Source organism: Vigna unguiculata, chromosome 6 (assembly GCF_037176805.1).
Source record: "Vigna unguiculata cultivar grain cowpea cultivar isolate G323 ecotype 2 chromosome 6, ASM3717680v1, whole genome shotgun sequence".
Classification (NCBI taxonomy): Eukaryota; Viridiplantae; Streptophyta; class Magnoliopsida; order Fabales; family Fabaceae; genus Vigna; species Vigna unguiculata.
The window spans coordinates 36,391,918-36,461,889 of record NC_140797.1 but is presented as its reverse complement, the minus strand read 5'-3'; the positions used below and the strand labels follow the sequence as shown (position 1 = coordinate 36,461,889).

General features: G+C 32.0%; 8 protein-coding genes, 1 long non-coding RNA gene, 1 other non-coding gene and 1 pseudogene across 17 annotated transcripts in view; 6 read left to right on the top strand and 5 right to left on the bottom strand.

The window, feature by feature from the left end:
* Window positions 1-1,306, bottom strand: part of LOC114187555 (transcription initiation factor TFIID subunit 15b) — a 2,976-nt gene extending 1,670 nt beyond the window's left edge. For 2 of the 3 annotated variants that reach the window (XR_014995858.1, XM_028075831.2), the window contains exons 1-3: window positions 823-1,306; window positions 606-735; window positions 1-472 (exon numbers count right to left, since the gene is read on the bottom strand). The exon at window positions 1-472 is cut by the window's left edge and continues 288 nt beyond it. Coding sequence is in view for 2 of the 3 variants with exons in the window: in XM_028075831.2 (XP_027931632.2) it covers window positions 1-472; window positions 606-735; window positions 823-1,291 (1,071 nt within the window). In the remaining variant the exon portion in view is untranslated. The remainder of the gene's footprint in view (window positions 473-605; window positions 736-822) is intronic. The other variant, XM_085674831.1, reaches the window with a different exon arrangement.
* A 1,010-nt stretch (window positions 1,307-2,316) lies between these two features.
* On the bottom strand, window positions 2,317-6,391 carry LOC114186978 (O-Glycosyl hydrolases family 17 protein). 2 transcript variants are annotated; one of them, XM_028075072.2, is made up of 3 exons: window positions 5,841-6,391; window positions 2,525-3,637; window positions 2,317-2,416 (listed from the first exon to the last, which is right to left on the bottom strand). In XM_028075072.2, exons 1-2 carry the CDS (start codon window positions 6,185-6,187, stop codon window positions 2,530-2,532), a joined length of 1,455 nt encoding a protein of 484 aa, XP_027930873.2. In that variant the 5' UTR covers window positions 6,188-6,391; the 3' UTR covers window positions 2,317-2,416; window positions 2,525-2,529. The 2 variants fall into 2 exon arrangements, with proteins under 2 accessions (XP_027930873.2, XP_027930872.2); XM_028075071.2 differs by having other exon boundaries at window positions 2,384-3,637; window positions 5,841-6,390.
* Window positions 6,392-19,264: 12,873 nt separating this feature from the next.
* LOC114188515 (putative lipid phosphate phosphatase 4) lies at window positions 19,265-22,526 on the top strand. The gene is made up of 8 exons (XM_028077088.2): window positions 19,265-19,446; window positions 19,971-20,178; window positions 20,339-20,426; window positions 20,525-20,634; window positions 20,926-21,019; window positions 21,419-21,607; window positions 21,724-21,783; window positions 22,230-22,526. Exons 2-8 carry the CDS (start codon window positions 19,987-19,989, stop codon window positions 22,352-22,354), a joined length of 858 nt encoding a protein of 285 aa, XP_027932889.1. The 5' UTR covers window positions 19,265-19,446; window positions 19,971-19,986; the 3' UTR covers window positions 22,355-22,526.
* A 1,409-nt stretch (window positions 22,527-23,935) lies between these two features.
* On the bottom strand, window positions 23,936-25,739 carry LOC114188514 (cytochrome P450 71D11-like). Its single transcript, XM_028077087.2, has 2 exons — window positions 24,756-25,739; window positions 23,936-24,673 (listed from the first exon to the last, which is right to left on the bottom strand). Exons 1-2 carry the CDS (start codon window positions 25,635-25,637, stop codon window positions 24,050-24,052), a joined length of 1,506 nt encoding a protein of 501 aa, XP_027932888.2. The 5' UTR covers window positions 25,638-25,739; the 3' UTR covers window positions 23,936-24,049.
* A 3,435-nt stretch (window positions 25,740-29,174) lies between these two features.
* Window positions 29,175-31,273, top strand: LOC114186837 (gamma-interferon-responsive lysosomal thiol protein-like). The gene is made up of 5 exons (XM_028074880.2): window positions 29,175-29,490; window positions 29,557-29,622; window positions 29,864-30,004; window positions 30,763-30,855; window positions 30,973-31,273. The coding sequence occupies exons 1-5, from the start codon at window positions 29,227-29,229 to the stop codon at window positions 31,180-31,182; spliced, it is 774 nt and encodes a 257-aa protein (XP_027930681.1). The 5' UTR covers window positions 29,175-29,226; the 3' UTR covers window positions 31,183-31,273.
* Window positions 31,274-33,940: 2,667 nt separating this feature from the next.
* LOC114187183 (gamma-interferon-responsive lysosomal thiol protein-like) lies at window positions 33,941-35,645 on the top strand. Its single transcript, XM_028075347.2, has 5 exons — window positions 33,941-34,314; window positions 34,388-34,453; window positions 34,671-34,811; window positions 35,036-35,128; window positions 35,336-35,645. The coding sequence occupies exons 1-5, from the start codon at window positions 34,054-34,056 to the stop codon at window positions 35,543-35,545; spliced, it is 771 nt and encodes a 256-aa protein (XP_027931148.2). The 5' UTR covers window positions 33,941-34,053; the 3' UTR covers window positions 35,546-35,645.
* Window positions 35,646-39,509: 3,864 nt separating this feature from the next.
* Window positions 39,510-41,723, top strand: LOC114189105 (uncharacterized). The gene is made up of 5 exons (XR_003605559.2): window positions 39,510-40,147; window positions 40,535-40,691; window positions 40,988-41,139; window positions 41,416-41,547; window positions 41,634-41,723. It is a non-coding gene; the product is annotated as an uncharacterized LOC114189105 (long non-coding RNA).
* A 247-nt stretch (window positions 41,724-41,970) lies between these two features.
* On the top strand, window positions 41,971-42,052 carry TRNAS-CGA (transfer RNA serine (anticodon CGA)). The gene has a single exon. It is a non-coding gene; the product is annotated as a tRNA-Ser (tRNA).
* Window positions 42,053-46,224: 4,172 nt separating this feature from the next.
* Window positions 46,225-47,338, bottom strand: LOC114186778 (protein LIGHT-DEPENDENT SHORT HYPOCOTYLS 5 pseudogene; annotated as a pseudogene).
* A 659-nt stretch (window positions 47,339-47,997) lies between these two features.
* Window positions 47,998-60,620, bottom strand: LOC114186777 (Rab3 GTPase-activating protein catalytic protein). 5 transcript variants are annotated; one of them, XM_028074787.2, is made up of 22 exons: window positions 60,306-60,620; window positions 60,151-60,194; window positions 59,966-60,029; window positions 59,586-59,700; window positions 59,413-59,480; window positions 59,226-59,323; window positions 58,760-58,931; window positions 57,803-58,016; window positions 56,294-56,405; window positions 55,257-55,366; window positions 55,037-55,129; window positions 54,053-54,184; window positions 53,783-53,916; window positions 53,043-53,132; window positions 52,856-52,941; window positions 51,701-51,833; window positions 51,529-51,600; window positions 51,161-51,200; window positions 50,374-50,660; window positions 48,985-49,162; window positions 48,708-48,919; window positions 47,998-48,588 (listed from the first exon to the last, which is right to left on the bottom strand). In XM_028074787.2, exons 1-22 carry the CDS (start codon window positions 60,387-60,389, stop codon window positions 48,292-48,294), a joined length of 2,835 nt encoding a protein of 944 aa, XP_027930588.1. In that variant the 5' UTR covers window positions 60,390-60,620; the 3' UTR covers window positions 47,998-48,291. The 5 variants fall into 5 exon arrangements, with proteins under 5 accessions (XP_027930588.1, XP_027930590.1, XP_027930589.1 ...); XM_028074789.2 differs by having other exon boundaries at window positions 52,856-52,929; XM_028074788.2 differs by having other exon boundaries at window positions 51,701-51,830; window positions 60,306-60,619.
* Window positions 60,621-63,471: 2,851 nt separating this feature from the next.
* Window positions 63,472-67,362, top strand: LOC114187589 (uncharacterized). Its single transcript, XM_028075867.2, has 3 exons — window positions 63,472-63,963; window positions 64,780-65,872; window positions 66,896-67,362. Exons 1-3 carry the CDS (start codon window positions 63,620-63,622, stop codon window positions 67,184-67,186), a joined length of 1,728 nt encoding a protein of 575 aa, XP_027931668.2. The 5' UTR covers window positions 63,472-63,619; the 3' UTR covers window positions 67,187-67,362.
* Window positions 67,363-69,972: the final 2,610 nt, after the last annotated feature.

Genomic DNA, 69,972 nt, shown 5'->3' with positions numbered 1-69,972 from the left:
AGGTCCGCCAGTATAACTTGAAGGTGGAGGAACTGCATCAGTTCCATAACTTGCATTCCCACCATAAGAATTGTAAGAGGGTGGGAAGCTTCCACCAGCACCACCATAAGATTGGGCATTAGGAGCGGGAACTTGACCGTAGCTACCATCTTCTCTACCTTGATTACCTCTATATGAACCACCTCTACCGTCATTACTACCACCCCTTCCACTATTGTAGTCATTACCCCTTCCACCATCATAGTTCCCAGATCGACCCCCTCCACTGTTATAGTCATTACCTCTCCCTCCATCATAGTTCCCAGATCTTCCCCCTCGATTGTTACCATAACCCCCACCGCCACCTCCCCCTCGACTAAAACCACCCCCACCGCCACCACTTCCACCACGTTCATTGGAACTATTCGGATTAGGACAAGGAGCACCGCATTTGTTACATTCAACCCTTCTCGCAAAGTTCACATTCCCACAACTACACATAATAGCAATTCCGAATCAAATGAAAAACAAAGGAATCAAAAGCAGTAAATTCTCACAGTTTTATATCTAATTTAAAAAGAAAAACGGTTTCAAGAGCAAAATGTAAACAGTAAGAAACCAAATACCTTTGGTTAGGGCAACGCCAGTCTCCATCTCTGCCGCTGCCGCCACGGCCGCCTCCGCCGCGACCGCCACCTCGACCTCCGCGATCACCACCTTGATATCCGCCACCGCCACCTCCACCGCCACCTCCACCTGCAGAATTTCACATTAAATATGAATACGATAGGGCAAAAACAAATTCATAGTTAGAACGATTGAAAAAAGCAGCAAAAAGTAAACCTCGACCGCCATATCCACCACCGAATCCTCCACCTCCCCGGCCACCTTGACCACCGCCTCTTCCTCCATAGCCTCCGCCATCGTTTCCACCGTAGCCACTCCTTCCTCCATAACCTCCGCCATCGTTACCACCATATCCGCCGCCGTTTCCGCTGTTTTTCGCTCCGTAACCACCACCGCCATCCGTACCACCATATCCTCCACCAGCACCGCCCCCTCCATAGGTTCCGCCTCCATAACTACCACCACCGGAACCGTATCCGCCGCTGGCTCCATATGACGGTGGCGCAGAGCCGCCGCCGTCTTGACCGTATGCTCCAGACATGATCCGATCTAGGGTTCGTTGGGACCGCGAAAGACGAAAAATCAGTGAGATTTTTAGCAACGAGTTTGTGAAGTGATGTAAAGAAAGCACTGTGAAATCAAATGGGCCAAGCACTGAAGGCCTTAAACCTCTTTCACAAGGCATCGGCCCACGCTATCTTTACAATTATTTATAAGGTACTTTAAATTACTTATCTTTTTTTGTAAGAAAATAGTTATTTTTGCAAAACTAATAAACAGTATACATGTTTTTTTTCTTAAATTATCCTTTGTATTTTTAAGATTAAGACAATCGTTAAATAAAGTATGGTATAGTAAAAATAAATGAAGAGCGAATTAGAAAGATAAAGAATACGTTAGGAAATTACATAAGATTTTTTTTTGGAATTTAAAATACTAATTATATTCATTAGTATGAGAACTAAACCTGATTTTTCCGAAAGCCAACGTGTTTGCTTTCATGTTAGATTTTCATAAATCACGTTAAAATATTGTTTAAAGTTATTTAAATAATTTTTCACATAAAAGAATTTATTCTAGATCTATAACGAAGTTTTTTTTTAAATATAAATCTCACACAAAATTACAATATCAGTTGCCTTTAAAATAAAAACCTCCATACACGAATAACATCATTTCAAAGTCAACACTAAGTCATCCCTTCTTATAAGTCAAACTTCTTATTAGTTCTATCTTGTAAAATAAGATCAACGCTATCCCTAGATTGATTCTTTGATTACAATTATTTACAAAAACAAAACACGGAATAAAAATAACATATTTACCATTGTAAATGTAAGAAGACTTTAATTTGAGATTCTATCCATATAAAATCTTTATTTTCCAAACAAATTTAATTATATTAAGTACAACACGCAAAATAATCATTATAAAAGAAATCTACAATTTTCAATTACTTGAGAGTCTCAGATTGAATAATAGTGTATAAGGATTTATAACATCCACGCATTTCATTTAAATTCAAATATAAAAAAGCAAATTAAGAAACTTTCTTAACCTAATACAAGAGAAACTTAAGTATATATCACTAAGAAACTTAAAAAGGAAAATTGCAACCAAGTACTCCTCTAATTGGACTTGTAATGTGTTAGGACATAATTGTATATGCATTGTAAATCATGAAGATTTGTGATAATTCTTTCACTCACGTTCTGGAAATAGTAATCTCATATCAGCTACATGCATTTGATTAATCAGAAGAAATGTATGCAATGAGTAAAAGAGAAAAGTGGCATCCTTCAGATTTGACCTGCATGTGTAAATTAAAGAAAATGTGCTAACCATTTTCGATTCAACAATATACATCTGCAACAAAATTACAGCAGGCAGGGGATGCAAAAATGATCCTCTTCTTTACCTATGTCAAACAGAAAAAGCTGCAGCCAAGAGGGTTGTAACAAGCAAAATCAGCCACTGGAAATTACACAGCCTGTGAAATTCTGCATGAGAGATGCGAATCTCAATAGGAAACCTGCAATGATCCATGGATGGATCAACAGTGGTGATCAAACCTAGACCTGCAAAGTCACAGCTTTCAGCTCTCTGATCATGCTGCTGATAGTAACTATTAAAAGCATATGATATGTTACTAGGCCAACTGATATTGAAGCAAGATCCACCAGGAGATAGTGCAGTGCAATCAGCATTTGCACAAGCCTCTAAAGCACTGGCAGATGCATTTGACAGGTCTTTATTGTTGTTCACAACACACCACTTGGAAGAGAGATACTCAACATTTTGAGCATTCACTAGGCTGCTTGAACCCTGGCCAAGATCCACCCGGTACTTTGCTTGACCGTCGAAAGTGAACAAACCCCAATGCCTTTCAAAGTTTCCAGAAGCAATGCTCCTTTGATCTTCATCAAGAAGGCTCAAAATGTATGTTTCAAGAGGTGGCTTATGTGGCCTGAGTGGGGTGCCCAAGTTACTACGAAGGTGGTTTATGAGGCCTTTGATGAAGGTTTCAGCAAGGTTTGAGCTTGCATTCGCAGCCCCATCGGTTGGCCAACCAATCTTTGCCACAACAATGTCCATATTAGGATATCCTGCTGATGATAATGCAGTAACCACTGTATCATAGCTCAAGTCAAAGCTGTTTTTGTATGTCTTATGGCTAAAACTATGAGGGCGTGCAGTTTCTCTGAAGAGGGAAAAATCCAGCGAAATGTTTTTGTTTTCAAGGTGGGTTATGAACGGAGAAATGGTGACAAAGAATGGTGATCCTAGCTTACCAAGAAACATGAGGAGCTCGGTCATGGTTTTGTTGACATCAGGCCTGAAATGCACTTCTGAGGACGTGTTAAATCCTGTTTCAAAACTGTCAAAGCTGCAGGGAACCACAACTTTCACTTTGCTGTCCAATTTTGCTTTCTTTAGAGCTGCTTGAATGTTCATAGCAGCTCCAATTACGAAGGGATGAAATTGTTCACCGTAGCTTTTATGAAAAGGCTCATCACCAACTGCAACATATCTGCAAAAGTCACATTTAGAGCCATGCCAAGAGGGAACCACATGCATAACATAACTCATTTTATTTATGTCAAGTTTGAGTTGCAATTCCAGAAAATAGATCCAACATTGCAGCTCAGTGGCCCTACCTAGATGAATTTCTTTAGTAGCTAGTTCCAATTTCTGTTAGCTGATTAAATCCTAACCAAGATAACATGAGACAAGATTGTCATTCCATCTTCCCCAAAATTCATAAAATACACTGTTTACTAGAACATGAATGGGGCTTTTTTTAACCACTGCATTGGTTTTGTTATCCAGTGGTGAGCATTCTATTATGTGATTACATTTTACCTTCTAAAGCATTCCACTAATATTATGGTGACCAATGGAAGGGAGAATATGCTTGTTCTACAACTACAGGGTAAGAACCATATATTATAGAATGTGATCTTGAATTACCTTCTCAGAAACAAAGCACATCCCAAAAGCTTGAAGACAATTGGAAATCACAACCATTACAACAAGTTTTTCACAAAACCATGGAAGACTATTGGAGTAAGGTCAACTTCTGGGAAGGAACTTATGACAAAGTTGAGATACATGAGTTAATTTAACTTTAATACAAGAACTTTTTTCATTTTATTTATTCTTGAATAGGTTATTAAGATGTTTATTCAAACTAACGTATTTGTAAATCATTAAGGCATAGAAGGAATTAGATATCTACAGCACCAGCATTCTTATGGCAGCAGCACCATTATATAGGCAAGTTTGTAAACTAGCTTTTCTTCTCCTTGCATGCAATCCTAAGAAAACAGTAATGTTTTCCAAAAAAACAAACCCTTGCACTGTGTTTGTAAAATGAGAAGTGAGGCAAAATGAAGAGAAAGAGCATTGATTGGTAGAAAAGAAATGAAACGAAAAAAAAATGTGGACCCCACACAAAATAAATTCCTCTCTCAAATGCAAGGAAATGAGACAAAATTATGTTTGTGCATTTATTATCCCATCTTACCCTCATATGCTACTTGTGCAACTGGCAAAATGACTACTCCAACATTCAATCCACTGATGTTCTTGCGTGCAAACTGGTTATGTTTATTGGCATAATTGATTAGCATAATCAACTATGCATAATCTGTTGTGTTATCAAACATGACAGATTATGTTTGCAAGCATAATCAACTATGTCCAAGGGTTATGTTAAAAGTTTGATATGCTTTAATTTTTTAGAAAGAAAAAAAAAATATTACTATTGTTTTGAAAACGTAAGCATTGTTGGAAGAGTGACAAGGTACTTTTATTCAAAGTACATTCTCTTCTTTTCTTTTCTCTCAAACCAACAATCATACAATCTTGTTTCCACTTTATCTCTCTTAATTCAAACATACTCCATTTCATACTTATTTCGTTCTTTTTCACCCACCTACTTCCTCTCCCTCTACCAAACAAGGGTTATTGAAAACATCCCACACTCAGGGAGTATCCTCTGAGGTCAAAATAAGATGCAAATTTTGTTTGTGCACAACACTAACTGCTGCACTGTCTTCTGCATACACAAAGCAGTACAACACCTGTTATTATTTGCTTAAATGGTTTACCTACCAAGGCAGCTTTGACAATTTGCTTCTAGGATCCGAGTATTCCTGAAGTGAAGGCCAAATGTATAGTGAACCAAGAAATTGGCATTAACAAAAGCAGTAAATTCAAGAAAATTGGTATTATCCTGATTTCTTCCTGGTATATAGTATCAATGGTCCCTGTACAGATTCTGGCATTCTGCAGTTACTTATTTTCATTTCCTTTCAGCTAGGAACCTATGACGATCTTTGTTAGGATCGAGCGCTAACCATTTGGTCAATATTATTCGGGTTGCAACTCTTTTGATGCCGCATGCGACAGTCCTCGTATGTTTTAAATAAAAACATGCAGCTTGACATCTATGGAATTGTTCTATAATATAAAAACCTATCTTATGCAGACACCGATGCTTGTTTCACTCTTCAGAATGTCTCATCAATGGGCACAATAACAAACACGGAATCGAAACCTCCCCTTTAGAATGGCCACGATCATCAATCAATTAAAAAGTACAGAGCATTGAGAATTAAATAAATTACTTAACAAAATGAAAAATATAAAACAAAAATAAAAAAAATAACACAACAAAACTCCAGTACGAAAAGGGGCAACAAAAAGAACCAAGAAATAATCCGACTCACTCAATTCGAGTTACACTGCCCCCATTAGGTATGTAGCGGGTAACGTTATCATGGACCCAACTATCCGCCGCTTTCTTAGAAGAGTTCAAGCTTCTTAGCATAGCGTTGGGAATGCCGACAGTAACAGCAACGTTGGAACCAGAAAGAGACTGAAGAACATCAGAGTTGGCATCAAAGAGCTTAACTTTATTGATGTTGTTGGACTTCAAGAGCTTCACCACCTTGAGGGGCGGAAGGGGGTGAGAAGCCATGGTGCCCCAGTTCACCCCTACAGCTCCAACGACGACGTCCAAGGTGGAAGTGGTGAAGAGGAAGGTCAGTAGGAGGAAGCAAGAAATGGGAGGCATTTGGGTGGGTCTGAGTTGTGTTGTGATGTTTGAGGAAGCTGAAATAGGAGTAAAAATGCAATCTTGGTCACTGTTAGTGGCAACTTTCTTTGGGGGTTTCAACTTTCAAACTCTTGGTTTGATGTTTAGTTCAATTTTTCTGTTTAGTTTAAAAATTTTGGGAGCTAGTATCTGGGTATGAATCGTGATTGGTGAGAGTAGGTGGAAGGCTGCATTTATTTATTTAAGGACACTATTATTTGATATCCACCAAATTTTTATACATATTTTATATCTATTATTTATTTTTTATAAATATAAATAATTTTTTAAGATTTAAAATATTTTTAAAAGTGAGTTATGACATGTAGGAGAAAAAAACATCTTTTTTTTGTTTAATGTGTGGTGTCAGTGGTGTGGACTAGTATGAGAGGCCCATGGTTATTATGGTTATGAAAGTACAGGACATTTTGGAACAGATATGCTCATGCTTTTGTTGTTGTTTTTCATAGTTTATATTATTACTATGTTGTCTGATCTTGTGTCTGTATTCATCTGTATTGGGGTGTGTAAAAAGAAAGAAAAAAAAAATTTGTGTTGGGACAATAGCTGATGGTGGGCGAGGCTCATTAAGGCTCACTATACATCACTTTAAAAGGTTCAATTAATTTTATAATTTCCATATTTGTGTAATTTTTTTAGTTACTATATTATTTTTTTTATACTTTTAGCCTTTACAAAGTTTCTTTTTTTTATATTTTAATCTTTATATATCTATTTAGTTTCCTTTTAACTCTGTTAAAAAACTGATAACAGTGACTAAAACGTAAAAAAGAGGGAAAACAATTATTTTATGAGAAAAGGTAAAAAAAAAAAATTGAATGATTGAACTTTGATAGTTTTGTCCTTATATTGTCAAAAGAACTTGTGAAGAAATATTCTATTCTAATTGCCGTGTAAAATTCTGTAGTTGTGAACTTGTAATAATTTGATTATATTTGAGAGTTATGGTTAAGATTGACCTATGATAAATCGTGATACAATAATGTTGATTTATTTAGAGTTATGGAATGGCTTATTCAAAAAATTTATATTGGTTAATCCATTTTCTAAAATTCATTTTTGATTTATTTTTTAAAATGTAAAGAAATAAAAGTAAAATAAAAATATTAAATTGAAATTTGAAGTATAAGTATTTTATATACAAATAAATATAGATTATAATATATGTTTTAGGTTGAGTTGAATGAGTCAAGTTGAAAATGACCTAATGTAATTTAGGTTATCATTTTCTTAATAGTTTTAATCCGTTTTGAAACAAATCTTATTTAATAGTTATAATTGTATTTGCTATAAAGTTTCACACACACACATTGAAATTAAACTTTTAAGTTTTGTTTCAATTGTATTGGTTTATGGTTTTGTGTGTTTTACATGTATCCCTTGAATAATTAATAAGCTAATGCTAATTAAGTGCTGACATTTAGTATTATATAAGAGATTTATAAAATGTTCATGAATTGCTCAAGTGACAATGTCTAATGCTCAGGCCTTCATATTAAATTGGAGATAACTTGTATCAAATCTTTTTCCTTTAAGATTATATCACTCAGATAATATTTGTCATTTTTTCTACCGACAAACAAATATGTCAGAAATAAATATTTCAAATTATTGACAAATTTCACCCACTTAATTTATAATAAATTTCTTGTCAGATTTGGATAGAAAATTATTTTTGGAACATTGACATCTAAAGGTTTAAGGTATGTAATTACCAACAGATTAAACTAAAGGAAAAATTTGTTGGTAACAGAAATTTGTATTACTATCAGATTTTACTAACAAAAATAAATTTGGTGGTAAAATTCGTTGATAATTAAAATTTTAAAATTGTTAAATCAACTTTTCAAATACGAGACTGATAATGTTAATTTTTATCATTATCCAAGCTATATTTCATTAGCAAAATCATCTCTTCCAAAGCTTTTAATCTACTTAATCCTCAATTTTACCTTACTTTTGTAAATAAATACATTTTGGGTTACATTTATCTAAATATACCACTAATCCCCATTTTTTTGTGTCCTTTTTGTAGATGGGAAGCTTTGTCCAAAAATCCAGATTAATGAGTGACCCGAAATAGCAAGGAGAAGAAGGAAAATGTCAACAGGAAGCGCCTGGCGACACGAAGCAAGCGCCAGGCGGAACAGACCGCCAGTCAAGCGCCAACCAAGCGCCAGACAGGCGCCTCTGTTACGAACCGCCTGGCGGTAACTGGACACCGCCGGGCGGTATCGGCAAGACTTGCCCCCTGTTTGGTGGCTTGCGCCTGGTGGTGAGACCCTTCCGCCAGGCGCGCTTTTTCGCTGATGTGTCAAGTGACCCCTTTTTCTTCTGTTTTCGCGGAGGGAATCTGATCTTTGGCATTTTGGAGGCACGAAGAACACATTTGGAGAGCTTGGAGGAGTGCTAGGGCTTGTGGGAACAACTCCATCTTCCTCTTTGTATCTCTTTCTCTTCCATCTCTTCCATTTTTAAGCTTGAGCTCTCTATGGCAATGGAGAGCTAAACCCATTTTTGTTGGGGTTAGATGTAGCCACGAAACTCTTGTGTAAATGAAAATGTTTTGATTATATATATGACTCTTTCATTAATTGCTAGTCTTCTTATTTCTTCACTTAAAGCTTGCATTGATTTAGCCATCTCTTGCATGATTTTTGGTTTATGGGGTGTGAAAATATCTTTTGAAACCTAGATTTGGAATAAGAGAACTCAATGGAGCTTGTACTTAGGAATGGGGCTTGACCCATTGGTTGTCTTAAGCCCTTGTGCGTAAAGCAAATTTGCTTATTAAGAGTTCAAGGAATTGACTTTTAATAAGGAAATTTAGGCTCAATCTTTTAAGGAATTAGGGTTTGAGTAATTTTGTGGGTTGGCATTAGCATATTAATGAAGAGGATGTTAAATTGTAGTTGCATGAGAGCATAGTTGGTGAATTCTAACCCCGACAATATCAAGTCATATCATTTCTAATCTTTTCCACTCACTAAGTGCCTTTAATTTTCAAAGTTCAATTTTAATTATTTATGCAAAGTTTAATTTCATACATTAAAACTCAAAATATGGATTTATTCATTAGTTTAAATTAGTCACTAATTACGCAATTAATTAGTATACACGAGTCTCTTGGGAAACGATATCCCGGTCTTACCGGTTACTACTTGCGCGACTTGGTACACTTGCCAAAGTCATAACAGAGACGAACTAATCAAATCACATTCTTAGAGCCAAGTGCAGGGTGGGTCTAATCAAGCCAAGCTCGGTACATTGCCATCCCTATCGTCGAGAACGACTTCTTCTTTCACTCCATTTTGGTTCTTGTTTTAGTGATGACAATGGTGTGTGTGCGTATGAATTTATGAGAAATGGAAGGTGACGCATATTTTTTTCATATTGCTTTCTTTTTCACCCTCCTTTGCACTCATGTGTTTCACCTACCATTCCGGTTTATGTCGTTCCATTACGAAAATGATACTAACATAACAAAAGTGGGTGACACTCCATTTTTAATTCATATGGAATACATTGGCAAAAAGTAATTACATTAAAAAGGAAAACAAAGTTATATATATATATATATATATATATATATATATATATATATATATATATATATATATATATATATATATATATATATATATATATATATATCACCATGATACAAAATGACAAGTTTTATTAACAATTTAGAACATGGAAATCTAAAGCTTTAAGGTATGCAATTACTGACGAATTAAATTAAAGAAAAAATTTGTCAATAATGAAAATTTGTATTACTAACGGAGGATAACAACAAAAATAAATTTGTTGGTGAAATTAGTCGATAATTGAAATTTTAAAATTTGTTAATACAATTCGTCGTTTGAATCAAAATTTTTAAAAGTGGAGCATACCAATCAAACCAAATTTTAGGGTTAAGTGTGGGGCTAGCCTAAATAGGCTGAGTCGACCACATTGTCAACCCCATCAATAGCTACTTCTTCTTCCACTTACTTTGGGTCTTGTTTCAATAGTGATAACAATGATGTATATGCATCACAATTTTTGAGAAATGGAAGTCGATGTATATGTTTTTCATGTTTTTTTTTTCTTTTTAACCCTTCTTCACACTCACATGTCTTACATGCCATTTCAGTTTATGTCGTTCCACTACTTTAGTAGATAATAACACAATAGAAGTGGGTGACAAGCATTTTTTATTCATAAGAAATTCATTGACAAAAAGTAATTACATGAAAAATGCAAATGAAGTTATATATATATATATATATATATATATATATATATATATATATATATAACTAGTATCATGACCCTGATATGGGATTATGGGTTTTATTGATTTTTTGGAACATGATCTTCTAAAGGTTTAAAGTATATAATTACCAATAGATTAAACTAAAGGAAAATTTTTTGGTAACGAAAATTTATTTTATGGACAAATTTTACCAACAAAAATAAATATGGTGATAAAATTCGTCGATAATTGAAATTTTAAAATTTGTCGGTAAAACGTTAAATCAAATTTTTAAAAGCGACACAGACCAATTAGACCATATTTTTAGGATCAAGTGTGGGATGGGCCTAATCAAGCCGAGCCGGTCATATTGTCTTCCTATCAAGAGTTGCTTCTTCTTTCACTCATTTTGGTTATTGTTTCAACTAAGGGTGGACAAAAAATCCAATTTTTATGATCCAATCTATTTTTTCTATGATCCAATCCATTTAATATCTATTCTATTAAAAATTCAATCCATTTGAAATTCATTTTATTGGATTTGGATATCAATCTAATCTACATTTTATATATTTTATGGATTGGATATCCATTCTCGAAATCTAGATTTTTAAAATGGATAATCCAAAATATTCAATCCAAATTTTCAGTTTATATTTTTGGTTAGTTTAGGCTAAAGGTTGAGACGGACTAGCCCAAATTTAGTTGTATTTGATTGAGTTGGCGTGACCCTGTACAAAATTTATCCGAATTAGGCCAAATTTTGTCAAGTCAATCCCGATCGAAATTTGGCCCAGTTAGTCTTGGACAAAATTTGGAAGTATTCGGTTGAGTTCAACCCGACCCAAATTTGACTACATTGGGTTGAGTCGACCTAGACAAAATTTGACCGTATTCGGCCGAGACAACCACGACCAAAATTTGGTTGTATTTATTTATCCTAGTTGGCTCCAGTCAAAATTCGGTCGAATTCAATCGAGTTGGCTCTGATTGAGATTTGACCGAGTCATCCCTGGCCTAAATTTGGTCGTATTCGGCTGAGACGGCCAAAGACGACCTAGGATGAAATTTGGCCATATTCAAACGAGTCGGTCACGATCGAAATTTGGCCGTATTCAAAATTCGGTCGTGTTGGCCTCAACCAAAATTTGAATGAGTTGGTTCTGGCCTGAATTTGGTCATATTCGGCAGAGTCGATCGGGATCGAAATTTGGTCATATTTAGGCGAGTCGATCATGACCTAAATTTGACGAAATTCAGTCGAGTTGGTCATGACCAAAATTTGGTCGAGTCGACACTGACCCAAATTTAGCCGTATTCGGTCGAGTAAGTCCCGAACGAAATTTGACTATATTCAACTTAGCCGACTGTGATAAAAAATTGGTCATGTTCAGTCAAGTCGGTCCCGGCCGACGAATTTAATGGAGTCAACCCTGACCAAAATTTGACTGATCAAGCCCTGGCCTAAATGTGACCATATTTGACCAAGTCAGCTCTGGCCCAAATTTGGTCGTATTAGGCAAAATCGGCCTTGGCCGAAATTCAGTCGAATCCAGTCAAGTCGATCTCGACTGAAATTTTGTCAAGTCGACCTTGGCCCAAATTTGGTCACGTCGTCTCCGACCGAAATTCATTCGAAAGTCATCCAAGTTCATCCCATGCTAAAATTTGACCTCGTTGGCCTCGACAAAAAATCTGCCAAATTTTATGGTGTCAGTCCTATGGACACAAGTTTTAAAAAATTTAATTTGAATTTATTTTATGAAAAATGAATTTTTGATTTTGAACTTAATCCAAATATTTAGATCTGGATTTAAACTTGATCTAAATATTTGGATTTGGATTTTTAAAAAATCCAATCTACTTTTTTTTAAATGGATTTGGATCGAAAATTTAATCCAATTATTTGGATCCAAAGTGGATGTGGATTGGATCATTAAAAATCCAATCCATGATCACCCCTAGTTTCAACGATGACAATGATGTATGTGGGTATGAATTTATGAGAAATGGAAGGTGATGTATATTTATTTCATGTTGTTTTGGTTTTCACCCTCCTTTGTACTCACATGTCTCACCTACCATTTCAGTTTATGTTGTTCGATTATGAAAATGATACTGACATAACAAAAGTGGGTGACCGTCTATTTTTAATTCATAGTGTAGGAGTAATTAATATATCTAGGCAATCATGATGTGTAGGCTAGGAGGTTGAGTGTTGGATAACCTCTAACCTAGCACCTAGCTGCAGCCTTTAGTTTTTCACCTTTTTTGTATCTCCTTCATCATATATATAAATATCAGGAATAGTAGAGGGAATTCTAATCAAGCCCTCAAACATATTTTGTCTGTTTTAATCTCAACTTCCAGAGGCCATTTCTGATCAAGGGAACAAAAAATAGAGAGCAGAAACGCAGAAACGCAAAAAACAGTGGAGATTTTTAAACGATCGAGGGAGATGTCCGCAAGGGTGACGTCTGGACCTAGAGAAGGTGGACGTGGAGGCCGTGGACGTCCTCAATGCACGTATTGCAAGAGGATGGGTCACACTCAAGAAAACTGTTACTCCTTACATGGTTTTCCTTCTAAGACTGCTAATGTCTCTCAGGCTGACACTACTGAGTCCAAATTCACTGAGGACGAGTATCAAGAGTACCTACGTCTCAAGTCCAGCAGCCTGACACAATCATCTCAAGCCCCGAGTACTTCAACAGCTTGCATTTCTCAATCCATTGACAGTCACCATTCATGGGTAATTGATTCCGGTGCTTCTGACCACATCTCTGGTAATACCTCTTTGTTCTCAACCATTTCATTTCAAGACAAACCTCATTTTATAACCCTTGCCAATGGCTCTAAAACTTCCTCAAAGGGAGTCGGTCGAGTCATCCTGTCTCCCTCCCTCACTCTAAAATCTGTCCTTTTTGTCCCTAATTGTCCCTTTAATTTAATTTCCTTAAGCCAGTTAACCAAATTGTTCAACTGTTCAGTAACCTTTGATCACAAATCTTTTGTTATACAGGAGCGTGGTTCGGGGAGACAGATTGGAGAAGGATATGAAGCCGGCGGTTTATATCATTTTGGATCTCGTCCACGAGTGTCATGTGTTGCAGCTCCTAGTCCTAAAGTGTTACATGATCGACTTGGTCACCCTCATTTGTCTAAATTAAAAAAAATGTGTCCTGAACTTAGTGGTTTCCACACCTTAGAATGTGAATCATGTCAACTAGGCAAACATGTTAGATCTGCTTTTCCTAAAAATTCTCTCTCACAATGTAATTCTAGTTTTTCCATCATTCATTCCGATATTTGGGGACCTAGTCGTATTTCGTCTTTTGGTTTTAAGTATTTTGTTACTTTCATTGATGAATTTTCACGATGTACTTGGGTTTATCTTATGAAAGATCGTTCTGAATTGTTATCCATCTTCACATCTTTTTTACACGAAATCAAGAACCAATTTGGTCGAGTAATCAAAATCTTAAGTGACAATGCCAAAGAGTACTTCTCATCTGCTTTGTCTACAGTTTTAAGTTCACATGGTATCTTGCATCAGTCCACTTGTCCACACACACCACAGCAAAACGGTATAGCAGAAAGAAAAAATCGACACTTGGTTGAAACTGCTCGCACACTTTTGCTTGGTGCTCATATCCCTGTCCATCATTGGGGAGATGCCCTCTTAACTGCATGTTTTCTTATTAATCGGATGCCTTCCTCCTCTCTCAATCATAAAGTCCCTGTCTCCATCTTGTTTCCAGATAACCCTCTTTTTCACATTCCTCCTCGGGTTTTTGGTTGTGTATGTTTTGTTCACGACCTGTCTCCAGGTCTAGATAAGCTTTCTGCTCGTGCTCTCAAATGTGTCTTCTTGGGCTATTCTCGTCTTCAAAAAGGGTATCGGTGTTACTCTCCTGAAACCAAGAAATACTACATGTCTGCCAATGTCACATTCTTTGAACAAACCCTTTATTTCTCTTCCTCTGTTCAAGACACTCATGTCATACAACAAGTCCTCCCTCTTCCTGTGGTTGAGTCCCCTATCTCAGATGTCTTTGTCAACCCAAGTCCTACTCCACCTACTCCCGAGCCCCTATCCCCACCTACTGATACCTTCTCGAGTCCCGACCTCCCACACAAGACTCTGACGGATAGCCCAATTATCCAAGAATTTGGTGACTCCTCGACTTCAGATCCTTCTCCTTCGTCTCTTGCTCCCACGCCTCCTGATGAAGGTAATTCTGGTTGGCCCATTGCTCTCCGAAAAGGTATTCGTTCCACTCGGAACCCCCATCCTATTTATAATTTTCTTAGTTATCACAGATTGTCGCCTTTCTATTGTTCTTTTTTATCTTCAGTGTCTTCTGTTCCTATTCCCAAAAATGTGAAGGAAGCCCTTGATCATCCTGGATGGCGACAAGCCATGATTGCAGAAATGCAAGCTCTTGAACACAACCACACTTGGGAGCTCATGCCCCTCCCACCGGGCAAGAAGGCAGTTGGTTGTCGATGGGTATATGCAGTTAAGGTTGGCTCTGACGGTCAGGTTGATAGGCTCAAAGCCCGATTAGTTGCCAAAGGGTACACTCAGATTTATGGCCTTGACTATTGTGACACTTTCTCTCCTGTGGCGAAAATGACTGCTATTCGACTCTTCTTTGCAATGGCCGCCATTCGTCATTGGCCACTTCATCAATTGGATATCAAGAATGCTTTCCTTCATGGTGATCTTGAGGAGGAAGTCTACATAGAGCAACCCCCTGGATTTGTTGCTCAGGGGGAGTCTGGTATGGTGTGCAAATTGCATCGCTCTTTATACGGCCTCAAACAATCACCACGTGCCTGGTTTGGAAAATTCAGCTCCATTATTCAAAGTTTTGGGTTGAGACGCAGTGAGGCAGATCACTCCGTCTTTTACTCGCATACTTCTCCTGGGAAATGTATCTACCTAATAGTATATGTTGATGATATAGTCATTACAGGAAATGATATTGTTGGCATATCTCAATTAAAGGAGCACTTATGTAGGCATTTTCAAACCAAGGATTTGGGAAGCCTCAAATACTTCTTGGGCATTGAAGTGGCACAGTCTAAACATGGCATTGTAATCTCTCAAAGGAAGTATGCTCTTGATATCCTGCAAGAAACTGGTATGATTGATTGTAAACCAGTAGAGAGTCCTATGGACCCAAATCAAAAGTTAACAACTGAAGAAGGTGAATTATTCTCTGACCCTGAAAGATACAGGAGGCTGGTTGGAAAACTAATTTACCTCACCATTACAAGGCCAGATCTATCCTTTGCAGTTGGAGTGGTTAGTCAGTTTATGCAGTCTCCATGTGTTGGCCATTGGAATTCTATCATTCGCATTCTAAGGTACCTAAAAAAGGCTCCCGGGCAAGGGTTGTTATATGAAGATTGAGGAAGCTTTCATGTCTCTGGATATTGTGATGCGGATTGGGCAGGATCTCCTATGGACAGACGATCTACTACTGGATACTGTGTATTCCTTGGAGGTAATATTATTTCATGGAAAAGTAAGAAGCAGAGTGTAGTAGCTAGATCGACAGCTGAAGCTGAATATAGAGCCATGGCATCACTAACATGTGAACTTATATGGGTGAAGCAATTTCTTCAAGAACTTAAGTTTTGTGACATCAAGACTATGAAGATGTATTGCGATAATCAAGCTGCTCTCCACATTGCTTCAAATCCAGTGTTTCACGAGAGAACAAAACATATAGAAATAGACTGTCATTTTGTTCGTGAAAAGTTATTGGCAAAGGAAATATGTACTGAGTTTGTGGGATCGAATGACCAACTCGCAGACATGTTGACCAAGTCATTAAGAGGACCTCGAATTGAGTTTATTTGTTCCAAGCTGGGTACATACAATTTGTATGCTCCAGCTTGAGGGGGAGTGTAGGAGTAATTAATATATCTAGGCAATCATGATGTGTAGGCTAGGAGGTTGAGTGTTGGATAACCTCTAACCTAGCACCTAGCTGCAGCCTTTAGTTTTTCACCTTTTTTGTATCTCCTTCATCATATATATAAATATCAGGAATAGTAGAGGGAATTCTAATCAAGCCCTCAAACATATTTTGTCTGTTTTAATCTCAACTCATAGGAAATACATTAGCAAAATGTAATTACATACTAGAGATGTCGTGGAGCTAGTCATGGTCACTTACCCTCTTAACTTTCAATAAATTTCTATGTAGATTTGGGCAGTAAATTTGTCATTCTTTTTACTGACAAATAAATTTGGTAGCATTGAGAATTTTAAATTATCGAATAATTATACCCACTTAATTTATAATATTTTTCTTGTCAAATTTGGATGGAAAATTTGTCCTTTTTTTAATTAATAGATTTAACAGTGAACAAATTTATCGGTAATAAAAATTTTAAATTATCGATAAATTTTAGGTTAAAATACTCCCTTGGTCCATGTTTTTGTTGAAAAATCTCAAATAGGTCCTAAGATTTTTGTAGTCTCAATTAGGTCCATATTTTTGAAAATGTGTAACAATTAGGCTCATTCTGTTAAAATAGAGTTAACGGTGTTAAAGATGTGCCACGTGTCAGTTCCATATATTTTTGAATTTTTTGAATTTTTTTTTTGAAAATTATTCATGCCACGTGTCACGTAAGTATTGTGCCACGTGTCAAGTCAGTAAGGTGACACGTGTCAAATCATTGTCTGAATCTCAATTTGGTCCATATATTTGTTATTTTTATTACATTTTAGTCCATTTTTTTTAAATTTTTTAAATATATTTATTTTAACTTTTTACAAAATTGTTTTAAAATTTTATATTTAAATTTATAAAATTGTTAATTTTAAACCAACTCTAACATTTGTATATAAATTATTTAAAACAATTTTGTAACAAGTTAAAATAAATATTTTAAAATTTTAAAACAAAATATAAAATAAACTTAATATTATTAAAATGTTTAATAAAAATATCATTATAAAATTTATATAAATGTTAAATTTGATCTCAATTTGGAGAGGATGAAATTGAAAATTAATAAAAAAATGGACTGAAATATAATTAAAATAACAAATATATGGACCAAATTGAAATTTAAACAATGACTTGACACGTGTCACAATATTGATGTGACACGTGGCATAAATAATTTTCAAAGAAAAAATTCAAAAAAATTCAAAAATTCAAAAAAAAAATGAGAAGCTGACACGTGGCATATCCTTAACACCGTTAACATCATACTAACGGAATGAGCCTATTTGTTACACATTTTCAAAAATATGGACCTAATTGAGACTAAGAAAAATCTTAAGACCTATTTGAAATTTTTCAACAAAAACATAAATCAAAGAAGTATTTTAACCTAAATTTTATTAACATATTTATATAATTATCGACAAATTTTACTGATTAGAAAATATATCGGTAACTAAAATGTATATTCACAATGAATTTATATATGACAATATTTTTTTGACAAAAAATAATCTGTCAGTAAAATTTATTAAAATTTTAAAATTTATCGATGAAATCGGTGAATAAATCAGATTTATTTTTGTCTGTAATTCCAAAAAACTTTATAATAATTTAAGATACTATATTGTATGAGATATTTTCAAAATAATCGAGTTATCTATGTATTTATGCGTATTTATAGTAGAGATTACGGAAATTTTTATATAGATCATAATTATGAAATGAAAATTGAAACAATGTTATTATTCAAAACCTCTTCATATCATATTTATGTTTGATTTATTAACTTTTATTTCTATCGATGTTTTATCTTTAAATTACTGTAATCATATTTTAAAATAAGAATAAAGAAATATAAAAGAACAATTTTTAAGTATTTACATAAATCATTACAAAAATTATCTTTTATTTTGGATGGATAATATTTACACTTTTATAAATACATATGTAGATTGTAAATGTAAACTTTATTTTGGATGCTACATATTCTTTTTAGAAAAAAAAAATATTTTTCTCATTTAAATATAATTAAGCATTAAAAGCTCATTTCCAAAAATATTAATTAAACCATTCTTTTAAAATCAAAATTTTATAACTCGAATAAAATATCTTTTTTAGATTTTTATAATATATAATAAATTAAACTTAAATTTCATTCAAGTTACCAAATATTTTATTATTAAATCAATAACAGTGAGATTATTAGATTAATAGACGTGAAATGATCAAATTAAAATTTTCAAGAGTCATAATTAATTATTTATAAGTAGTAAATTATTTATGTTCCATCAGTTGCAAGTTTAATAACAACATTACCGAAGAAATTGTTCGTTTTAGAGGTTAACCTCCAGTATGATTTTATCTATAAAAAAATGTTCTCATTAACTAAGAAAAAAAAATGTATACAATCTTAATTTTATTTATCTTCACATTTATCCTCCAGTATGATTTTATCTATAAAAAAATGTTCTCATTAACTAAGAAAAAAAATGTATACAATCTTAATTTTATTTATCTTCACTTTAGCCAAAGTATAATTAATTTTTTTCTGTATTTTAAATGTTAAATTCTGTATACAATATAATTAACAGTAGTTTAAGAGAAATTAATACACATATAAATTCATACATTTTATTCTTAGTTTTATGTATGCAAAAGTTTCAATAACAGAAAAAAAAAAAATGATCCAAGTCAGCGATCTTTAATAATAATAATTTTTTAACATTGGTCTAAAAATTATGGAAGGACAGAAGATTGAGAAAGAAAATGCAAATACATAATTGAGATTACTAATTAACAAGTATTGAAAACATTTGCACACTGCTTTTAGATCTGAAGATGCAATTCTTCCTCAAATCATTCATCAATCTCTAATATCTGTATGAAGTTTTTCTCATGACTCATAGCTTTTACGTTGGACACTGGGCGTGCTGTTTGCAGAACGCACGTCCTCGTCTTTCTGTATCTCTTTCTCCAAATGTTTATGCTTAAAGCTGAAGGTTCTTTTTTCATTTCTCATTTCATCTTCATATTCTCATGGTTTTTATACGTACATAAGAATTTCCTGATTTCAGATTTATTGTTGTTGCATTATTTGTTGTCTTATCATATACCTGTGTGGTATATTTCACATAATCATCTGTTTTTTATACCTTAGATATTACCTTATTGTGTCAGAGGATGTATAAATACACATGTATGTGTATAGATATATCCTGTTATTCCTCTTAATGAATTTGAATTCTTATTCTGTTGAGAACTTTAATGTCTATGTTTGAAGTAAGATGCATAGTACAGTGAAAGATGAATAATGTATTTGCTATAATCATATCATCTCTGGTTCCTAATATTGAAACTTAGGTTCTTTTAGTACATATGTCTGATCAAAATTAGAGTTTTATCTATTCAGATTATCCTGACTTTTTAATACAAAACTTTTTCACATGAATTCACGATGTGAAATTTCAATTCTAAACAAAAATAAGTGAATACAAATGTGAGTGAGCTTTTTTTTGTTTTGTAGCTACATTTGAAAAAAAATGACTTTTCAATCTCCGGGAAGCAAGTTGGCACTAACTCACAAGCATGATTGGCTGATTCTTGTGCTTCTTGCGATTATCGACGGACTCTTGAATTTGGTAGAACCATTCCATCGCTATGTTGGAGAACACATGATGACAAATCTTATGTTCCCATTCAAAAAAGATACCATACCCATGTGGGGTGTTCCCGTACGTATTCTTTAACACCTTCTTCTTAGTACACTATCCTTAACGTTAATCGAAAACCACTAAAAACAAAAAATAAGAGAGATTCATCCTATATATAGAAAATTACAAAATCCATGTATACTTTTATCACATAAACTTACATCATTTATGTCTGTGACAGATCGTCTCTATTTTTGTCCCCATTATTATTTTTATTGGGTTTTACTGTTCGAGAAGGGATATCTATGATTTACACCATGCCATATTAGGTATTCTTTTTTTGTTCTTTCAGTTTGTTTCTATTTTGTGACTCTTAGCCTTTTATGTCTTTCATCTCTTCACTCACTTCGAATTAATCCGAATGCAGGTCTCATGTTTTCTAGTTTAATCACCGGAGTCATCACAGATTGCATTAAAGACGCTGTTGGTAGACCACGACCAAACTTCTTCTACCGGTGTTTCCCTGACAAAATACCTGTATGTTTGTTATCTTCTTGTTCTTAGTATTCACAATATCATTTTTTTTCTTCTCATTTCATGTTCACAAATATTTATTATGTAATCTCATATTATTTTGCCTTTTTGAAAAAGATACTTACATCGTAAAACTGGAATACAATTTTTTGTATTTTTAGTGTTTCCTACAAAAAAAGAAAAATATCGTGCCTTTTTGTAGTTATTTTATTCCTTAAATTCTTCCATCTCTTACTTTTTCTGTGTGATTTTTATGTTAGTGATTGTTTAGTTATGCTGTGTGAATTGAGTCAGGTGTATGACAAAGACACTGGTGATGTTCTTTGTACCGGGATTAAAGCCGTTATAAAGGAAGGATACAAAAGTTTTCCAAGTGGACATACTTCATGTAAGTAGTAAAAAGATATGTATTCCAAAAACATTGTATATATTGTTGAAAGTCTCACATAGACTAGAAATAAAGACCAATTTATAATATATAAGTGTGCAATCCTCACTTTACAAGTCGGTTTTATGAGGTTGAGTTAGGCTTAAATATACTTCTAACATGGTATCAGAGTCAGGCCAATTCATAATATATAAGTGGGTGCAATCCTCACTTTACAAACCGATTTTGTGAGGTTGAGTTAGGCTTTAAAACCCACTTCTAATATATATAGAGTAATTTTTTCTTTGAAAAGAAAATAATATATCAACAAGATAAAATAAAATTAGCTTACAAAAAGTTTTCCTTTCTTTTTTTTCACAAAAGTGTTTATGAAAAAAATTGTTCAATCAACAAATGCAGGGTCCTTTGCTGGTCTTGGTTTTCTTTCATGGTATTTATCAGGGAAAATTAGAGTGTTTGATCGTAGAGGCCATATTGGGAAATTATGCCTAGTCTTGCTTCCTTTGCTTATTGCTGCTCTTATTGGAGTTACTCGAGTTGATGATTACTGGCATCATTGGACTGATGTGTTTGTCGGAGGCATCATAGGTTGTTTGGTATTGTTATCATAATATATAATGCAAAAACATTAACTATTGATTTTATTTGAATTTCATTTTCTGTAAATAATGTTTAATAACTCCCTCTGGTCGTTGTTGCTTCAGGTCTTGTAGTGTCTTCAACATGCTATTTGCTACTTTTTCCCCTGCCTACTCTACCACATGGTATGCATTACTATTCCTCATTGTTCCATCTTTGAATTTCAATTTATGTTTCTTTGAATACGACGTACTTGCATGTATCACATGAATTCATGAAAGTCGTGTATTTTGAATTTTAATGTTTGAACTTCAATCAGATGTTTACATCCATGATGGTTGTCAAGTGAATGGTTGTCTAGTGAGTATTTATCCAAGTTCCAGTAGAATGAAAAATAGGGTGTCAGAAAAGAAGTGGGTATTCACCATAAGTTTATTAATTGTATAATATAAAAGACTTGGGTATAAAAAATTATTTGAAAAAGATTTACAATTTTTTTGTTAATAAAAAATATTTATAATTTTTATAAAAAATTATATATTAAATAATATTAACATTTTAATATATTTTCGTTAAAAAAATATTTTACTAAACTATGTTTAATTTGTTAGTTTTTTTTGTAAACATGTAGGTTGGGCACCTCATGCATTTTTTGATATGATGGGAGAAGATCCATCTACAGCAGGCCAAACTCCACATCAATCAAAATTTGATGAAGTACCCCTACAGTTAATGGAGAGTGGAAGATATATGTGATCACTGAACCTCAACTCTTTTATCAAATAATTATTATGGCAGGAATATGATTTTGTTGACAAGATTAATACTCAGTTTCTAGACTTTGACTTTCCACACTGTAATTTATATCTCAGATACATCTAATTGCCTTAATGTTGTTCCAGCTTATGTATAAATATTAATTATTCAATGAAAGATCCTTTGTACAATTAGAAATTTATAATAATGTTTTATATATAAGTTTTAGTAAATAAGTGTTTGTTCTTGAATTTTGAATTTTGAATTTGCAAAGATGGGTAGATCAATGATTTTCATTTTAAAACTTTTGTTTATTTAAGGTTTAATTATGTGCAATAACTAACCTATCCCTGAATAATATCAATGGTACAAAATATAGTATTGTTTATTGAACTATTTTATATTAAACTATTAAACAAATTATCTCCTCATTCATCTTATTTATTTAATTATTTATGTTTATATTTTCACTTATACTTTTACTCATTTAATTATTCATGCTTATATCTAATTACACATTAATCTATTTATTTAATTATTTATATTTATCTCTAATCATTCTTTCTCTATTTTTTTTATTTCAATATTTTAGCACTGATACTTGGATAAAACAAGTAATAATAAATAAAACTAACAATAATCATTTTAATTCTTGAAATAAAAGAAAAATAAATAAATAAATAGGTTTTATTATAAAATTACTAATAAAAACACGAAATTGCATATACATCTAACATTTTATTTTAATAAAAATGATGCAATTCTAACATTATATATTTGAATAGCTTTAAAAAAATCAAAAATTTGTTAGATATGTAAAATTTTCAAAGAATTTTTTTTAATATATTTTCAAATGGTAAGTAAAATAAAACTATAAAATTATTATGATTTAATTAGTAATTTGATTTTTATATCAACGAATTTATGTTTTGATCATGTCATTTTTAAAGTGTTATGTGACAAAATTTATGTCTATAACATTTAGAAATATAAAGATATGTAACATTTTTTACAAATATCCATTTAACACATAAATCTTGACAAAAATAATTGAGTAAACAATCACATATAATGAGAAAAATAAATCAAATAACTAAACTAAATATAAGAGTAAAATTAGTAATTAAATCTAAAATTATTTATGAGATTTGTTATGTACATTGTTTTCTTATTTGTCTTTCATATTTTTTTTTCAACCTGGACCGGTCTTCCAATTTAACACACGTAAACAAACATGTGGAGACTAATTTAAAAGTAATATATAGAATACCTGAAAGTTTAAACATAATTACAATCTTTGTGCGCCACACCTTAAGGAAATGTAAGAAAAATAAAACAGCTTTATTTATACTATGCATTAGTTACAGAATTTTGATTTTCTATGAAAGCCAAGCATAGTGAAACAAAGGCTTACTTGAATTGACAGTAGATTTTGATTGTGCAGTATCCATTATAGAGATACCAAAGGTTTCAGTTTCTATGAAGAAGATGCATGGCGTGATGTGTTTGTAATTTTAGATTTGAGTTAGAATGAACAAGAAATAAGAAAACGAAAAGCATGAATACGGAAAGTATGAAATATTATAAGAAATCTAAATCTGACACTTTCCATTCATTAATCTGGCACGAATCCTTGTACAATGACACAAAAGATTAAAACTACTACGAACACGACAGCAACATCAGCAAGGAGATTCATGAGACGGATAGAGGAAGATAAGGAACAGGAACCAAGAACAGATCATGCTTTCTTCGGACTGTCACTCCAAATTGCTCGATCATGATCAAATCTTCACTTATCATTCCACTTGGAAGCTTCCAATCAAAGTGATACAGCAACATTGCAAGGGTCAGTTCCACAACTCTGGATGCAAATGTGCTTCCAGGGCATATCCTTCTTCCAGATCCAAAAGGAATATACTCAAAATTACTCCCTTTGTAGTCAATGTTGTTGTCAATGAATCTCTCAGGATAAAATCTCTCTGATTCAGTCCAATAATTTGGATCTCTTCCAATTGACCAAGCATTGATTATGACCTTGCTATTGGCAGGTATGTGATAACCATGTATCTCACATGCTTCACCACATTCCCTTGGAAGCAAAAGAGGAAGTGGAGGGTGTAATCTCAAGGTCTCTTTGACAACTAGTTTCAAATACTTGAGTTCATTGATGCAGCTTTCATCAACCTTTCCTCTCATGTTGAATACCTCTCTGACCTCAGCTTGTGCTTTTATCATCACTCTTGAATTCTTCATCATTTCAGCCATGGCCCAATCTATGGTTGTTGCTGATGTCTCACCTCCAGCACCAAAAATGTCCTTAAAAATAGTTTATCAATCAATTCATTCACAACTTGAGATGCAAGTGCAAAATAAGATATAGATGGCAAAAGTGTCATACCAGAATTATTGCCTTGATGTTGTTCCTGGTTAAACAAAAATCCTGTTGGCTGCCATCCTCGTACTGCATCAGAACATCAACAAGATCTTGCTCTTCCCTTTGGTAATCTTTGGCCTCTTTATGGTCATCGATGATGCTTTCTATTATCTCATCCGCTTGTTGATGCAACCTCTCAAGCCTGTGTCTCGTGACATGTTGCAGCCATGTAGCAGAAGGAAAGAAATCTACAATGTCAAAACCTGCTACAACTTTCATCATTCTTTTAATCAATGAAATAAAGTTTTCATGGTCTTTGCATCTATTGCCAAAAGCAGACCTTGAAACAATAGTAAAAATTGATGAAAGTACAGCTTGACTGAGGTTAATGGGGGATCCTTTCAACGAGTCAATCCATTTGACAAGATTGAACAACTCCTCTTCTCTGATTGACTGGTATGAGTTGACACGTTTCAGGCTTAAAAGCTCCAACATGCAAATTTTTCTTACCTGCCTCCAATAATTTGCATAAGGAGCAAAAGCTATGCCTGTGTTGTTGTAACTCAGTACATCAACAGCTAGGACTTTAGGCCTTGTGGCAAAGTTAATGTCATGGGTTTTCATCACTTCCTTAGCACACTCAGGGGATGAAATGACAATGGTAGAAACCTCTCCAAGTTGAAGATGCATCAAGGGTCCATATTTTAAGGCCAGGTCTCTTAATTTTCTATGGGGCTGAGAGGATAGAAGGTTGTGAATATTACCTATGATAGGTAGCTTTCTAGGCCCATGGGGCATGTTAGAGGGTGTGGGTGTGTCATCAGCTTTCTTTCCTAGTTTTCTCAGTATAAGGGTTGTCAAGACACAGAAGAAAAGAGCTGAAAAGTAGAGAACTAATTCCGCCATGGAAGTATAAGAGCAAGAACCAACACAGAACAGAGAAAGAAAGGAATAGGTGGTTGTGATCCTGTTGGTGCTGGTGGTGCTGGTGCCATATGTAGCTTTGTAAAAAGTATTTTTCTGGTTATATTATTGCAACTTTACAATCAGCTATAATCATTTACCTAGCTACGTAATTGGATAATGTCGTAGTTGTAACTATCACTAACTCTTTGGGACACTATCATCATCTCCATGTTCTGCTATACTTGGAATGCTTTAAAATTTGGTCCTACGTTCAGCTTCTATTCAGACACTACAAAAGTGTTTAACTTCATGTTCTCCTATACTTGGAATGCTTTAAATTTATTACCCATTGCATTTAGGAATCTTTTTTTTTTTTAATATAGGTTAACCCCATGATCCACTAAATTCTGAAATTCATTTTGGAAGATAAAGTTCAGAGTGAGAATTGTTGTTTTGAAAACTTCGATACTCTCAATTAATGTTTTTGCATACACGGAATTTTATTATAGTATTGATGACTTTTTTTTCAGTTGACCTTCATTTCGTAAAAGCTCAACTTTAAGAGTTGAATTCATGATGTGTTTATGAAATTTGTGTTGAAATTTGTAAATAGTATAACCATGTTAACAGTTAGTAGCTTGTATCCTTATACTTGATTCTCCCATTTTGTTAGATTTTTATGTGGGAAAATGTAATGAGCAGAAAATGTAATCTACATACTTGGCAAGAGTTGAAGATCCTTATAGGTTATCAAACTAAGATTGAAGTAAGATGCATAATACAGTGAAAGATGAATAATGTATTTTCTATAATCATATCATCTCTGGTTCCTAATGTTGAAACTTAGGTTCTTTTAGTACATATGTCTGATCAAAATTAGAGTTTTATCTATTCAGATTATCCTGACTTTTTAATACAAAACTTTGTCACACATGAATTCATGATGTGAAATTTCAATTCTAAACAAAAATGATGATAATGGTTTAAGAAATTGTAGTTTAAGTTTGTCTTGTTTTATAATCTTCTAAAACCTTCTGTTTACAGTTTATTAACTATCTCGTGTGAAGACATTTTTGTTACATTGGCATGGTTATTCTGAGATTTGAATTGCAGGAAGAGACAGTTTCTGAGTTTCAGCATAGCGATAGATATCTGATACTGATTTGCATTGTTGTAGGGGACTCAGATCACATTTTAAACATAGTGATTGAGCAGAAGTAAGTGATATTATACGAAAATAAGTGAATACAAATGTGACTGAGCTTTTTCTTTTGTAGTCATATTTGGAAAAAAAATGACTTTTCAATCTAGCAAAGTTGGCACTAACTCACAAGCATGATTGGTTGAGCTGAATTATAGATTAATTTTCTAAAAATTTTAAATATTTTTACGTCTTAAAATTTAGATATTTGTTGTTGTTATTATAATGATTAAAAATAAATTTTAAAGTTGAACTACATTATTGCGGACGAGTTTATGTTCTCTTTACATTATTTTGATTTTTGTTATTTTTTAATTAATGATTCCTGAATTGCTTTTTTAGTTCATTCTTAATTAGTTGAAAAAAACGAACGAAAACTAATCAAATTATTATTTAAGTTTTAGAAAATAAAAGAAATTTAATTGTAAGTATTCTTGAATGTTCCATCCAAACAGGTTAAGCAGAAAATAAAAGGTGGTATTCTAGAAAATAAAGTTTGACCATAAAGAACTAATGGGAAATAAAAAAGAAAAATGTCCGGTTGGAATTTTTTGTAATAAAATACAAAAGTAAATAAGAAAAGTGAAATCATAACTAAATAATTCTTTATTCAAAAAAATAGTTAAACTATCACCTGAAATGTTGTTTTCTGTTTCAATTTAAAAACAGAAAAAAATTTAAAAAGTCGGTAAGTGACAATTTTCAATAATAAAATATAAAAATCATTAACCTCTTCGTGCTGAATAAGGATATCAAAAAAAATTCGTATCCGTGACTATTTGTAGATAAAACCTGTAACGGGTAGAAAATGAATATTATAAACGGATACTCGTAAGTAACACGGATACGAGTATTTTTAATACCTGCATGTTAACGGGGTGAGTACGAATATTATAGTATCTGTACCGGTAGATACTCGTACCCGCTATACTTTAATTTAAATTAAAAAAAAACATGATTAAAATATTAATATATTAATTTTGAATGAGTTATTTTTTTATCAATTAGTTTTTTAAAAAAATTTATTTTTTTGTAAATTGTCACTCAATACTAAAATGTATGAATGTTATTTATTGTATTTTATTTGAATTTATAATTAAAATTCGTTATTAAATATATTTTTTTATAAACACCCCGTGGATATTCATATATATTAAAAATTATATATATATCTACATAACGGATATTTATTTGACAAATATAAATATAGATATGAAATAAATATTTATTTAGCAGATAAGATACAGAATTTGTTCAAATGTTGATATAGTACTGAAACCATAAATTCATATATAATTTAAATAATATTTTAAAAAGTTTTCTAATAATTTTAAATCAGATGCAAAACGGTCCACAGCCGCTTAATAAACAGAATAGATAAAATTGTGGCCATAGCAGATTAAAAATTGATACTTTAATTTTTCTGAACAGGAAAAGAAAAGCTAATAACTCGTGGCAGCTTTGTGACAACAAGAGACTCCAGGTGCTGAGTGAATCAATTTTGGCAGATGGCAAACATGCAAGATGATATTCCGCCATTTCTGTCACCATTTTTATTATTATATAATCTTTAATTGAATTAAAAAATAAAAATACATATAAAATATCTAGTTTTGCCCACAAATGATTGGAGATTGAATCGTTCGAAAAATGTAACATTAATAAAATATAAATTTAATTTATATATAAATGATTAATATAAGTTTTAACCTAAAATTTTAAGATATTTATGAGTTTTCATTTTATATAATATTTAAATTTTTATAAACTTTTATTTTTATATAATAGTCAATTATATATTTTTATTTGTGATTTAGATTTAATTGAATTTTCTATAAATAATATTTTTTAAGAGTTAAATATGTTTTTATTTTTTTAATTTTAAATGTGTTTTAAAATTAGTTTATTTTGAAATTTTAAATTATTTTAGTCTTTTATTTTTTAAAATATATGAATTTAGTCTTTTAATTCAAATTTATTTAAGAATAATTCATATTTCAAGTATGTCTCATAATATTATTTGATTTAATATTAAAATAAAATTGTGTTAATCTAAATAATTTAAATATAATTATAGAAATGATGCATATAAAATATTAAATAAATTTAATAAAATTTAATTAGGAAAAACTAAATTCATATATTTTAAAATAATGAAAAATTAAATTGATTTAAAATTTTAAAAAGAATAAATTTTAAAATTATAGAAGATAAGAGAAGAAAATATATTTAACCTTTATTTGATTATATTTAATATTAATTTGAATTGATTAGATGGGACAAACAAGATGAAATGAACTAATTTAAATCTTAAATAAACATCTTCTTGATTTCACTGACAATTTATTCAATTTGGAATCCCCATTGAACCCAAATTCAGTTTCAGCCATGGTTTCTCGTTCCACCACCCTCTTTGTTTCTCTGCTCCTGCACCTGCTTTTCTTCACCTTCTTCTCGCAATCTGAATCTAAATCTCAACCTCCCAATGTCTCCTTAGAATTGTACTATGAAAGCTTGTGCCCATACAGCGCCAACTTCATCGTCAATCACCTTCCCAAAATCTTCACCACTGACCTCATCCCCGTCGTTGACCTCAAATTCGTTCCCTGGGGCAATGCAAAACTTCGACCCAACGCCACCATCAACTGCCAGGTACCCTTTTCACCCAATTTTACTTTTTATTCATTTTTGCATTTGTTTAATTTTTTTTTATTGCAGCATGGACCAAATGAGTGCTTGCTGAATACAGTTGAAGCCTGTGCTATTGATACCTGGCCTGAACTGGTAACAATTTTCTTGCCCCTTTCCTTTTTTTTAAATTTTTTTTCAAAGTTTACCCAATTTGAGCTTTAATGGGGGTTAGCAACACTGTGATAATTAGGGTCAGTTGAAAAAGAAAAGGAGTAATCTTGTTGTGTTGGTAAACTGTAACAGTGATTTGCTTTGCATGTGTATTTTCTGTGTTGTGAGTGTTTATTTATTTATCTAACTCGAGCTTCTTTTCTCTTTTTTTTTTTTTTCACAGGGCATGCATTTTCTGTTCATCTACTGTGTTGAGGATATGGTGCATCAGCGAAGGGTCAACGAGTGGGAATCTTGCTTTGAGACACTGCATCTGGATTCCGAACCTATTAAGCAGTGTTATAATAGTGAACATGGAAAACAGGTTGGTGTTTTTCTGTGATTTAGTTCTTGTTCTTGTCAATGAGATAGTGTTATTATGTGTGAGTTTAATATGGGGAGGTGTATCCAAATAGGACTTTAATGTTTTTAAACAACCTTTTTCTTCTCTTATTGTTTTCAACAAGCATGAAAATTTACTAACATTAGTAAGTGAAACTATGTTGTGGAAAGTTGGGAATTAGAAAACTCGAACAGTTATACAGATGCAGAGTTGGTGGAGACTTATCTGTTTTTCATTTAAAATAACATCGAGTGTGATAGATGATTGAATCTCAACATTTACTTCCAAAATTGGTCATGGTTTTCATTTTTTACTGAACTCTGAAGCTGTCAAATATGATCTACATACCTTATTGTCATACATCATTAATAGATCTTTGCTGCAGCTAATGTTACAGTATATAATAGAAGGAAAATTATCCTCTAACTCTCATCCTTTAGTGTGTGTTATTGATTCTTTATCAAAAGAAAAAATAATAATACATTAATAAATTGATCCACATTAAGTCCTGGAAGAGAATAAAGAATGAGAGTATACTAGAACTGTGAAATTGTAGATTCTGAACATTCATCTTTCTTCAAGCCTCCAGATAACTTTTAAAAATCCTTTCTCAATATTTTACCGGACTTGCTGAGTATTTCTCAATATTTCACAGACATGACAGTTGTGCTTTGAATTTGTAACATCATTGTTTTGCTGAAATTTTTGTCTCAAGTGACATTTACCATCTTTATATGCAGCTGGAGCTACAATATGCAGCTGAAACAGATGCTTTGCAGCCTCCTCACAAGTATGTTCCATGGGTAGTTGTGGATGGAGAACCACTCTATGAGGTCTGTTTTTGCAGTTTTATATCAGATGAAACACGTTTTATTCTCAGTTTCTGAACTTTTCACTGAGATATACATATACTCTAATTCATCAGTGCTTGCAAAATTTTGTGGTTGCAGGATTATGAAAACTTCTTAAGCTATATCTGTAAGGCTTATAAAGGCACTGATACACCCAAAAGTTGCACCAAAGTATCATACCTTACAGAAGTGAAAGCGAAGAATGAGCATTCAGTTTGCGACAAGGAAGGAAAAGAGCCAACATGGCGAAAACTGAGTTCAACCATGTCTTCATGGTTGCACAAGATGAACCTTGGTGATGCATTTTAGATTGGACGATGCTGAATGTAAAACCAGTTTGTTCGTGTTTTGTTCTGTTGAATGAAACCTCAAAAAGTGCAAATTAGACTTCCAAACAAAACCATGTTCTCCGTAAGAGTTTTTTTCTAACACACTTAATTACTTTAAGAAAATAAGAGAAAGAGAGAAAACAAATTAAATGCTCTTTTCTAAATAATAAAACTAGATAATAAAGGAAAGAGAGAGAAAAGAGAAACATTGTTTTCATCAATAGTAAGATCAGACACAGTTAATTATTTATATATAACCTATATAAAATGTTAAATGGGATTTTATATTTTTATATATAGACTTCTAAGTGTAATATGAAATCGTTTAAGAATAATGGACATTATACATTATTTAAGAGTTTACCATAGTGGACATTCTAATAAGTTGTACTAAATGCGTACAGTAGACACGTGTACTCATTAGATACATTTTCGTATTATTAGACTTAGTTCATAATTATTTAGTCTAATACGATTGATGTATGTTTATGTTCTTCTTTACATAATTATCTGATTTAAAGTTTAGTTTTAAAATTTTAATTTTGATTTAAATCGTGAAAGAGTTTTTTTCTTTGTTACCAATATTTATTTCTTAATAAAAAAATTAGTTAACTATAAACCATGTTTAAATTTAGATATCGAAAAAAGAGTCGGTAAAAACATATGCAGATCATCTTCTAAAATTATCTTCACAATTTATTATTTGAGATTCAACAACATTTATAATGAAGTGTTTTATATATAGTATCTGGTTTTTTCGTTGTATATTTTTTATCAAAATTGATGTAACGCAATGTGGATACGTATTCATAAGTTGGCTTTCTTGTATTTATATTTTTTACATAATCTACACCTACAGAACGTAACATTTATACATTAAATAAAATTATATTGTTTGATTCAGGTGTCTCAAAATAGAAGGAAGATACATTTTTTTAAATTATTTTAAATATTATAATTTAAAAATAATAAGTGTCAATTTATATTTATATTTTTAATATTCTAAAAAAATATAAGCTTAAAATGGGTATTTTTTAAATTTAAAATGAAAAGTAAAATTATTTTTAATATTTAAGTAGAGTGATTTTCTATATAAAATTAAAAAAATTATTTGCAAAGATATATGTAAATTGTAATTAAATTTAATTACTAATTTAGTTTCATTTTAAAGGGGGAGAACATTGCTTTCTTTAAAAAGAATTGGTATTATATTGAATAAAAAATTTTAATATAAGAACTAAAATAAAACAAAATAATGTCACATGACATTGACAGTGACATAGAACACTTATATAGATATGTGGTATATGACATGACATTGATCTAACACATAGTAATTTATTTTTACATTAAAATTAAAAAAAGTAAAATAATTGAAAATATTATGACACATATATAAACGCGACGTTAAAATTTAAAGAAATAATCTAATTAGATTATTTAAAAAAATTAAAGGACTTAATTTAACTACGATCTCCAGTTGAATTTTCTAAGTAGAGATAAAAAATAGCTTTTTTATTTTAAGAGAGTTTCATTGGAAATTGATTCTAATGTGATGGGAATATTCTCCAACATTTTTTTTCTTTTCATATGTTTGTTAGTTTCTTATAATAATAATAATAATATACAAGACCAATTTATTTTAACTTCATTTCTATTTATTTTAAATAATTTTTACAATTAAGAATAAAATAGAAATTATTAAATTTTATTCATTAATATATTATTTATTAATCTACCAAACTTATTAATAATTATAAACTTTCATGTAAATCATTTAATGTATTGATCATTCAATTTGGGTCCCACGTTTGTATCCGATACTATACTGATACTTATACAAGAAGTATCTAATTTATAAAACATTAATACTTTTATAATAATAATAATTTATAATTTTTTATATTATATATAGAGGCGGAACATAATGTCCACATAGGAGAGTTAGGACTCCTCCAACCTTTTTCATTTTTTATATACTTTTTAAAAATATATTTATATATTATTATTTTATTTATATTAATTTAGTTTAAAAAAAATCTTTTATAAATTTAAAAATCATGTTTTCTCTCTTTATTATAATTTCTTTTACATCTTTATTTGGTTTTTTTTTTTGTGTTATATATAATCAACTTGAAAATTATTTAAAACGTGGTACTGATAAGGTAACTTTTGTTTTCTTTTTTTCATATATTATTGTTGATGATAAATTTTATTCTACTATTTCATATATATTTGTTGGATTCTATTATTATTATTATGAGTGCTTATTTTGAATAGAAAAAATGATATAAGAAAATAATTTTTTTAACTAAAAAAATAATTTATATATAATAAATACAATCTAGTTCCCTTAAAATTTTTGTTCAAATTTCGTCACTGATTAATTATACATATCAAAATTCCTAAATTTATTATATATATTTTAATATATATATATATATATATATATATATATATATATATATATATATATATATATATATATATCATCTCATATTATTTTTAATATCCTGAATATATATAGATACACGTATAATATTTATACATCATTCCCTTTATTTATCATATTTTTCTTTTAATCCAAATAATTTAATTTCTTTCTCACTTACACCTAAAATCCATCCAAATTCATTCGAAATTTATCTTTTGAAAAAAAGAAGTGAAACGTGTTCTTTCGTTTTCGTTTTTATCGGAACTTTTTGACTAATATTAATTTGGATTGATCAATTTGTCAAATAAGATGAAATGAATATGACGTAGTTTTAAATGATCATCTTGTTGTATTCACAAGCACTCTGATTCAAATTGGGATCCTGGTTTCCCATTGACACCAAATTCAGTTTCAGCCATGGTTTCTCCTTCCACCACCCTTTTTCTTTCTCTGCTCCTTTCTTTCTTCGCCTTCTTCTCGCAATCTGAATCTAAATCTCACCCTCCCAAAGTCTCCATAGATTTGTACTATGAAACTTTGTGCCCAGACAGTTCCGACTTCATCGTCAATCACCTTCCCAAAATCTTCACCACTGACCTCATCCCCATCGTTCACCTCAAATTCGTTCCTTGGGGCAATGCAAAACTTCGACCCAACACCACCACCTTCGACTGCCAGGTACCCTTTTTACCCAATTTTACCTTTTATTATTTTTTCTATTTATTTATTTATTTATTTATTTTCATTGCAGCATGGACCAAATGAGTGCTTCCATAATACAGTTCAAGCCTGTGCAATTGATATTTGGCCCGAACTGGTAACAATTTTCTTGCCCCTTTCCTTCTTTATTTTTTCAAACTCTATCCAATTAGTGATTTTATGCGGGTAGCAACAATAATTAGGATCGGTTGAAAAAGAAAAGGAGTAATCTTGTTGTGTTGGTTCACTGTAACAGTTGTTTGCTTTGCATGTTGTTGTGAGTGTTTATTTATTTATGTAACTCGAGATTCTTCTCTATTTTGTTTTTTTCACAGGACAAGCATTTTCGGTTCATCTACTGTGTTGAGGATTTGGTGAATCAGCGAAGGGTCAACGAGTGGGAATCTTGCTATAAGAAACTGCATCTGGATTCCGAACCTATTAAGCAATGTTATAATAGTGAACGTGGAAAACAGGTGGGTGTTTTTCTGTGATGGAGTTCTTGTTCTTGTCACTGAGATAGTGTTAATTATGGGGAGGTTTATCCAAATAGGGCTTTTAATGTTTTTAAACAACCTTTTTCTTCTCTTATTGTTTTCAACAAGCATGAAAATTTTACTAACATTCTTGTGGAAAGTTGGGAATTAGAGAATTTGAAGAGTTATACAGATGCAGCTAATGTTACCATCTTTATATGCAGCTGGAGCTACATTATGCAGCTGAAACAAATGCTTTGAAGCCTCCTCACAAGTATGTTCCATGGGTAGTTGTGGATGGAGAACCACTCTATGAGGTCTGTTTTTGCAGTTTTTTATCGGATGAAACACTTGTTATTCTCAGTTTCTGAACTTTCACTGAGATATACATATACTCTAACTAACAAATTTCTTATGACAATGAAGTTTGTGGTTTATATGTATGTAAGTTTGTGTAGTATAATCAATAAAATTATGAATGTTACAGGAAACTCAACTGTGCTGGCAAAATTTTGTGGTTGCAGGATTATGAAAACCTCTTAAGCTATATCTGTAAGGCTTATAAAGGCACTGAGACACCCAAAAGTTGCACCAAAGTTTCATACCTTGAAGAAGTGAAAGCAAAGAATGAACATTCAGATTGCGACAAGGAAAGAGAAGATGATACATGGCGAAAAATGAGTTCAACCTTGTCTGCATGGTTTCACAAGATGATCCTTGGTGATGCATTTTAGATGTGACAATGCTGAATGTAAAAGCAGTTTGTTGGTGTTATGTTCTGTTGACTAACACCTGAAACAGTGGAAATTAGACTAATAATACTTTCAAACAAAATCATGTTCTCCATAACATAACAGTCTTTTTCTGAAAAAAATAAAAGAAAATAAGGAGAGAAAAAAAAAACACTCTGTTCTTAAATAGTAAGATTAAACACACTTAATTACTTAAGAAAATAAGAGAAAGAGAGAAAAGAATTAATTGCTCTTTTCTAAATAATAAAACTAGATAATAAAGGAAAGAGAGAGAAAAGAGAAACACTGTTTTCATCAATAGAAATATCAAACACACTTCATTATATATAACCTATATAAAATGTTAAATAGAATTTTATATGTAGAGTTTTAAGTGTAATATGAAATCGTTTAAGTATGACATCCCATTTAAATAGAGTAATCTATTAAATAAAACATTGCATAATTGATGGGATAAAAGAGTTATCAGATGAAACAGTACACATAAGGATTTACCATTACAGTCATCCAAGAAGTACTTAAAGAAGATGAGGCATATCTATCACACATGCCTCTAACAAAACATGCACCAATGCCATAAAAATGCTTCCCAAGAGCCAGACCAACAGGGTGATCATCGCAAAGAGAAAACGAAACAGGAACATAAACAAAATAAAAGGGTAAGCTAGCAACGTGCTTCCCATCTGCTCCCACCAACAGGGTGATCATCGCAAAGAGAAACCGAAACAGGAACATAAACAAAATAAAAGCATATACAAGGCAAAGCAAAGCAAACTATTAACATGTAACTAGGAAACACTCAGAATCATGTGAGGACCATCAAATGCAGTTACTATGACTCGATATCCGGATCATACACTTGATATAGAATTCTAAAGGAAGTATGCGCCTGTTCTGGTTTCTAAACTCTGCAGAGTCTAGACGCAGGGGTTATCACCCAACCACACACAGGATTAATCCTCTATTGTCTCGGGCCCAAACTGTCCCAAGACAAGGACCTCCTGCCACTCTCACCACATAACCCATTCTGCTCTACGGAATGCTTATTAGAGTTCAGGATACCCTCCTTTATCTAGACATCTCCTATATCAAGGTATACACTAGGCATGCATATATATATATATATATATATATATATATATATATATATATATATATATATATATATATATATATATATATATATATATATATATATATATATATCACTAGGGGTTTCCCATGAAACTCACCAATACATTTCACATGCATATTCATCACCCAATTCTCATGAAATTCCACCAGCAAGCATATCATGTTTCACATTACATACTTATCACATGCATCCCAATGTTCAATCAAATGAAATCATAGCTTATTACACAATAACACGTTCATTCCAGTCCAATTCAAGCATACATACTAAGCATGGCCACATACTATGAGCAAAGAAAATAATTAATACAGTATGGAGTCACAACAGCCCCTGTCACGAATTCTCGCCCAAACTGAAGGTCCTCGCCCAGGCGTAAGGGTTACTTTCGCTCAGGCGACCCCTTCTCGCCTAGGCGAGAGTTCAATAGTGGCCACGCAAGAATTTCATCGAATTCTCGCTCAGGCGATAGCGTCTCGCTTAGGCGAGACTGTGCCTCGCTCAAAAACAATGTCAGTCGCCTAGGCGACCACTCGAGGTGAAATTCAGGGGTGAGTCCTTGCTATTCTCGCTTAGGCGAGGGCTACCCGCTTGGGCGAGATTAGCAGGTTTCTCACCTGCTAGCACATGCATTTTCTCATTCAATCAAACACACACACCCAAAAACCTACTTCATACATCCGACAACAAGGTTCAAGCACTAAAGACACAAGAGTAGTCCAATAATACACGAAATACTTTAAAGAAAAAGAAAACCCCAACTTCCCTTACCTTTTTGGACGCTAAAAGAAATAAGCCCACAACTAAGGAGGACTACAGCTTTAGGAACTACAGTAGCGAGCTGCAACACGAAAACTGGGACAACACATGGCATAAAGTTAAACCCTACGCCAACCCATGTATCCAAACAGTGAGGAATAAGAGGGAAATGCTTGGAGACCCTAAGAGTTACTTACTTGAAAACGAAAGGATTCTAGCTAGCTCAAGGAGAAAGTCCACTGTGCCCTAGCAGAGTTCTCAAGTCTCAGCAGAGAGAGATGGAAGAGGAACTGATTTTTCTGAAAAGGTGAAAAGTGAGAGTGTGAGAGCTAGACAGGGATTGGGGTCCTTTCCATGGGCTGGCCTTGGGCATGCGAAAAGGCTAGGCCCAAACTCATAAGAGCTGAATGTAAGATTTTTTTTTTTTTGTGATAGAGTTTTCTTTGGTTTCTTTATTGTCTTTCTTTGAAGTAAATAAATTTATCTTTGATTATAAATTTGATTTTAACCAAATTGATGTAAAGCAATTTCATAAGTAAATTTTCTTGTATTTATATTTTTTACACCATCTAACATTTACAAAATCTTTAATAGTTTTTTCATATGAGCATAACATTTATACACCATATCAAATGATACAAAACACATTTCAAATTTCAAAGTCTCTCAATAAACATATTCAAGATCCTCCATAAATATGGTAATAATAATAATAACATGAGCCAAGTATAGTTTCCTACAAACTATACATTTATGATCCAGCCTATTCTATTAGCATATGAAATAGTCTTCATTTACCTCTTATTTTCTTCAATACTCACATTCAATCACGTTTTGATGTTCAGTAGATCCACTTGTGTACAAATGTAATTTTTATTAAAGATTCAATAAACATAATTCATCAAATGTAACAAAAAATTGTTTAAGAACATTATATTCACATAAGAGTTTACAAGAACAAAAACTCTAATGACAAACACACTAGATGCGTATATCAAACACCTTTTATATTACTAAACACATTCATGTTCATTAGTTGCACTCAACTACTAGTGACAATCTAATTAAAAGCACTAATATATAATCACCTAGTCTTAAGGCTATTAGATGCACAATCCAAGAACAATCTTTCGTACTCTTCTCAAACAAAAATAATTTAAGTCAAAATTCACATAACATATATAACTCATCTCACCATTATTACATAATATAATTATATATTTTAAAAGTAGTATACTTTTGGTTATTCTCTTCACAGAACATATATAACTATTATTGTTTTTTTTAAATATTAAGTGCAACTTTGACATCAAAATATAAGTAAAATATATATTAAAATAAAACTTAAAATAATAGACTTAAAATGGCAAGGAAAAGGAATAATGATTATTTTTTTATTAAACTAAAGAAACATGTTAAAAAGTTTTGTCTATAATATCCTACAACTTATTATAATTATAATATTGACTAGAGGATATAATCATAACATTTACTTTTATTTATAATTTAATTAGTTAAAATATCATCTATTGACTTCTTTTTTCTCATTAATGAGCACAATTTTATCCAATGGGAGGCACAATGCAAAATGTCATTTTTTTTTTCTCTCAAATACATCTTTTGTAAAAAAAAATAAAAAAATCAGTACAAATGAAAATAGTAATGCATAGTGTTTTTTTCTCAAACTAATGTGTTTCCTTAGTTTTTTTTTTATCTTTTTAAAATATATTCTATATTTTTACGAAAAGCCCGAACTTTTTTTAGTATAGCATTTAAACACATTAAAAAAATAATGTAAATTACAATAATTTTAATACGATAATTATTTAAAATTATAATATTTTATAATAAAATATAATAAATATAGAACTGTCATATTTTTCAAATAAAATATGACGATTTTAATTATAAATTTTTTAAACTCTTATATTTTACAGGTAAATTATGACGTTTATAATTTTTTAAAATAAATTTAAACTTCAAAACTTTTCCGCTCCCAATTTTCTAATTCCCTCTATGTTTCTTTAATAAAATTATGATAATTTTCATTCATTTCCTTACCTCCCACCTTGCACTCTATATCCCCTCACTAAATCCCTATGCCAAAATCAAGTTAAGTTTATCTGTTACCAAAACCATCTTATCCAGCTCTACTCTCTTGATCTAGTCTAGTAGTGTTTCCCGGCAAGAATTCAAAAACCCTAAATCCTAAACTCAAAGTCCGCGCATTGACAAAGTCCAGATGTCGTGCTTCCTGTCGACGACCGCCGTGGCAATGGCAGCTTTTGTGTTCGTCGATTGTCTCGGCGGGGCTCGAGCTTCAGAAATCCTCAGTTCTGTTCTTCGATTGCCTCAGCTGGGGCTCCACTTATTTTGTTTGCTTGGAGCAGATTCATGTTATGTAATCTTGATTCATGTTATGCAATCTTGAGTGGAAGTGTGCTATTCAACTCGAAAAATAAAATATCCTTTTTGACATGTTTGTGGTCAATACTAAATTACTATTTCGAGGGAGTTCTTGACTAAAGAAGTACTTGCTTGAGCATTGTCGTATTGTTCTTTTTCAGGTTTCTTTCCAGAGGTTTTCCGTGGCATATGGAATGGCACAGATGTTGCAAGCAAGGTTTTTCTAGAACAAGATTTAACTCCTGAAAATATGGAAGATTTTTGCAATGAGATATCTATTTTCGGAGGTATCTTGCTACATAGAAACTGTTTTTCAACATTTTTTTTCTGTTATATCTATACATTTTCTGACTACTTTCTCACTGAACTGGTGTTTCTTTTCACCTACGACATCCTAATGGTATTCTCCAACATCCTTATTGTTTACTTTTTGTATTGTTGTGATTTTTCAAGTTTTCCTTGAACAGTTAACTGTCTTGAAATGGTAATTAATGGAATTAATCTGAACAGTTATCTTTTATTATTTCAACTTATATTTAAAATTATTTTAGTAAAATATTCCTTTCTAAAAAAGAATGACAATAATATTGTGCACACTTGGTTATAAGAAATCTCATGTAGCTTTTCTCCCTTGAAATCAGCTGTTATTTATTTAATGATGAAATTATATGCAGTTACATTGTTTCTTGGTGCGTGCATGAAGCCTCCACGGTTGTCAATGGTTACAGAATATATGGAATTGGGATCGTTGTATTACTTGATACATTTAAGTGGTCAAAAGAAATAGCTTAATTGGCGGGGAAGATTGGGGATTTTATGTGACATATGCAAGTAAGTTTATGGTTAGAATCTTATCTGTTACATTGGCATTTATGTTATTATCTATAGACAGTCACTGATCAAAGACATGAAAATATAAGTTTTTAGTTAACTGTTATATTGTAATGGAACTGTTTAGCCGACATGATTTTGAAGATGGAAGTTGTATTAATGCATCTTTGCACATTGAGGGGTAAATTCTTGAGACTGGTTTTAAGCATTCAAACTTGGCTAGAATTCAGTGTGGATGATTATGCAATTTAAAACAACTACTAAGGTAAGGTGTATTTATATATCCATTTTTTCAGGATATGTATGGTTGAAATACTACTTTGAAGGCCAAAGGTGGTCTCTCTGTAGTAGTTCCTGGAGGAACTTGGTGGCCTTCACTGTGTCTATGTTCCAAAATGTATGGTCACATCTCAGTCGCTGATGAGTTTGTAGTTGTGGCTTCTGATGGGTAAGCATTTTCGTATCAAGATCTCAAACATTTGATCAAATAGAGCTTCCAAACAATAGTATAGCCAGAAGGATTTCTTAGGATCTAAAACTAGAAGAAAGCAATTATTTCAGCCTTGGCAGTATAAAGTTAGATATTTAATGTAAATTGGTTTCTTGGTTTACATATTTTGACTTTGGTTTCTTGGTTCAAGCCGTCTTTATTTTATATTATACTGGTTTCTTGGTTTCTTCATGATTAATCTTTATTTTACATTTTATTTCTCTACGGAATTAGGTTATATAGGAAGTGAGCTTACAACGGTCAAAAATCAAATGCAGAGTTTTTTGCCTATATTACTTCTAGAGAAGAGAATCCGGAACATCTTGCTGATATGTCTATTGCTTTGGTACACCTTATACTAATCAGGTATAATATAGAAAAGAATATTACTTAAACTAGTTGTATTTCTATCTAATTCACAAACTTATATTCTCATTCTTTATTCATCGTAGCACCAAATGTTAGGAGTGACTTGTCATCTCCAAACGATGTATTTGGATCAAATGGTGGAAGCAGGATATGTTAGTAAGAATTTTCGCCAACCTAATTATATTACATCATCATAATTAAAAATGTCTCCATTTGATAATAATAAAATATACGTGTTGATTTTTCATTTTTAAATATTTTTAATTTAACCTATGATGGATAAATAAATAAAGTTATAAAATGTTCACCTCAAGTCACTATACCTCTATATATATATATTCTTATTTCTCATATCATTATGCATTTTTAACTAAAATAATTTGATATTTAACATTTATATGGAACTTTAAAATCACGAATGTCGATATGTCCGAGTGGTTAAGGAGACAGACTCGAAATCTGTTGGGCTCTGCCTGCGCAGGTTCGAATCCTGCTGTCGACGATTTTAAGCTTTTAATTTAAAATTCTACATTTACTTTTCAATAATTTGTTGTTTTTCGAATCCTGCTGTCGACGTTTTTCTATAATTAGGTTTTTGGTCGGCCCAGCACAGCAGATTAATGGGCTTTTTGAAGTTCAGAGTATAAAAAACTTTTTAAACCTCAAGTGTTAAAATACCTCAAATCAAAGTCATAGAATCACACCCTTTATGTTTTCACTATTTTTTCTTTTCATTTTCAGTGATCTTAGGATAACAAAAAATGATATTGATAAAAAAAATACCTCTGAAATAATAAAAAAATTTACAAGTCAAAACTAAAGTGTTAAAATACAGGATGTAATGTTTCTAAAAATACAAGTAACAATATTCTTAAAAATAACATATCATGTATACCGAAATCTTTTAAGTTAGACTTAATTAATAATTTTATCTTTATATTTATTTTTATGATTGTTTCTATATATATTTTTTAATTTTATTGAGTTCTTATTAAATAAAGTCAATTTGATTTTTTTATTAAATTGACATCAATGTGGTTTTAAGAAGTCACGTGTTAAAATTTAAAAAAAAAAACCATATCTTAACATATAACACTTTTAAAACAAAAAAATGATCTAAATTTTGACACATGATATTGTCAAACCGTGTTAATGTAATAATGTCAATTAAATGAAACAAACTAAATTAATTTTATTTAACGCAGGTTGGAACTAAATTAACTAAATTGATTAAAAAATATATATAACAACAATCATAGACTTAAATATAGATGTATCAACCATGCCTTCTTGATACCAAAAGAAACCTCTCAACATAAACATAGTTCTTAATAACTGACCCTAAAAATTAACGTAAAATTAAAGCTCTTGAAAACTAATGTAATAATTGATGATCCTCCCCAATTTTTGAAATCATGAAAGGATTAGAATGCAAAAGGCAAGAACAAAGGAGAAGTCCAATGTAGCAGTGGCGTAGGACCCCTCAAAATTTTGCACAACAAAGACCAATCTCTATCCATGTTGGTACAACTATTAATTGTCAACAAGTTAATGCACCTATCTGTGACCAAAGTGTGCAAAGAAAATATATGGCTCTTATTGCTGCATATTAGGGACACAATACCCCCACCTTACCCCACCTTCTGTTCATTTTCTGTCACTACAAAAACAGAATAACATGTGGTGTCACCTCCTTATTGGATACATTATTAAACCTCTTCTGTGTATTTTTTTTTTTCAGTTAAATATATTTTTGTCTCTTAACTTTTAATGAATTTTAAAATGAGTTTATTTTAAAATTTTTGACTAATTTAGTCATTTATTTCTTGAAATACGTGAATTTAGTTATTTTAATTAAATTTTGTTAGGTTTATCTGATGTTTCGTACGCATTTCATGATTATATTTGAGTTGTTTATACTGTTTGACACATTTTTTCTTTAATATTAAGTCAAATACTATTATGAAACATGTTTGAAATGTCAAATAAATTTAACAAAATTTGATTAAAATGACTAAATTCATGTATTTCGAATGATGAAAGACTAAATTGGTCCAAAGTTTCAAAATGGATTAATTCCATAATTCACGAAAGTTAAGAGACCAAAAACATATTTAATCCATTTTTTTTCTGAATAATTTTCTTTTTACATTGTTATACTCGATAATAGACAAATCTATATGGTTTTAAATTTCATGTAGCAACCTCTATGTAAATGTTTTTCTGCTCCTAATAATAATAATTGCAGTTACAAGACCACATTTTCTCATAATATTTTGCAATATTTGCGATTGTGAAGCTGCAGCTTCTAAATTGGTTCACTTTTATAATATTTTTCTTAGAAAGTTATATTGGTTTGTTTTTGACAGTAGTGTAAATGAAATTTACACAGTTAACATATATATTATTTCCTCACATTATATAAATTTAAATAACTTGATTCATTTGTATACTTTGAAAGTAAACCCTATCATGATGAAAATTTCAATATTTATATTTCTAATTATAAATGACGTTAATAGGATTTCACAGCAATCAATATTTGTATATGTATAATAAATTAATTTAGCTTAATCTATTACAGAAACTTCTAACTTATATTTTTATTTTTGAATTTATAACTTCAATAATGGTCCTTTTGAAATGGTCTTTGTCTGGGACCATCACAAGAAGCATGTGCCTTAAGAAAAAGGAAAAAACAAACCCTAAATCTAATGAAATCCCACCCACCAGAAAATTCTTCATCTCCCCATCTCTATCGTAAATGAAGCATATTTTGTTTTTTCTTTTTGAAATGCAAAGAGATACAAAAAAATTCAGAACCTGAGTGGGATTTTTCTCCTGGTGAACCTTGTGATATTGATCTCACTGACCTATGTATTCTAACATAATAAATAAATAAACACTAAAATAGAACATTTCATGTATTTCATCACCTAATGGTTGTTTTGAGGGTAAAATTGGAATGATATATATATAGAGAGAGAGAGGGTGCAATGAGTAATAAAGAAAGAAAGAAAGTAAATGTTTTTTTATAATTTTTATTTTAGAAAAAAGAAGGGACATATCCCAATTTTCTTTTTGACTTTTCAGGAATTGAGATGGTTAAAGTGGTCACCGCACATAATAATAATAAATAAAAAAAAGAAACAAAAGAGAGTGAGAAATAAACTTTCCTACACGAAATTGTGTGGATCCACAAGAGTCTACAGAAAGCGAAAGTTCTTGTTAAATTCAAAAGTGTATGAAATATTTCTTTAAAAAGAAGAACCAAACAAAAAGTAATACAAAGACATAATTTATATACATTATCATCAGTATATGAATAATGATATATGGTCCAAAATTTCCAATTAACATTTAAAAAAAAGGTGGATTTGCTTTAGAGGTACGAGTTTATTATTTTCTTTATTAACATGTTACAAAGCATCTATTATATAAGAAAGTATATATTTATCTTTGTGAACTTTATGAGTTGTATTTAGTGAGGTGTCGTTTTCAATTGATCATATCTGTTTTATTAAAGATGATTTTGCTTAGAGAGATAGAAGATTCTGCAATAATATTAACAAATGCAGCATTGTAATTATAGAAATAAATTGAGTTATGATAATAGAAACATATAAAAGGGGTTGGCTAATGGTCCTTTTCACACTTAGGTGGTGGTTACCAAAATAAAATATTAGCAGCAATCACAAGGCATTACTTTTTTTTCTTCCATTGATGCATGCATCTATATCTTTTTTATTAGGTGTTGTTTTCACAGAAAGATATGTCAATTTTATAGATATCATATGAGAGAGAGAGAGAGAAAGAGAAAGGGTAAGGCATTGGAGATAATGAAATAATAATACTATGCCAGAAAACAAAGACAAAATTATGAACCAGAAAAACAAAATCACACCACACCAAATCTTAGATGAAGTTGCAAAAGGGGCACCTGAAACAGAAGTTCAAAATATTTTGGTGTAAAATCAAATGATAAGTGCATGTGTGTATCACTGTGATGACCCTGGGGCCATTAAACACTGTTGCATGGAGTGGTATAAAGAAGGATTATATACCTTCTAAATTGACTCATTCTCTGTGTTGTTGAACACAACAATGACTCAAGGGAAAGAAAAAACAATAATCTAATTATATATCTACCTTCAATTATGAAATGACTATGATTATACATTATCATAAATGGATGGGTCAATTCCTATGAAATATAGCCCTCTTATCTGTATCTGTATCTATCTATATATCTATATCTTTGAAAATATCATCATTGTGATTTTTTTTTTCTTCTCTTGTTCAAAGTTTTCAAATCTGTTATGTATACACCAGTGATGGAGCTTCATCAGGTGAAGACAAAAACGAAATGTCTTTTCAAACAAAGATGGTCGATGATCTTGCTAGTTTCCTTAATGGAATCATGAATGAAACTAGCAAGAACAGTAAACCCCAGAAAGGAACCATGAATGAAAACAAAGAATTATGAATCTAACTTCATGAAAATGAAAGCTTTTAGCTCCTCTACAATGGACTATTTCATTTGAGATCTTAAATCATGACATAGTGATAAAGAAACCTAGTGATGAAGTGCCATGTGAAATACAACAAGCTTACACCAATAATTCTAGCTCAACAGTTGATAGAGACTAGAATGATTGAGCATGAGACAAATAATTAGACAATATCTACACCTAATTTTCGTTGATGGAAACCCATCATAATATAATATACAACTTAAATTATAATCCGTGTAATTTAGAATGCTAAATATAGGTATAGTAAGTAACCCTAAAAAATGGTAAAAATCATTAAGTAATCATTGAAATTATGCTGTGGTTGTGCTAACACTTGTTGTTGAAGAAGGTAAACTAGCACTAGAACCAGCGTCAACACCAACCTTAGTATCATTGTTGCCGCTCACTGGAAGAACTATACTACTCTCACCGCCACTATCACTCACCTTAGACACTCTTGTGGTGGACCTCTTGCGCTTCTTCTTCTCGTAGGGGACCCCTCTAGCTTTGGCCTGGCCCTCCTTCACTTCCTTGAGGTAAATCATAACAGCTTTGGCGCCGAACGGATTAGACTCAGGACGGCCACCATTTTCTTCGTAGGCCGCCCTGAGTCGTCCGATAAGGGCGTCAAGACTGCCCCACGCTTGTTTGAGAGGACAAGCGCAGGGTGCAGGAGGGTTCGGGTGTCCGAAATGGGGACACCCGGATATGTGGACCTTGGTTTTGCCAAACTGGTCCAGGTACTTCAAGAATTCAATGACGTGTGCTCCACTGCACCGTGCTAACGTCAATGGGGGCTTGTGGTTGTGCAGGTACTGGAAGAAGGTGTTCCAGTCTCGACGCTTCTGGGATTCATAGCGGCTTGGTGGTGGTGGTGGTGCAGGTGATGATCCTTGAGGTTGTGGTGGAGCTGTGGAAGGTGATGGTGGTGGAGGAGGTTTTGTGGTAGAGGGTGGTTGGGGTTGTGCTCCCCCTGATGATGAGTCCATGGTGAAGACCTTGTAGAACACTGAGGTTGGTTGAGTGTGTGTTTTGTGGTGTGATCTGAATGAAGAGTGTTTTTTTCTTTTTGTGTGTGTGTTGGACTGGGGAGTAGTGAATTAGGTGAGTGTGGTTTTTGGTTTTGTTTTTGGGGAGTGTGAATGAATGAGAGTGTGAAGAGGGTTTGAGGTTGATGTTTTCATGGGAAAGGATTTCTGGCTTTTGGTTTCTTTTTCATGAGTAAGAAAGAAAGAGAGAGGGGGAGAGAGAGGAGAAAAGTGGAAAAGGGAGCATTAAATTGATTGTTTTGGTCTTTGGAGTCAAAGAGAAAAAGCCATAAAAATAATAATAATAATACTAATATATTAAATTTGGACAATAAATAACAATAATTATCAATGATAAAAACATACTATAGGTAGATTTTTTATTTGTTCGGTAAAAAGAATAAAAAATAACTTCATGTTAGAAGAAAGTGTTGACCAAGTCTGAATATCGTTTTGCCAATTTTTTACCAATGTTATTGCTTTTATGTTCTTTGATCGTTTTTGTTTCAAGCTAATTTTAAGATTTACTTAAAATAGATACTTGACCATTCATTAATATTTTAGACCAAGAAATGCAATCTGATTTTTAAACAATCTAAAAAGTTATAATGACCTGAAAGGTCAAATTATCAACCTGTGTTTTTGTAAGAATTTTTTAATATAAGAAAGACAGCGAAAAAAATTCTAATGGGACACGTTAATGAAAATAAAAAATAAAATTTAGGAAAGATGAGTCGAAATGAAATCTTACAGAGTGACTTTTTGAACAAATATTACAAAGTGGCGAAATAAGCTAGTTTTGTCAAATTCAGTCATAAGATAAACTTTTAAAGCAATTAAATAACATCTTAAGCAATTATAAAGAGTGTTCATTCTGTGTTTCTCACTTCCCCAAATGCACATACTGAATGTCAATCCCACTTACTATTGCAACAACTGCTCTTCAATTGAATATCTCTGTTAATGTTCTTGAATAATTTTTTTTTACAGAAATAATGGTATTGGTAAAATCCTCAGTATGTATAAAGTTTCAATTACATTTTGATCCCTATTCTTAGAATTCAATCGACAACCTGTTTCCAATTTAGGGCAGGATTCAATATTTGGGAGGAGATTTAGCAATGATTTAATTATAAACAGATACCATATGTGACTAATTCCTAGAACTGAAAATTTGTAGTAAAATAAAGACCATAAAATTAATCACCCGAGACAACAGAAAGTGCTACACGTAGGTCATTAGAGGTCCCACATATATACATTCTGTAAGTTTGAATTTCTTGTTGAGAAACATTACCACAACGAGCTGCGTAGTGATTACCACTCACTCTATCACGCAGCGAAAAAATAATCTCTCGGACGATTGGTTCATGGCCATTGAGAAGATTTCCCATGCTCAACACTTTTCTCCAAGATTGGTTAGCAGTAGGAGGAACAAACATATTTGACAACACTTCCCTCTCAACGTCTCTTACTTCTTGTTTCTTGTCAAACTCCTGCGCAAAGATTATTGCACCAAAGATAGCAGAAATTCATGTGAGTTCCATGCTAAGAAAGATTGGAATGTTACCAAATCAACAAGGGTATTTCAAGGCATATATTGCAAGCATCTCACCTTTTCACCAATGTCCTCTGAGAAACCCTTTGCCGTTGTTTGAATATAAAAATTGTAGTAATCGCTGAAAATTTCTGTGGAAAGTCGTGGTGCTTTTAAAAGCTTGCGATGAAGGGAAGCTGCAAGAGTCAGTAACTTCTCAACTCGTTCAATTGTACCAGTTAGTCGTCTTAAGTCTTCAATGGTCTCACTATCTCCAGACAAGCGATTTACTGCAAGAACATGTAAATGTATTAAAAATTATTCTTTTCCAATGAAGAGAAAAATGAATAGATACCTTGCAAAGGCCTCAAAGCAGATGCCATTGTAAGGTAAAGTTGCTGCATCTCAGTCTCTATCTGTTTCAGTTCTCCATAACTAGTCTGACTTAGTGTGTCGACAGCTGCTCTGAAGGCAGTACACACCATTTGCTCAAGTAATTCATGTGGTGGTAGAGTTTCAAGGTAATGAAGCACCTGGAAAATTGAGAGCATAAAAATTATAGCACACAAGTAAAATCCATACACTTATTATATAGTAATCTATTTCTTTTTTACATGAATGTACAGTAGCAATTTTTGAAAACAAGAATACTCATTTGATTATTTGACCACAAGAAAATGTTAGATGCGAACAATAATAATTTAAACTTTTATCTGTCTTTCATGGCCCTCAATTCACCAAGGGCATCCAGTTAACCCACTAGGACCTGCATTCCAAAATTAAATCTTCTCGGATAAATATGGATGGAACTCATCAACTTTGATTGCAATGACCCACGAAATCAGATGAAGATGCATGCATTGCATATATTTTTATTTTAACATTAAAATATAATCTACATATTCAAAGATAGCTTTTAGGGTGAAATATGTTTTTAGTCCCTTAACTTTCAGTGAAACTTGAAATTAGTCTCTCTTCGAAACTTTGGCTCAATTTAGTCTCCAATTTTAAATATGTGTAGATCTACTCCTTTTAACCAAATTTTGTTAGGTTTATTTGAAATTTCTAATGCGTTTCATGATAGTATTAGTTGAAAAACACATTTGAAACATCAAATAAACTTAACAAAATTTGGTTAAAAAAACTAAATTCACGCATTTCTAAAAATGCAGGACTAAATTGGTCTAAATTTTCGGAGAGACTAATTACAATTTTCATTTAAAGTTAAAGGATCGAAAACATATTTAACCCTAGTTTTTATGCCCATTCATTTCTACCAATGTCCATAGAGGTACATCAAATGACACATGCCCATGAGTCACAAATCAAGAGGGATTCCGACACGGCACTCCTATTCAAAACTGAAGCACTCCTCTAACTAGACCGGAATTTAGGATTTAGAAGCTGCATCAAATTGACTTAAATTTCAAGATTTGACCATCCCTTAGCGGATTATCATATTTAGTTGTCATTAAAAGAACGACACATTTCATATTCACATCAGAAAGGAAAAGGGGAAAACGATTAGGACAGAACTCCTATTATCATTAAGATCCTCATGATAGATCCACTAGAATGAGGAAACAAAGAAATAACTGCCAATTTTAAATGGGTCGGCTTTCCCGTCAATATGGAAACCAAGTAACAAAAATACTGTTATTCTGGTATAAATTACCGAGTGCTAAAAAATATGTATAACAATAGCAAAAGCAAAATAAATTTAAACTTCCAGAACAATACTTACTTTTTCTCCTTCCCTATTCGGATCAAGAAGAGGCTTCTGTTCAGAAGCAGGAAGAGAAGGTGCACTATTCCAAAGCTTTCTCCATAAATTTCCATGCTCAGACATTCTCTTTGAAAGTTTCCCTTGTGGAGGCCAACTATCTTTTGACTTTTTAGAGTCAAGAGCACTGGATGATGATGATTTACTTTTCTCAGGGTCATCATACTCTTCCCAATCACCAGGTGAATGCCACCGAATAAAATCTTCAAAGATAGCATCTGGATTTGCCGCCTTAAATGCTGACATATCTAGTAACAAAGCCATTATTGGTCTCTCACATCATAAATTGTTATATTGAAGAGAATCTTTGCATGAAAAAAGTTCATTATACCCACCCACACATACAGTTCCATTTGTATCAGAGTAAACTGAACTAACGCCACCAAGCATATTTAGATTCAATTCTGTGGGATTGAGTTAGGCCCACACCCATATTCTAAGAGTATGGTATGGTGAACAAACCTCATGAGTGAAAAAATAGATTAATGAAAACGTCATTCCATTATATTGATGAGGCAGGTACATCAAATTAGAAAGCATTGTGCACATGATCTTCTAGTAAATATGTAATTATACATTTAAATTACTTTTTAACATCACGTGCATCTGCTTCAGAAATCAGAATTAACTGTATTCTTTAAGAAAACAAAAAGGAACTTGAAACATGATCAATAACTACCCAGTGTTATTTACAAACATATGTTTATTACCTATCCATTACCAACAAAAAAATATATGCAATTATTACCTGAAGTTAAGATATCTCTTTCCAGCTGAGCGGAGAAATTCTGAAAATAAAAAGGAATTGCTAATTAATGATGTAATATATGAAATAGAAGTATGGCACGTACATCAGTCCTGCTGCATCCTCTTTTTTCAGTTCTAGATTTGAAAGCAGAAATATGCATAAATTAATCCGATGACAATGAAGCTTCAAAAAATTCAAGAAAGGAGATGAATATCTACACCTCCTTACATATAACCTCATTGTTCAATGGATCTTGTTTTCTCATTTACCTCTATGTGAAATGTAAATAAGGTCTAGGAGGCCTAAGGTTCTAATTTTTATAACACATGATTGCAATTATTATATGCATTGCGAGCGTTTGAGCTTACAAATGAATCACCAAAGGCTTCAACAGCTTTAAGCCTCTCCTCATGCATGTCTTCTGTCATAAGCGGTGCTTCCTGTGGCATAGCAAAAAAGATTAAAGACATTGTATTCTTCAAAAATTGGTGAACTAATATTCCATGACAATGCCAAATATTATTTGGATACAAGAACAACCTGTGTATATGGGGCATGCATACTTTGATGTGACTTGAGTAGCATCATAGAATCAACAATACCAGCAGAACCTCTCCTGGTCAAGTCTGAAGTTTCTTTGTCATTTGACAGGTGCACATCTTCGACCTTTCTGCTAAAATCATTTTTTTTTCCACAATATCATAAATCATTAGTAGTTGAAAAAATGCAGCATTAACATAGAACCAGACACCATTTGTGCTAGAAAAAATTACAAGGATATTATAGTATACAATCGTGACGTGAATTACAAGTGTACAAATCCGTAATTATTCTTAATAGCAGATAATTGTCACAAAAGAAAAACAAAAAACAAAAAAAAGTTGTGAAGTTGAATTTGCACTACCCAGCAGTTGGCCAGTAGGAGAGTATGCACGCACACAACCAAAGAGGAGCCCAGAAAAGAAATTGAAGACACTGTACCAGAACCAAGGATAGATCATCTGATCCCCCCAGGTCTAAGCCAAACTGGTCTTGAAGTGAAAGATTCCAAAACCCGAATATCACTAAAGGAAGAGAATTAAATGTGAACTAACTAAAACTAGTATAAAAGGAAAATGCTATATTATGTGCCATCCATCAGTCAGCCTAAACCAATTAGAGTCCTAAACCAGCACAGATTAAAGAACGAGCTACTGGATAAAAAGAACATAGTTTTAAAATCACTGGTTTTAAAGAAAAAAAGAGATCCTCCCTCCTTTTTCCAGGGAACACCAAGGTTGCTGAATTTTTCATCTAGAAAAATAAATAATTCACAAGGATCTAAATTAGTTACAATAGCCACTTTTTTCTTATCACTTGACAAGACTAGAGCATGTTTTCAGGCCCAATAAATAAAAGTAAACCTCTCTCTATTCTCCTATTAGAATATAGAGGAAAGAATCAGCTTCTAAAATCAAACAAAAAAAAGGCACAAAGGGTCCCTTTATCTAACCAATATACTCTAGTTATATATAAATAAACAAATATGGATATATGCACATGTAGAAACTTAAAAAATTAACTTAACTAAACCAGTAATAAGTGGAGACAAAAAAACGGACAAAATCGCTAAAAGAGAGTGAGTTGTTTCTATAAACAGTCAGAAGAGAGATACAAACAATAACAACCGAGCAGGCTCTCACTTGCTAAGTTCACCTGTCAACTTTCCCAGAAAAGCCATCACTGGAGGTATGTATACTGACTGAGTCATCCCCAATTACACTTTCATCCTGTGATTCAATCTATTAACACCCAGTGAAAAAAATACTGTAAAGAGAATACAGTGCAGTAATACAACAATTGATTTAAACAAAAACCAAGAGAGAAAAAACCAGTTTGTGACCTCACTCATGGAATCTATTTGATCCAAACTTCCAATACAGTCTTCATATTCTTCATTCAGCTGGATCTTCCTCTCAATGCATATTGCAAGCTAAATAACAAAGCAGAAAATGTATCAATTTTGTCAATATATGCTATATATAATATGTAAAGACCAATATATAATATGTAAAGACCAAAACATCTGAGCTCACTGAAATATTTCTAGTTTTTCTTATAATGACTGATCTAGGGTAGAACTCCACAACAACAAAAGCCTTATCTGACTAGGTGAAGTCAGTAACATGAATCACATGACACCAACTATGACCAAGGCGTTGAGGGTGCGTGAGAGGAGGAGAGGAAAAGGGTGACCTATATTTGGAGGTAGTTACCATTCTCACATGTGAACCTTGTTTTAGAAAAGTGGATGACATGTAGTAGAGGACGTGGTTATTTTCATATCCTGTGAATAGGAGTTGAGCTGTGAATAGGAGTTGAGAGGTGACTCTCTTTGAGAGATCCTAGAGTTCTATTTTCACTACCCTGAAGTGGCATTTTTGTGATAATACCGGTGGCTTGTTTATCCCTACTTCTATTCTGCCTTTTTGTTTCTGTTTTGTAACGAAACGAAGTACATATGACCTTATCAACAACCATATTTATGCAAAACATAAATTTGCACATAAAATATATACAAAGCAAACAAGCACACAGTGAGTAGATTTCAGTAAAGATTCCTTATAGATAAAAATTTATTACCATCTGAAGTTTCTGGTTAATCAAACAAGTGGACAGGTCAATTGATCCATTAGTTGGCATCCTGGGCAATAGTTGTGACTCCTCCCAACACCACCTAACCTCTCGAACAAACTCTATCCATAGCACAGCAATAGCTGACAGACCAAAATTGGGTAATGCAAATGAGATATCTCAGAAAATAAATTCGTAATAGATGAACTATTTATTCCTACTCTCTTAATTAGGTTTAGGTTATACAACAAACAAACCATAATTACTATTGGCAAATACCCCGTATATTGCAGTTGCCAAACCAAAGAGAATGTAAACAAAATTGTGCAAACAGTGAACCAAGAGGTGCGCCTTTTATAGCTCGAGAAGTCTTATTATGTCCACTATCAGCAAAATCTGAGAATTGTACACCTGCAGACATTACATCAGTGATTATAGTAAAATATGTGAAGAACCAACATTAAATTTAACACTAAATTGGAGGCCATTTCGTCATTCAGTATCCCAAACTAGCTTGCTTTTAGCAGATTCATTGATGATAGATTGCATGTAGATACAGAACCTAATGGACTGAGCCTAACTCAATTCAACAACTATCTTAAGAGGGGGGAGGATTGATCAATTTTTGTAAGGAGTGGTATCCTAATATTCCTAACTACAGAGGAATATCTAAATACAACCCTTCTTGATGCCCAAGACGAGACACCTATAGCGTGAAATTTGTAGAATGACACATCTATGACAAGCCCGACATCCACACAAGATGGGTTTTGACACCATTTTAGAAAAGACTGTGCCTAAATCAATCCCGAAAGAAAACTTGGGTGGGAGAAGACTGACCAAGTCATAAGTAGGCTGGTCTTATTTTAATGATTAATGAATTAACAAACAACAGCATATGTACTTGAGTATTTATCCAAAATGGAAGGCAAATAAAGGACGAAGAACTACATACCCTCAATATACCTAACTATTGTGGGATATCTTATACACCCCTCCGTGCCCAAGACTAGGACAGATATAGCACGAAGCTGGTAGAATGACATCTATGAGAAGCCCAATAGCACGACAAAATAGGTTTTGATACCTTATTAGAAAAGGCTGTGCCAAGAGCAATCCCAAAAGCAAACTCGGGAAAACATTGACCAAGTCTTATAAGTAGGCTGGTGATCATGTTTTAACAATTGATGAAATAACAACAGTGTAAGTACTTGAGTATTTTACCCAAAATGGAAGGTAAATAAAGGAGAAAGTGTCACATACCATCAATAAACAATTCTTTCAGCACACGATCTCTAACTGTTGGTGAAGGTATAACCATTGCCGATTTTATATTATCAGAACCTGGATTTTCTACTGCAAAGGGCCAGAAAAAGGGAAAATAATGAACCATGTGCCAAAATGCACTACTAACTTTGAAACACAAGCCTGCATGAATAAGTGAACTAGTACACCATAGAATGCACCAAAAACAAATTCAAACCTGAAACAAAATCTTCCATAAATTGTGCCTCAAATGACATTTGCAATGCATCAACCAGAAGACACAACTCAGAAGAAAATCCAACCGGATTCCCACTGGAACCTTCAAGTCTATAAGTAAAAAATAATACCACAATATTCAATTTTATTAATTATTTAAAAGCATAAGTCAATGTTACTGACTTTTAGAAGTAATTGACCTAAAATAATGACAAATTAAATGTATCTATTAAATATTGCTAGTAGGGGTGGAAATAGGTTGAGCTTAAGTAGCCCTGGGCTTGACCTTCTTTAAAAAATAAAGTATGGATCTGGTCTATTACCTCTTACAGGCCTTTTTTTAAGGGTCGAGCTTGACTTGCATGAAAGTCTGCCCTAACCTGTTTAAAACTGTTTTTTTTTTAAGTTTTTGAAAGGCTAGTGAAATTATTGTATTGGCTAAATAAACTCATTAATAATTTTAATTTTCACATATAATATGTTTAGTTGACTTTGTTATATATAATTATCTATATACAACACAACAAAAATAAATTACTGATTTAAAAATCTAAATTTTTATAAGGCCCTTAAATATAGTATAAAGTTATCTTTCAATAGTCTTATGAATTTAACCTTCAATGGAGTAGGTCATCATGTTTAGTAATTAAAAAATAATATATGGTTTTAATACATATAACAAATTTAAAATAATAATAATACAAACAAAAAATTATTATTCATATTTTCTTAAAAAGGTTGACCTATAAGCCTAAAAAGCTTTTTCGTAAAAGCCTAAGTCTGACCTATTTTCTCAAAAATAATCCGTAGTCACCAAAACGTTGAAGAATACCAGAAGATTCTTGAGTGTTTTAACCATGCTGAACAAAACGAAATTTCTGGCAGTTGTAAATTGAACAGTGATTCGAACCACATTGAACCTTAATATTATTTATTAAAACACTTTGAGCAACAGTATCAATTAATAAAATAAGCAGCAATTGTTCGAGAGAAATTTGGTTTCTGTGACACATAAACAACTTAAAATTTGGAGTAAACCTTAGAGAGATCAACCACTTCTCTGCTTCATGTGGTGAAGCATTTTCCAGTTCAGCCATTTCCATAGAATTTTCAACCATCTTCTCTGACCATATTGCAATCAGTTCAAAACCTGCATGCGGCCCAAGAGTAACTTAAATGGAACTGGTATTGATATCAGATCAGAGAGCTTCATGAAAATAATGAAAGTTGGAGAGGTTTTATTACTCAAAAAGACAAGATCTAGACTAAAAGCACCCAAAAATAAACCCATAGTCACCAAACAAACTTCTCTAAGGGACAAATGCAAATAGACAGAAAAAAGAGTAAGAAAAACTATTCAAATATGCTCAAAAAACCATGCAAATGGACCGGGAAATATGTAAATGAGTATGGGCAAGAACAAATAAATGGAAAACAACCATACAAATAGGAGAAAAAACGAATGAGAAAAAAATTCAAATGTACAGAAAAGAGAAAAGATTTGGAGACAGAAATTTATTCAATGGGTGAAAAAATGGACAAAAAAAATGTCAAAAGTGATAGGGAAAAATCATAGAAATGAATGTAAAAAAAAATAATATGTAGGAAAATGTGCAAAAAAGAACATGTAAATAGGTGAAAATGAACAAGAAAGTAGATGAAGGAAAATTTCTCTTTTATAATATATATATAAACACATATGATCACAATGTAGAATATAGACGATAATAAAATATCTATAAGAAATATTTTTGCTTTTATATTTTATTCCATAGAACCTAAATATTATACTATATTAACTTATAAAGTCTATGTTATAATATGAATATATGGTTGTTTATATATTATTACAATAATCATGATAATAGTACTAATAATAATTATTATCATAATTGAGGGGAGATAAGTTACTTTAAAAGTAAATCTAAACAAGTCACTCTCCATCCTCATCTTTTATTTTCTCTTAATCTAACAGTAAAAAAATGGGTTATTCTTCAGAACCATTAGTTAAAAGAAAATAATTGGTGATGAGGTAGAGTAATTCCTTTAAAATTACTTTTGGAATAATTTAGTCTCCCTTCATAATTATTATAATATAGTAATGGTGGCAGCAATAGTATAATGATAAAAAAGAATAGTATAAAAGCAGATAATATAATATAGTTTTGTAAGGTAAAGTAGGTAGAAGAAAAAATCCTTTGTTATTATTTATATAAATTATTGGAGATACTCTTAGAGTTTGGGTTTTAGGACTTAATTCAACACAGGTGAGAATTACACAATTTATTCGCTCTATTTAAGACAAATTTTAAGTCTATACAGATTCTGATTAAGGCATATTATAGTCTATATTGAATCTCTGAAAATCCTACATGTTTTGGCTCTAAAGTCCCATGTGTATTCTTTGCACATTGAAGAATCATTATACAGTAAAACCCCGTTTGTGAATGGTTGAGTGTCAAAATTCACCAAAATACCTCTAATGAAAGCATCCAATCAAGAAGCCCAGCTATTTTTACCTACAAAACCCTACATCCTAAAATTTACCTTTAACAGGATCTTCTGCAGAATACCACTCACTCCAAGAACAATCATCATCCCACTGCATCCCATCGGATATTTCACCAGTAACATTTTCTTCAGATTTGCTAATTTTGGCAGCTTTCATATTGTCGTCATCATAGGGAAGTGTTCTGAATGTCAACTTCATTGCAAATCGGACTTTGAAATTATGAACAGACAGATCCAATGTGGAGTAGGCCTTCAGTAACAAATGGACATTAATCATTAAAAGTGAAAGTTAGAAGAGTAGTGCAGACATAAAGTCAAAAGTTTATATAGAGCTGCTGGATATAAGACAAATCACAGGAGGAGCTTATTGTGTACGCAAAGTTTACAATCAACATATGTTGTGAAGTAAGCCAGAATATATGATGGGAAAAAAAACAAATCACACAAATAATTTTCTCAGAAAGATGAAAATAATTGCTAATTCTTTAATCCAAATATTGATGAAAGAAAAACATCCACGATTTAGAAAAACTGTTACATAGAAATATAGCTCATGTGCAATACCATAGATATTTCATATGTTGTTCTCCAATCAAAATCAGAGTTTCATCTTGGTAATCCATGCTGACCTTTAATGCATGCACAGGTTACTAAACTGGAATTCGAATTTTGATTAAACAACACAAAAAGCACCTATGGTATTTCTCGTAAGTTGTGTCCATTTTCTTATCCCTCTTACAGAATGATTATTCATTATTCATTCATGTAACCAATCACTTATTTCAATTCACAGTATCCATCCCCTTAGAGAAGAGGTTAGACTAAATTGCAAACCCTTTGTATCATTGCACTATATACATCTGCCTCAGCTTAAAATAAGAGGACCAAGTATAGAAGCACAAAGCAGGGAGCGAATACAAAATTAAAAAATGGATGTGTCCCAACTTCGTAAAATCAAATAGATATTAAATTGAACCGGGGAGAGAAACTCACAAACTTAGATACAAATAACTCGTACAGCCCCTCCAAATGCATGAGTTTTATTGGAACCTGACTACCAATTCGATCTGCTTCGAATCTTCTAGTAAAAACAGTGCCCATGCTCTGAATTCCAATATAAGCTTTCCGAGATGGATCATGAACTGGAACAAATGCTGGCCATAAACTATGAACCCAATGTCATGAGAAAGTACATCTCCACTTTAATGACCTAAACTAAACTGGATATTCAACAAACTCTATTTAAACCATGTAAATAATAAGATTTTAATCCCATAACACAGCAACTTCTCCTAAAAAACGAGAGACAACACAAACCCAAATATTAATGTGAAACAAGTTGAGTAGTTATCACATGCAAATATCATACATAAAAATGCAATACAAATATGGCATGCACATAAGTTATTCTAAAGTTTCACTACTCCCTAAGTGTTAAAGAGCAATGAACAACGATTACCTCGAACAATTAGACAAAGCAATCGCAACAGCACTCAAGAGCTTGCTAGCCTCTGGAGCATCAAGAACCACACCACTTGCACTCTGAGGAGCAATTACCTAGTGAAATACATGTAAAGTAGTGTTTCCTTATCCATAGTAGAACCATTAAAATTCCAGTGAAAGGAAAGACGCAGCATTAAACATACCAAAAACTCATTTACACCAAAACATAACTGCAGATCATGCAAATCAAAGTTCCAGTCTGCAATTTCCCCTGCATCAAGCAGATAAAAACAGTAGATTAGAAAAAACACTTTCCTGAGTCTAAACATCGACCTACTAGACATTCCTACCCAACCCCAACCCCAGAAAAAATTACCATCTGGGTCAGTCTTGAAATAGAACTCCATGCAGTAACTTTTCATGGCATACTTCATTTCAGATTTCACCTTGTACAAATTACCGGAATCCTCCAGGGGAACTGCACCTTTTTCCTAGGTGAAAAAATAGATGAAGATGATCATTCCGATCCAAAACAAAAATGGCATAACCTTTTATTTTCCAACGGAAAAAAACGCAACTTCAAAATCAACACAAACCCCTCCATCAACACCATGCAATTCCTTAAACAACATTTTAAAAAACATAATTGAAGAAATCATATCATATCACAAACAAGCATGTACACTTGTATAGCAAGATTAATTTGACACCAACAGCATTCAAATTAAGCCAGCTTCTGTTATTTCCAACACTTACCAATAAATTATTCGGTGCATTAGACATCCATGCCCGTAAAACTGCCTCTATTTCAGAAATAAACCTACAAAAGCACGAAACAAAAACTTAAATTAAGTTTAAGTTAAACGCATCTTCTATCTATGCATTCGAAGAGCACACACACAACAATGTGAACTAATAAACAGTCATACGCAGAGACACACCGTTCCCACGAAGAAGCGACAGTGAAATCATCAAAGTGTTCGACCTGGGAATTCATGAACACGGAAACGAATCAGCACGTCTAAATCCGATTCAAATTGAGGAACCAAAAATAATTTAGATTCGGTAATTTTTTGCAATGAAAATATACACTTACTTCTGCCTCTTCTTCTTCATGTTCGGTGAGTTCATCGTCAGTGGTATCAAAGTGGATCTTCCTGCTAGAGCTGGAGGACGCCATCGAATCCGAAAATTAGCACAAGGTTCACAGAATGCGAAACATCGTCACCAAAATCGAACGATTTGATTCGTTGTTTCTCCGACGAGATCAAAGCATTGCAAGCAGCGCTGAGATCTGAACGTGAATCAATCAAACCAGAATTTACTTCTTAATAATAATAATTATTTCTTTCTTTTGGGTGTGATGTGTAGAAATTTTAAATCAAGACAGAATCTATCTATCCTTTGAGTCATAACCCAACTTCTTTAAAGTATAATAGTTTTCCTTTATTTGGTGGGATTTGATAAAGATGTGACTTTTTTTTTTTTTGGTTGGTTCACAAATTATTTCCTAGAAGGATACAAAGTTTAAAAAATTTAGTATTTTTTTAAATTGAGTAATTTTGCGATGATATAATTACTTAATTTTTATTTATTTATTTCTTGTTTAGAATAATAACTTTCCTTTACTTTTATCTCATTTATTTCTGAATTTTGTGTTTAGACGAAGAATTTTAATAATTTAAAAAAATTAAAATATATAATATTCCAATTATTTATAATTAAGCCCAACTCTCAAAAAAGGTTTCAATATTCACCTTATGTGTTGAAATTCATCATTTGAATATAAGAACCACATTTAGGAAATGTTACTAACAATGAAAATTCAAAATGAGAACATAATGGAGGTGGATGACTGTATTTGTCTTTTCTTGTGCGTAGCATTAATATGTTGTAATATATTTTGAGTACATTTGACAATTAAATAAGTTTATCATTGAATGAACTTAATTTCACTTTATGCAATGTTTTTATCATTACTAATGTGAGTTTATTGTAATATGTTGTTATTTAAGGACTACATATAAAATAATGTTGTTATTAATTTTCCTCATAAACAATTTCATTTAAATTATTTTTATCAAATAATTCACTTTTTGACCAAATAATTTCTTCAATTGAATTAGTACTTAAATTTATTTAAACTAATATTTCAATTTTATTTTATTTTATTTCATTTCAATATAATTTTATTAATTTTAACTTTAAACTAATATTTCAATTTTATTTTATTTTATTTCATTTCAATATAATTTTATTAATTTTAACTTTTTTATTTTAAATGACACCTCACATTTCATTTTAACATAATTTACACTAATAACATTTTATTTTAAATTACTTTTATCACCAATGGTGAAACTGTAATAAATAAAAATTACCAAATAAAACATTTTTTTAATTGGTCAAACACATCACTAACTAATTTTCAAAAAAAATTATCCCATTTTTCTTCATTTCTTATCATTTTTTTCTTAATCCAAATAACATCACTTTTACTTATCTTTTCTCTCAAATTCACTCTCTTGAGTTCATCTTAAAATTCAGCTAAAATGTTAAAGTTGAATGAAAGAGAGATAAAACTTACGATTTTATTAGGAAATTTGTATGTCTAATTTTCAATGACTATATCATTCTAGTATATTTGGATAAGACAATTTAAGAAAAAAAAATTATATGGTCAATTTGAAATTCTTTGAAACAAACATAAGTTGTTTGGATGGAAAAATTAAAATTTAGGACAGTTGAAGAGTTACTTCAATTAACTAAAACAAAAAGAAAAAATTGAAATTCCACAACTAGTCAATTCCTCTTTATTATATGTCTCAATTTGACCATGGATCATAGGCCAACCCCAACCCCTTCCTAAATAAGTCTCGATTTTATTTTCCAATCAAATTGGCTCTAGTTAACCTTCAACCATATTGTCTCAGGTAAACATTTGAGTGTATTGACTTGGGTCGACCTTTGACCGTAAGTGGCTTGATATTCGACATTGGTCGTTTAGTTTGAGTCGATTTGACTTAACATTTAGTCTGCTCCAACTTGACTTGATTATTCGGTCTGACCAACTTAAAAATGCCACGTGTCAGGTCCTTGTGTGTAACACGTGGCATTATCAGTGTCACATGACATTGCAATGCCACGTGTCAATGTCACTATCAGATGTCATTGTGTTGATTTCAATTTAGTCCCTAAATATATCAATTCAGTGTCACTATAAGTATTCTTGTTTTTTTAATTATTATTTTTTTTCCAAAATAGAACAATATTGTCTCTTACTAATTTTAAACCAAAATTTTTATTTGTCTGAATGTTGTACTAATTTTTTTTATTAAAAATGACTTAATAAAATGACTTTTTACCATAAAATTTTAATATAAATATCAAATACTTAATTTTTGTAAAAATTTTATACTTAATTACTTTTAATTTTATAAAAAATGGATTTTAATTATTAAAAAAAATTATGTCAAAATTGAATCAGATACACATAAGTAGGTATTAAATTGAAACAAAAAGACATATATGTGGACTAAATCGAAATCAACACAATGACATTTGATAGTGACATTGACACGTGGCATTGCAATGCCACGTGTCATACACAGGGACCTGACATGTGGCATTTTTATTTCTTTTCAAAAAAAAAAATCACATACTGACACGTGGCACGTTAGTCAACTCCATGTGAAAGGAACCTACTTGAAGCATTTTTTCAAAAATTGGATGCCAATTGACACTTTTTTAAAAGTGGGTACCAGATTGACACACATGTATCAAAGTGGGTACCATCTGAATAATTAAACCTATAGATAATAAGTAAATTATCCAATAAATCACATGAAAAAATATATTTATTTGTACTTTTTAAGTTGATTATCTAAAAATAACTATCATGTATTGTTTCTATACAATACTTACATTTTTTTTATTTTTTTATTTTAATATTTTCAGTATCATTCTTATAAAATTATATTAATGTTAAATATGTTTTAATTTTTAGTAAAAAATGCAATTATTAATTTTTTAAAATTTTAGTTACTTTAATTGTTTACATTTATAAAGTTTTTTTAACAAAATTTTATAACTTTTTTTAACGTTTCACGTATTTCTAAAAGTTAAAAGATTAAATTAATAAAAAAATAAAAAATAAACTAATTCTAATTTTAAAATATCAAAACTATATTTAACCCATTATAATATTATTACTTTAATAAAGTAATGGAAATTCAAATGCTTGCTCTCTCTGCTGAACCTGCTGAACCTGTAGTAGAAAAACAAAAAGCACGAGTATTCTCTTCATCCTCCTTTTCCCACTGTAAGAACAAAAACATGGTTACTCTCACAGACTCCAAAGCGTGAACCTTCTGAATCCTCTTTCTCTCATCATTTTTTCTTCGAACTTCAATGGCCGCAGCGTTGGAGTGCTGGTCGCGCCGCACCACCAGTGACGAGGATGACGCATTTCTCGCTGCGCATTCTTCGCAACCCCGGGACTCTTCTTCTTCGTCTTCTCCCTCTTCCTCTCTCGTCCACAAGAAGCTCCTCAAACTCACGCGCAACGTCTCTGAAGCTCTCGCATCCCTCAGAAACTCCCTTACCGCTATGAATGATTCTTCCAAGCCTGACGCACCTCGCAACTTAGTGTGGACCACCGTCGTGCGCAATCTCAGCCATATATACCCCGGGACCCATCTCCCTGAGAAGCTTGTCTGCAACATTCGCAAGCACTATGACTCCCTGCCTCTCAGGTTCGGATCCCAACCTTACTTTGCTCGTTTGCATCGGTTGCGATGGGTGGGGACTTATGGGTTCTTGAATGAATGTCAATGTGAAGAGTGAACAATGAAGATTCAGTGCACTTGTTTTTTGGGTGCGTTTAAGGTCACCTAGTACGGTGACGTTTTTTTTTCGGACATGCATTAAATTAATGTTTTGGCGCTATTCTTAAATCTGAATTGGAGTTTTATTTCGTAATAAAGGTTTTCATTGCATTAAAGGTCAACTTAGATTACTGGGTTGAAACTTTTATTTTGGTGGGAGTTCAACATCTAATGCATTTAAGGAGTGTAAGTTGTGTTCTTTTTTTGCTTTTGAGAATGGGGTTTGCTTCTTTTAATTTTGGAAGCTCTAAAGTTTTCAACTTGGGGGTGATCTAGTATGAATGTTCGTGTTGATGCTAATTTTCTTGTGTTTAAGGTCACCTCAGTTGGACGCTCAATGGTTTTAATCTTGTGTTTTTTACTATGGGAAATGGGTTTTGCTTCTGCCGTTTTAGAAGTTGTGTTCTAATCCGAATGTGAATGCGGAGAAATGATTGTATGGTCGATCTCTGTGTCACACCCGACCAAATTTTTTATTGATGAAAAAATTTAATAATACTACTTGACTATCATTTCGAAATTGATACTGTTGGTCTCAAATCATGTAATAATTTTCATGAATGTGAATGCGAAGATTTAGTAGCACTGTGTTTGACGATCACTTACTTCGGTGATGGATTTTGCTCTTTTTTTTAGTTCTAAAATTCTAGAGTTTGTGTTATTTATTTATTTTGTTTTTGGCAGTTATTCTCAGGCGGGGTTTGATGTGAAAGATGTGTTTCTTCACATGAAGCTGATGGAGCAAGCTTTGGAAGATGAGCAGGCTGCGATTTTGATTCAAGAGGAGGGGGACGGCGAGATTCAACTTCAGGGGTCTTTGTTAAAGTTGACATTCGCTTGCAACTCTCCTATTTCATGGTCCGCAATGTCAAGAGCGTTGGATGGTTACTCCATTTGTTGCAAGAAGATTCAGATATTTGAGAAGAAAGGATTCACCCTTGGGATTGTGCTTCTTCTTGTACTGTCTAGTGGTAGGCATGAGAAGTTGGTGACGACCCAGGTTGAAAACGCTCTCAAGATTTCCATGAAGAGGCCTAAAGCCAGTGGCGTGAAGCTTCCCTTTGGGCTTTGTGGATGTCAAGAAGAGAACACCAAAGAGAGAGGACATGGAGAGATTGAGGAAGATGGTGGTGATGCATGTTGTGGAAATGGGTTTGATAATTTTAGCCAAAAGATTCAGCTTCAGGTGCCATTACCTAGTTCATCTTTTCATGTAGCGGTAGATGAATGGCAGACTATTCAATCAGGTGGGGATGATATTGAAAAATGGTTGTTGAACTCTGATCGTCTTGAGTTTGCAGAACAGATTGGGCCCAATTCGTATAAGGGGATGTACATGGGGAAAAAAGTTAGCATCGAGAAGCTTAGAGGGTGTGATAAAGGGAACTCTTATGAGTTTGAGCTCAGGAAAGACCTGCTGGCATTGATGACCTGTGGTCATAGAAATATTATGCAATTTTTGGGTGTTTGTGTGGATGAAAACTATGGGTTATGTGTATTGACAAAACTTGTGGAAGGTGGATCTGTTCACGACTTAATGTTAAAGAATAAGAAGCTTTCGAGCAAGGATGTTGTAAGAATTGCAGTGGATGTGGCTGAGGGAATGAAGTTTATGAATGATCACGGTGTTGCATTCAGAGACCTTAATACGCAGAAGATTGTTTTGGATAAGCATGGGAATGCTTGCTTGGGTGATATGGGTATTGTCACTGTTTGCGAGAGTGTTGGAGAGGCAATGGAGTATGAAACTGATGGTTATCGGTGGCTAGCACCAGAGGTTTGTCCCTATCAAACTCCTTTCAAGTTAGAAATGTAATTACTGAAATTATGAAAAACCTGCATAATGTTATTCGAATTCTGTATTTGCATCAAATTTAGGAAATGTCTTTTTGGCTTTTAAGTTGTTGTTCCAGATCATGCTTTAACATGTCATGATTTGTTTTTAAATAACTCTCTTACTCTAGCACCGTGTATTGAAATCAGATTTACTTGTAAGATTCAATTGTAACCCGCATGGCAAAGAAACATAATTTTAATGGTTGCAATGTCTAATAACAACTTTTCTTAATATATGCGAGTATCATCTTTCATGTGTTTGAGGTTGGATCAAGTTGTTATGTGAATTTTTTTCTCTTTTTAGCACTTTCGCTGGTTGTTTTGTTTAAAATCATTAAAGCATGTTCAAACTAAAGTTCTAATTCATGTGTTGAGCTCATCTATAGCAACTTAAAGTATCAATCTGTTAGCTTTATTGCTTGGAGGATGTTGTTTAGATCCATTGTATGTAAAATGCAATGCTGAAACTAGACATCTAAAAAACAGATTTCATGTCACTTGTCTTGGCATCATTGTTTGAGCATGCCTAACATGGCTTAATAATTGTTGTGTACTTTCACTTTATATAGTGTATGCCATTGTTTAAACACCACTGTATATCATTAGACAAATCAGTATTGTGCTGTGTAATGCCAATTGGACCTTGATGATTCATTTCAAATGGAGCCCACACACCTTAAACCGTAAGCATGATCTGACCTCCTCCTCTTGTACTTATTTTTGTCCAATTGATAAGGCTGCTTGAAGCCTTTCAAGCCTTGTGCTCGGACAGAAAGTAATGAATGAAAACTATTGATTAAAATCGTTCTTTCAATGTGAAAATGCAGGCTTCAATAAGAAATGAATAAAGTTCATGCACCTTGGCTTTGTCTGATTGTGATAGTGTATGAATTTTACTATATTATTTTGTATAAATGTGAGATAACATATATGAATTTTTGTGCCCTCTTTTTTGTTGAAACAGATAATTGCTAGTGATCCAGAGAGTGTAGCAGAGACATGGATGAGTAATGTTTATAGTTTTGGAATGATTATCTGGGAGATGGTAACTGGTGAGGTAGCATATTCTGCATATTCACCTGTGCAAGCAGCAGTTGGCATTGCTGCTTGTGGCCTAAGACCTGAAATCCCCAAGGATTGCCCTCAAATTCTGAAGTCTCTCATGATAAAGTGCTGGAACAACACCCCTTCAAAACGCCCTAACTTCTCTGAAATTTTGGCCATATTGTTGCAACAAAACAACTGCAATAGGTAAATTTATTTTGTGTTGATAGTAATTTGATACCAAACATCCCAGTCTCAAGGGATCTTCGTCTTCATAGTTCATACACAACATGAGTCCTCCTCGTTTTTATATCAGTAATGAAAGGTGTAAAGTTTCCTTTTTCTGTTTCTTTTTGACAAATTTGTACCATCTCATTACCTTTGTCATCATGAATCTACTGCTTTTTTTCTTATGATGGCAACCTGAATGATGAAAATATTACATTTCTTTTCATATTGTTTGGTTATGACTTACTAGCGAGACAACATTCCCTGGTGAAAACTAAGATTATTATGTAAGGAATAGAAAAATCAATTTCAGTGCCTACATAATTTGTAGGCTACTAGGATCTTTTGTTCCTTTCATGACTATCCAAAGGGTCCCATTTGATATTATGTTTCTTTAGTTGTGAAAATGTCAAACACCTTGTCCCCATTTTTCTTGAAATATCCAACCTTTTCATCTTTTATGCATCAGATCGATGCAACCTATGCTCACTCTGTACTGGGCACATAGAAATTTACGCTTATCTGCTTCAATGGTCACATTGAACATTGAAGTGAGTGATGCAAGTCTGCAACAACCACACACATATCTCATCATGAACACTATTCATATGCAATACATAGAGGGAGGAACTCAATTGATATCGCATTTATTTGAATTTACATATAATAATGGAATAATGGAGACAACCTTTTCCATGAAAAGAAATTATCATATCAAGAATGTTTAAGGATGTTTGGTAATAATATCATTGTACAACTCAATATTTGAGAGATGAGGTAATCGAACATGAACTTGCTTGTTGAAGTATAGTAGTTAGAAAATGATGGTGTACCTTATAATTGATGTTTCCTTTTGACACTCAAATTTTTAATGGAATTCATTAATAAATCATATAAAATATTAAGTTATAAATAAATCATAATTATTTGCAAATCTAATATCATGGAGTGGAAGAAGCACATGCTGCATGTGAAAATGTGATACTTATGTCAGGTGTACAACACTTCATTTCTTTTCTTTTTCCCTTCATTTGTTTATTTTTTTACTGCTAACTTTAGGTAGCCAGTAAGAAAAATACTATAATATTAACCTTTTATAATTAGACATATATAATATATTGATATGTGAGTAAGGTGTGAAGTGATACCACTCAAATGGTTATACTTTCACGTTCAACGAAATTCTTAATTAAAATTCAATCATAGACGATAGACCCGGTTATCTTATTCATAGCTTCTGACACATGTCATGTGGCTAAAGGTATCTGGTGTTATCATGAGATCTTATGAAAAGAGCAAAAACATTTGCTTGAACCCAATTATATATTAGAATTTGAAATTCACCTTCCAATATAATGAGTATGTATAATACACAACATTTATGATTCTAAATTACAAAAATACATATACTTATAATATATTTTAATATTTTTATTTATTAGAATGTAACCTATCTAGAGAGGGTGAGAATTCCATTATTCCTGGTTGGAGTGAATAATTATGTGATTTATATTTAGATTAAATTATATATTTGGTCTCTATTTTCATTTAGTTTTATCGATTTAGTCTTAATATCTGTTTTTGTTGATCAATTTTATCTTTTTTTCAATTTTGTTCAATTTGATTTGTTTGTTAACTCCCTTCAAATAAAATGGTGACGGTCACATTTCCTTAGCTTTTTTTTTTTTTGAAAAGATGTTTGTGTCAATTCAACTAAGTGTCATATGTTAGAGTTAATTTTTTTATTTTCAACTTGATTTTCATCTTTGTTATTTTTGTTTAATTTAGTCTCAATTATTTTTTTAAATGAAGCAATTTTGTCTCAGCAAATTGAGATCAAATTTAAAAATTTAATTTTTATATAAATGTTATATGATGTTTTTATTAAAATTCAATTTTTTATTAAATATTTTTGGTTTAGAGTTACAATTAGTTTAAAATTTTGTATTAATGATATTAGTTTTTATTCTTCGAATTTTCATTCTAATTTTAAACTGATCGTAACTCTAAACAATAAATATTTAATTAATTGTGAATATTAAGAAAAACATTATAATATTTATATAAAAGTTAAATTTAAGATTGCTCAATTTAAAAAAAAATATTAAATTAAAAAAAATAACAAGATCAAATTGAATATAAAACATTAACTTTAATATGTGACACATAATTGTATTGTGAGGTGAACATTTTTATAATCATTTAAACGGACTTAACAAAAAAATATCAAATTGAACAAAATTAACAAAATTTATTGAAAAAATATATATTTAAACTAAATTAACAAAATTACAAAAAAAATAAAAACTAACTGTGTTGCTTTTTTTTTAACAAAATATTTAGGTAAGATAACATTCACTTTGTTAATTAATAACAAATTTGTAAATAATCCCTGTTGGACTATGATCGATGACCGTTATTTTTATTCTCTTACTTACTCTTAACAAATTCGTATAATAATTTTTTATTTTATAATTTAATTTAAATTTATCATGTTGATTTAATATTTTATTATTAAACAACATGTGGAGTGGGAGTATTTATTAAACTGTTAATTAACTATTTTTTTCTGTTACCTCGATGCAAAATTGTTATTTTTCTGTTACCTCTATGTAAAACTGTTAATTATATTAATTATATGTAAAATTGTTATTTTCTTTCTGCATAAAAAAATCTTTTAACGCACATTCAATATTTCTTTCAATGAACATCCCATTTTTTTTACATCATTTAATGCATAATATAAGATGAGCTGGATAAAATTATATT

Coding starts and splice junctions, on each gene's coding strand:
- LOC114187183 (XM_028075347.2), top strand. CDS start 34,054: ATGGTTTCTCCTTCCACCACCCTTTTTCTTTCTCTGCTCCTTTCTTTC. Junction 34,454..34,670: donor TTGATATTTGGCCCGAACTG/GTAACAATTTTC, acceptor TTTTTTTCACAG/GACAAGCATTTTCGGTTCAT. Junction 34,812..35,035: donor ATAGTGAACGTGGAAAACAG/GTGGGTGTTTTT, acceptor CTTTATATGCAG/CTGGAGCTACATTATGCAGC.
- LOC114188515 (XM_028077088.2), top strand. CDS start 19,987: ATGACTTTTCAATCTCCGGGAAGCAAGTTGGCACTAACTCACAAGCAT. Junction 20,179..20,338: donor TACCCATGTGGGGTGTTCCC/GTACGTATTCTT, acceptor TGTCTGTGACAG/ATCGTCTCTATTTTTGTCCC. Junction 20,427..20,524: donor TTTACACCATGCCATATTAG/GTATTCTTTTTT, acceptor ATCCGAATGCAG/GTCTCATGTTTTCTAGTTTA.
- LOC114186978 (XM_028075072.2), bottom strand. CDS start 6,187: ATGCCTCCCATTTCTTGCTTCCTCCTACTGACCTTCCTCTTCACCACT. Junction 3,638..5,840: donor GGCAGTGTAACTCGAATTGA/GTGAGTCGGATT, acceptor TGACTTTTGCAG/ATATGTTGCAGTTGGTGATG.
- LOC114186837 (XM_028074880.2), top strand. CDS start 29,227: ATGGTTTCTCGTTCCACCACCCTCTTTGTTTCTCTGCTCCTGCACCTG. Junction 29,491..29,556: donor ACGCCACCATCAACTGCCAG/GTACCCTTTTCA, acceptor TTTTTATTGCAG/CATGGACCAAATGAGTGCTT. Junction 30,856..30,972: donor ATGGAGAACCACTCTATGAG/GTCTGTTTTTGC, acceptor TTGTGGTTGCAG/GATTATGAAAACTTCTTAAG.
- LOC114187589 (XM_028075867.2), top strand. CDS start 63,620: ATGGCCGCAGCGTTGGAGTGCTGGTCGCGCCGCACCACCAGTGACGAG. Junction 63,964..64,779: donor TATGACTCCCTGCCTCTCAG/GTTCGGATCCCA, acceptor TGTTTTTGGCAG/TTATTCTCAGGCGGGGTTTG. Junction 65,873..66,895: donor ATCGGTGGCTAGCACCAGAG/GTTTGTCCCTAT, acceptor TTGTTGAAACAG/ATAATTGCTAGTGATCCAGA.
- LOC114188514 (XM_028077087.2), bottom strand. CDS start 25,637: ATGGCGGAATTAGTTCTCTACTTTTCAGCTCTTTTCTTCTGTGTCTTG. Junction 24,674..24,755: donor ACATCAAGGCAATAATTCTG/GTATGACACTTT, acceptor ACTATTTTTAAG/GACATTTTTGGTGCTGGAGG.
- LOC114186777 (XM_028074787.2), bottom strand. CDS start 60,389: ATGGCGTCCTCCAGCTCTAGCAGGAAGATCCACTTTGATACCACTGAC. Junction 58,932..59,225: donor GCTTTGTCTAATTGTTCGAG/GTAATCGTTGTT, acceptor TTGGGTTCATAG/TTTATGGCCAGCATTTGTTC. Junction 55,367..56,293: donor AAGTGGTTGATCTCTCTAAG/GTTTACTCCAAA, acceptor TTTTACTTATAG/ACTTGAAGGTTCCAGTGGGA.